The sequence below is a fragment of the Camelus bactrianus genome, chromosome X (assembly GCF_048773025.1).
Source record: "Camelus bactrianus isolate YW-2024 breed Bactrian camel chromosome X, ASM4877302v1, whole genome shotgun sequence".
NCBI classification, from domain to species: Eukaryota; Metazoa; Chordata; class Mammalia; order Artiodactyla; family Camelidae; genus Camelus; species Camelus bactrianus.
The window spans coordinates 28908865-28980953 of NC_133575.1; the positions used below are offsets into that span (position 1 = coordinate 28908865).

Genomic DNA, 72089 nt, shown 5'->3' on the forward strand with positions numbered 1-72089 from the left:
AGATGTGAGTTTTGGTGTATTTGTGGGAGAGGGTGAGCTACAAGTGTCCTTCTACTCCGCCATCTTGCTTCTCTCAGTAATTCATTCCTTTTTAATGTTGAGTAGAATTCCATGGTATGGATATAACATTAGTTTGTTTTTCCATTCATCAGTTGAAGGATATTTGCTTTTTACAGCTTTTGGCAATTACAAAAAAGCAAGTGTAAACACCCATATAAAGGCTTTAGAGTGAATACACAATTTCATTTCATGTGAATAAATACCTAGGAATAAAACTGCTGAGTCATGTGGTAAATGTATGTTGACCTTTACAGGAAACCACCAAAACATAAACCACTGTGGCTTTCCCATATTTCACTCCTGTCAGCATTATATGAAAGTTCCAGGTGGTCTGCATCCTTATCGTCAGTGTCTCAATTTTAGGTATCCTAATAGTTGTGTAGTGATAGCTTATTGTGAATTTACTGTGAAATTTTCTACTGACTGATGACTTTGAGTATCTTTTCATATGCTTATTTGTCATCCACATCTTTTTTTTTTTTTTTTGCTAAAATGTATGTCAGAAGCTTTCACCTAATTTTTCTCCCTTTCTTATTATTGAGAATTCTTTATGTATTCTAGATACAAGTTCATTATCAAACACATGATTTGTAAATATTTTCTCCCAGTCTGTGCATCTTCTTTTTATTCTCTTAATGGTGCTTTTAAGAACTTATTATTAATTTTAATCAAGTCCAGTTTGTCATTTTCTTCTTTTATGGATCATGTTTTGGTGCTGTGTCCAAGAAATTTTTGTCCCACCCCAGGTCTCAAAGATTGCTTCCTATGCTTTCGTGAGAACTTTTATAGTTTTATTTTTACATGTAGTTCTATGATCCACACTGAGTTAATTTTTAGCTCTTAAAAGAAATGAATTAAGTTTTGTCATTTTTATTTTTTTGCAAATGTTGACTTGTTGCAACACTATTTGCTGAAAAGATTGTCTTTCCTTCTTGAATGGCCTTTCCCTTTTCAAAGCATAACTGACCATAAAGATGTGGGCACACTTCTGTTCTATTCGTCTATATTTCTGTCCCATTCAGTATTACACTGTTTTGATTACAGTTTTACAGTAAGGCTTGAAATCAGACAGTGTGAGTCTTCAAATACTGTTTTTTCAAATTTGTTTCTGATATCCTAGTTTTTTTTTGCCATTGTATATTAGTTTAATAGTCATCTTTTCTATTTCTACAAAAAGGCCTGCTTGGATTTTTATTGGAATTGTGTTGAATATATAGATCAGTTTGGGGGATAATTGACATAATATTGCATATTCTAATCCATAAGCACAATATATCTCTCTTTTTGTTTAGGTAGTCTTTTTTAATCAGTGTTTTGTAGTCATGTACAGATTTTCACACATTTTCTAAGATTTATACTGAAGTATTTCATATAGCTCATTTGGATGCTATTTTAAATGGTATTTAAGGTTTTTTTTTTCCTTTTTCAACTGTACATTGCTAATATATAGAAATAAGATGGATTTTTGTGTATTGGCTTTATATCTCAAGCTCTTATTAAAATCATTTATTCCTTGCAGTAGTTTCTTTGTGCACACTTGAAGATTTTCTGTGTACACAATTATGTTGTCTGCAAGTAGGGATAGTTTTATTTATTCATTTCCAATTCATATGCCTTTTATTTCCTTTTCTTGCCTTATTTTATGAGCTAGTACCTCTGGATCAGTGTTGATTAGGAGTGATGAGAGTAGACATCCTTGCCATCCTGCTGATCTTTGGGTGGAAATCATTCAATCTTCCACCAATAAGTACGATGCTAAGTGTAGGTCTTTCATAGAAGCTCTATATCAGGTTGAGAAAGTTCCCCACCCAACTCCTACTTTGCTAAGATTTCTTTTGAAAACCAGGAATGGCTATTTGAATTTGCCAAACAATTTTTATGAATCTATTGAGATATTTATATGATTCTTCTTCTTTAGTCAGTTAATATGAATTATATCAATTGATTTTCTAATGTTGAACTAGCCTTACATTCCTGGGATTAACCTCAGTTGGCCATAATATACTCTTCTTTTGTACATTACTGGATTCAGTTTTCATCCACATTAAGAATATTTGTGCCTATATCCATGAAGGATAGTGATGTGTAGTTTTCTTGTAATTTTTTGCCTGATTTTGGTGTCAGGGTAATGCTGACATCATGAGATGCTGGGAAATACTCCTTCTTCTTCAGTTTCCTAGAAGAGTTTGTATAATTTGCTTATTTCTTATTTAAATGCTTAGCAGAATTCATCAGCAAAGCTATCTGGGCCTGGACTTTTTTTTTGTGGGAAGATTTTAACTGAAAAATTTGATTTATTTAATAAATAAGGGCTATTCAGTTTATATATTTCTTCTTGAGTGATCACTATATATTACTGTGAATTTCTTTTGGTAAAATTTTTAGTTAGGATATTTGTGTCTATGATCATACATCAGATTAGCCTGCAGTTTAATTTCAGCTGTGTTGTTGAATTTATTGGCATAAAGTTGTCCCTATTACAATTTGTAACATCAAATGTGTCAGATTTTTTTCCCACGCCATTCTACTCTTCAACTTTTTAAACACCAACTGGATGTCCTAAAATGCAGTCACGAAACTACCTGGAGTTAGCACAGGTCCCACAGATTCAGGATTCATTCCTACAGGATTACCCCCCTACCCCCACCCTACCCCACCTGCACACACCTCAAGCACCAATTGGAAGTCTAGGCTCTTACCTGTGGTCTGACCAACAGGAATTGGAGGTCCTGTGATCTCCTTATGGTATACAGAACTCAGAAAAATAGTTTGTTTACTAGATTGCCAGCTTATTTTAAAAGGATCCAAATCAGGATCAACCAGATGGAAGAGTATCACAGGGCAAGGAATAGCAGGAAGTGACATAGAGCTTCCATGCCTTCTCTAGTTACATCTCTTCCAGCACCTCCATGTGGTCTCCAACCAGGAAGCTGTCTAAACCTACTCCATTAAGTTTTGTACAGAGGCCTCATTGTGATTGATTAAATCATTGGTTCTTAGTGATGAACTCACCCTCTAGCCTCTCTCCCCTCTGGGAATCAGGAGGAAGGGCTGAATGTTCCATCCCTATAATTACATGATTGATTCCCTTAGCAACCAGTATTCTATGCTTTGGGGCTTCCCCAAAGTCACCTCATTATCATAAACTAAGGGGTGCTTAGGGGAGTTTGTTATGAATAACAAATGATTCCCCTTTCACCTTTATCACACCAAAACTATTTCAGAAACTGGGCAGGAAAAAAAGTATTACAAAATAAGATGCTTCTGTGACTCTTATCATTTAGAAAATTACAGGGTTCAGGACCTCTACCCAGGAGCTGGGGGTGAAATTCAAAATACATTATTTTTGTTATATAACAATATCTCAATTACTTTGCTTCATTATCCTATTAATGAGTATGATCTGTAGTGATGTCTCTCCAATTCCTGAAACTGGTAATTTGTTTCTTCTCTCTTTTTTCCTGATTAGTCTATATAGAGATTTATCTTTTTGTTTGTTTAATTTTCTCAAAAAGCCAGCTTTCATTTCATTGATTGGATCTGTTGGTTCTATTATTTTTTGTTATGTTTTCTTTTCTACTGTTTTTTGCTCATATCTAAAAAAATCCTTCCTTCTGCTTGATTGGGTTTACTTTGGTTTTTATCTACTTTTTAAGGTAGAAGGTTGTGAAAGAGATTTGAAACCACTCTATAATATAGAAATTTAATGCTATAAATTAACATGGAGAAGTGCTTTAGCTATATCCTACAAATACTAATATGCTATGGTCTTGTTTTCATTCAATTCCAAGTAATTTCTAATTTCCCTTTGATCTCTTCTCTGTCCCTTGGTGCTTTGGAAAGGTATCATTAGTTTCCAAATATTTGAGTCTTTTTCAGATTTTTCATGTTAATAAGTTCTAATCCAATTTCATTGTAATCAGAGAACATATCTCATGACATCAATAATTTTTTATTTATTGATATGTGCTGTGGCCTATAATATGGTCTATCAAGTCAATAACTATGTCCACTTGAAAAACAGTGATATTAAGAAATACATTGCTAAAAATTCGTTTACACTGACTCTGATTTTTCTTAACACTATTATGGTTTCATCTTTTTTGTCCTTTATCTCCAACTGATTATAACAAATAATACCTAATAGTTCCCTAAAGAGAGAACTCCGTGGTTTATAAAGTATGTAAATGTTTACCTATTCAGACTAGTTATTTTCACTTATAGTCAAAAAATTGAATCATAGCGGTGAATAAAAGTTATTTACACAGACAGACACACACTAAAAAGGGTGGCCATGAGCAGACCATAATTCTTGATAGATGGGAAAAGCAGAGGCTGTTAGATTGGTAAATTCAGAGAACTTGAATCATCTGCAGTACAAAAGCTCATCACATTCAGAGAAGCACTAGGACAGGGTAAATGAAATTGCAGCACCATGGAGGGGGCTAGGTCAACTGTGAGGTGAAAGAGCTACTCTGGGAACAGCACATCTGTCTTGCCCTGCCCTGAGCCTCCCCCACCCCTCCTTACATTGGGCATAAGCACCTGCACCTTTTGACCACATTTAATCTCCACAAACTACACTCCAAGAAAGTGAATGAGCTTAAGACAACTGCAGACCTGCACAGCCAGCAGACAGCGACACAGCTACCTTGAAGGGGAAAACATTCCTCTTACAATGTCAGAAATATCATCTTTATTTCGGCAACAGAATAAAGCTACCTGCATCATGCCATGTACCTCCAAAGGAGAGACTCCCGAATAACAGACACACTCTGCCCACCCATTCTGAGGAGAAGCCTATTAGTGTAACGGGCGGCGCAGCTCTAGACCGGATCCATGCTAATTACCGAGACTAAGCGAATGAGTCCTTTATTCCTAAGTATAAATGAACAAAGGTTTGCCAGATGTTTAAGGAAAGTAAATGAGAAGATCTTGATAAACAAAACTGTTTCTAGGGGGAAGCAAAACCCGGGTATAATACAGAAAACAGAAGAGAACTTTACCAAAATTTCAAACTGATATTCTCAGAATTGTAACGGAAGAAACTAATTTGTAAAATAAGAAAAGGTTGCTACAGAAGGGAACAAGCACGTAGACGACAAGACAAAGTTCTGGTAAATTAGAAATCTGCAAAATTAAAAACTGATTAGATGCCAGGCACTCAGCAGTCTCCTGGCTTCACCCAGGCTTTGATGGAATCTGGGACACTCCACTCCTGGCCCGCTCCGTTGGCCCCACCCCCCACCCCACTCCCGACTGCTTCCTGTAACAGACCATCTAGCCCCGCCCCCTCTACTCGCATAACGGCCGCCATTTCCTGTCCAACCAACAGCTCACACCCAGCGACCTGCCTGCCTGCGTGAAGCTTGCCGCCTCAGGCCGCCCTCATCAGCCACCATGAGGAGGCTACAAGGCCGCCGCCGCCGCTGCCCGCTTCGCGGCCCCCGCTTCTGCGCCCCCTACGTCCTGGCCTTAACACCCCTGCCGCCAGCCGTGTCGCCCGCGGGGCCCTCGCAGGGGCGCCAGAACTACCACCCCGACTGCCAGGCCGCCGTCAACAGCCACGTCACCCTGGAGCTCCACGCCTCGTACCTGTGCCTGGCCATGGCCTTCTACTTCGACCGCGACGACGTGGCCTTGAAGCACTTGGCCAGCTTCTTCCTGCGGCGCTCGCAGCACCTGGGGGAGCGGGCCGAGAGCCTGATGCGCCTGCAGAACCAGCGCGGGGGCCGCCTCTGCTTCCACGACATCAAGGAGCCAGACCGCGACGCCTGGGAGAACGGCCTCCAGGCCATGCAGTGCGCCTTGCGCCTGGAGAAGCACGTCAACCAGAGCCTGCTCGACCTGCACCAGCTGGCCAGCAACAAGAGTGACGCCCACCTGTGCCACTTCCTGCAGAGCCACTGCCTGAACCAGCAGGTCGAGTTCATCAAGGAGCTGGGGGACCACATCACCACCCTGCGCAAGATGGGGACCCCGGAAGTCGGCATGGCGGAGTACCTCTTCAACAAGCTCACCCTGGGCGACAGTGACAAGAAGAACTGAGCCTGGACTGCACTTCCCCATGGTCACGGGGTGACTTCCCGAGGTCACCCTGCCTGGCATGCATACGGCAATATTGCCCTTGCAAAAAAAAAAGTTCACTTAAGTTTTTCTTCTTTCATTGTTACCATTTCTTGCAATAAAGTTATTCGTTCTTAAATAAATAAAGGTCTCTGGTTGATTGACGTGTGCACACCTCTCACTTTGTAAGTTTAAAACAGGTATCCAGAAGTCTCTCCGACTCACCCATGACCTGTCCACATGTAGCTCAGAGTCTCCACGGATGGAGGGAGAAGGTACTGCATGGGACCATGGAAAACACAAAATCAATATTCCCTTAATGAACAACTGGTAAGTGGGTGGGGGAGGGGTCATCTGCGGTCCTAGTCTATGTGACACCTGTGTGTGGTAATATTATATTTAAATATAGTTTGGAATTCGTAATACTGGTGAACTCTTAAGAAGTGAAGAGTGGGATTGGACAGGGAGTAAAATAAAGGGTGTCTTCAACTTGACCTGAAAACGTTTAGCTCATTAAGAAATGTTAGCACATGTTGCTTCTGGACAACAGCCTGGGGGTCCTAGAAGCAGGTATGCAGAGTCCGTCCTTGACAGTCTCACCCCTGCCAACAAGGATAATGGTAACTGAGCCTTAGCTGACGTTCCCATAGATGCAGGAGTGACTTCCCAGGTCACCCTGCCAGTTATGCATATTGCCCTTACAAAACATCCAAAGATGTGTATATTTCCTTCCATTGTACCCTTTCTTCCACTAAAGGAACAGAATACCACAAAAACCTCAAACTACCTCATTAGAAGGGCTGAAAAATTAAAGGTCATGGCAAAGGTCAAATTTGTGCTATTGAATATAAAGTAGAATAAATCTCCCTGAATAAAACCCAGGATTCTCATTGCTTTGAAGAATGTCAGGGGAGCAGGAGAGTGGAGGCTGGGAGATAAGTTAGGAGATACTGGAGCAGGTCCAGAGACATAATGGTGGCTTCACCTGTGGTGGCTATATATACATATATGAAGGATCTGAGACAAACTCAGAGAGAGGAAAGGTCCTCAAAGCAGGCAGAGAAAGACATATATTGAACAAACACCAAGTTTGGCAAACAAGAGTAAAGGGACAATTGAAGTTTCTGGAAACTGAACTCCAAGGCCATGATTCTCACTTTTAAGAAAATGTTGAAGTGTAGTCTTGGGGAAATATGGAAGGAAATTACTGCTTAGCTAAACTTCTTCGTATTTTACTACATACTTTAAAGCAATATGGTAGCTAGTATGTATGTATGTGTGTGTGTGTGTGTGTGTGTGTACAGATATATATATACACACACACACATACACACAATACACATCTTTCTCGCAGATACGAGACACACAAGGCAAGCATGTACTGGTGAGCATTTGAAACAGTCCATTGACTGACGATCCTTCTTCCTTTCCTGCTTTGGAGAACTAGTTTTTTGTTTGAGTCTCTCAACTTCAGTTTGCCTGGGTTCACATAGCAGTCTAGCCACACATCTTGGGTAGACCTGGGTAAGGTATTTAATTTCTCTGTGCCTCAGTTTCCTCACATTTAAAATAAGGATAAAAGTCTCAACTCCACTAGGTTACTTCGACGATTAAAGGAGTTAATGTATGTAAATCTCTAAGGAGCACTTTGTTCACCATGTTTCTGGTTTTCATCACCACCATCAACATCGCCATCTTCATAATCATCCTCCAGTTTCTTCTAAGCTCCTTCTTGTAGTTAATGCTTTGGGGAAAAGACTGCATATCTATCCTTTGCCATTGGACGTCTGTCTTCCATTTTAGCCAACGCAGGCACCTTGCATACTGAGAAGGAAACAAAAAGTCCTCTGTAGCTTCTTTCGTTGTCATGTGCAGCCAGGACTCAGGAAGGAAGATTTCTCTGTTGCCTGGAACTGAGATTTACTGGGACAACTTTCCACCTTGAAATACTTCTCTTTCTTCAGAGATGGACAAAAGCAAGAGGATAAAGGGCTCACTTTGATTCCCACTGTATGTATGGATGTTTGTCCTGAGGAAGTATGGGATGCGGCAAGAAATAAGCAAAAGGGACACCATAATAGAGCTACTGATAATATAAAAATTTAAATGTATAAAATACCATGTGCACTTCAGCACAAAGTTTCTTAGGCTTTTCTGCTGCTAGGGTCACCTCTGGAGCTTTAAAACATCTTGACGTGCAGGCCAAATCCAAACCCAAGTGCATCAGAGTCCCTTGGGGCAGGACCCAGATATTTCAGACCATGAAAGCGAGTGCGAGCTCCTCGCAACTCCAAGTGTAGTCTATGGATCAGAAGCATCAGTCACACTTGGGCACTTGTTAGAAATGCAAAATCTGAAGCCCCACTCCAGACCTACTGAATCAGAGTCTGCATTTTAACAAAGATTCCTGGTGATGAATAGGCACAATGAAGTCTGAAAGGCTTGCCTTCACACCCTGTTCCTCAAACATGGCTGCACTGTGGAATCACCCGGGGAGATGGAAAACTGATACCGATGCCTCGATTTACACAACTCACTCAGTCAGAACATCACGCAAGTACTGGACCAGTCACACTAAAAATTCACTCTAACGTCAGCAACAATTATCCAATTAACAATTACTGATCACATACACACACACACACGCACACACAGGCTTTTATTGGTTCTATTTTACCACCAGATGGTTTGTTCTAGAGCATGAGCTGTCAAACTAGCGCCGACAGCCCAAATCCAGGTCTTTGTATCTATATTCGTAAGGGCTATTGGTCTGTAGTATTGTTGCGATGCCATTTTCTGCATCTGCTATGCTAACACTGACCTGGTACAATGTGTTGAAAAACAGTCCCTCTTTTATTTTTCTGAAGAGTTTGCAAAGAACGGGTATTGATTCTTCTTTAAATATTTGGTAGAGTTCACCAGTGAAATCATTTGGGCCTGGGCTTTTGGTTGTGGGAAGTTTCAAAATTCCTGGTTTGATGATTTTACTTACTATAGGCCTGTTCACATATTCTAGTTCTTCTTGAATCATTTCCTCTAATTTGTGTCTTCCTAGGAATTTCTCCATTTCAGCCAGGCGGCAAGTCTAGCTCTGGTGCATAGAATTCCCTCATAATTCTTTTTACTTCTGTGAACTCCTAGTTTTATTATTTTGTCTCCTTTTATTCCTTCTTGATCAATCTGGGAAGAGGTTGTTGTTTGAGTTTTTAAAGAACCTCCTTGAATTTTGTTCATTTTTTTCTGTCCTTTATTGCTTTTATTTCCGCTTTAATCTTTATTTCCTTACTTCTGCTTCCTTAGGGTTTAGTTGGCTCTCAACTTTTTATTGTTTTTAAAATTGGAATGTGACATAATTTGTCATCATCTTTCTTTAACGTAAGCATTTACACCTACGTATTTTTTTTTCTATCCACCGTATCTGCTGTATTCCATAATTTCTAGTATGTTGTAATTTCCCCCGTGATCTCTTCTGTAACCCCCTGGTTATTTACAAGCATGGCGTTTAATTTCCACATATTTTTGAATTTCCCCAATCATCTTCCCATACTGATTAGTAATTTTGATCCATTTAGGTCAAAAGCATTCTTTGCATGATTTCAATGCTTTTAAATTTTTTGAGTCTTGTCCTAGGATATACTGTATCTTGGAGAATATTTCATGAGCGCTTGGGAAGAAGGAGCTGTTGATGGGTGCACTCTTCTCGACAGAGTTTTGGTAGGTCTGGTCGGTTCACAGTTTTCGTGAAGTCTTCCCCTTCTTTGTTGCTTTTCTTCCTACTTATCCTATCCACCAGGGAAAGTGGGACTAGAAGACTCTAACCATTATTTGTGACTTGTCTATTTCATTTTTCAACTATGACAGTTTTTGTTTCGTGCATTTGACACTTTTGTTATGTGCGTATTCATTTATAACATTATCTCTTCCTGATGATTTAGATCTTACCTTGTTGTAAAATGTTTCTTCTTGCATCTAGTAATACTTTTTGTGTTAAAATATATCATTTTCCTGAAGTTAGTGTAGCTACTTCCACTCACTTTTGTTCCCTCAAGTATTCTTGCTGACACATTTTTCATTTTTGTTTTCCATTCTGCAATATGAGTATCCCACTGCAGTCTGGCCTCCCTTGTCTCTGTGGAGAAGACAGCTTTGAGCCTGTTGTGGTTCCCTTCTATGTCTCGAGTCATTTTTCTTGCTGTTTTCAATGTTTTCTTACTGTCTGTGTTTCAGAAATTAAACTCTCATGTATCTAGGGGTGGATCTCTGCATGTTTCCTAATTGGATTTGGTTGATCAGCTTGGATGAGTAATGTTTATCATCAGATTTGGGGAAATCTCATCCATTCTTTCTTCAAATACTTTTTCAGCCCTTGTGTCTCTCTTCATCTTCTGGGACTCCAATCATGTATATGTGTGTGTGCTTGGTGTTCTACTGGTCTCTGAGTTCATGTTCATTTTTTGGTCTAGTTTTCCTTTCTCCTTGCCTAAGGTGACATAATCTCTGCTGATTCACCTTCAGCTTCCTGGTTCTTTCATTGCTCAAATCTGCTGAGAACACTTGTGAATTTTTTCATTTCAACTATTGTACTCCTGTATCCCAAAAAATCTCAAGTTTGTTCCTTTTTACATTGTATACACCTTCATTTTTAACCTCTATGTGATGGATTATTGTATTCATACTTTCATTTTAACCTTTAAATATGATTTCCTTAATTGTCTAACATGTGTTTGTAAAAGCTGCTTTGACACATTTGTCTTCTAAGTCTTCTAAGCCCTTTCAGGGAGTTTCTGTTTACTGCTTTATTTCCTTTGTGTTTGTCAAAATGTTTTAGCTCTTTGCAAATCTCAGTTTTTCCTGAAAAGTGGACATTTTATATACTGTATTGTTGCATCTACAGATTTTGCCTGGATTTCTTCTGTAGAGGCTGTCTCACGTGTAATGTGTGACTGCTGTCATTTGCTCATTTCTGTATTTCTATTTTTATTTTTAAACTTGACCATATAGAGGTCACCCAGGGGTCAGCATAGTTTGGTAGTCAGCCTTTGCTTGATCAGCTGGGGCTGTGATAAGAAAATACCATCGACTGGGTGGTTGAACTAGCCCATTTTCTGGAGTTCTCACAGATCTGGACGCTGGGAGGTCCATGATCAAGGTGCTGGCAAGGTAGGTTTCATTCTCAGCCTCTTCTCTTGGCTCATCAATGCCAGCCTTTTTGCTGTGTCCTCACATGGTGGGGGGTGAGAGCAACGCTCTGGTGTTTATTGTTCTAGGGCACTGAACATATGTGGTTGGGGCCCCACCCTTATGAAGCCGTTTAACCTGTCTGCATAATATTTTGTCTCCAAATACAGTCACATTGTGAGTTTGGGCTTCAACATATAAATTTTGAGGGGACACAGACTTTCAGTCCATAACACAACCTGAGCCAATAAGGTTTCAGCCTTTCCTGATGGATCTGCCTCGTGATTGGGGAATGCACTCAGAGCTCAGCAAGTTTACACGTCTTTCCTGGCTTTTACTTCCTGGATATGCAAGGCCTCATGTTCAGCCAGCGACACGTAGCAGGCCTGGACTTTGGTCTTCCCTGAGTGCACACAGTCTTCTGGAATGGCTATGTTGCATGGGTGCTTATTAAAGTGTAGGACATTTCCCTCGTTGCTAGATGTCTCTGTTAAGCTTATGGCTGATTTTCTATCTGTAGTTCACACCAAGCCACCCTGCAACCCCAGGTGTTAGCCGTGATATAGGCCTTCTCCAAGTGTGTGCACAGAGATAGCTACTGTTTTCTGTAACATCCTTCAGCGTAGATTTTCCCAAAGTTAATCAAATCAACCCTCTCCATCATCCTGGCCATTGGGCCTCATGGTGGCTTCACCTTAGTGGAACTCCTGTACCACAGAGCTGGGACGGGAGGGAGAACAGTAGAAGCTCAGCCTACAGATGCCACAAATTCCCAGTGTTTTTCTTGAGTGAAAATTCTTCATTTGCTGTATGCTCTTAACAATGTCCTGAGTACTGAAATGATTGTTTTGACAGTTTTCTCCAGTTTATCCATTCTTGCAAGAGAATTGGCTGACTCTCTTTCAGCCATGCTAGAAGTCTGTGCTCTAGAAGTCTGCACTGATGAGATGTGGAAGGGTAGAAACAGTCATTGTGAGTTGATTGCTGTTACTATATGCAGGTGCCATCTACTGGTTCCAGTCTGGATACATAAAAAATACTAGGTGAAAAATCAACATGTTCTATCACATGGAATTCACATTTCAATATCAAAGTAAAATTTAAATTTATGGCTATCCTACTCACTATTTTATTTTATTTTTTAATTGAGTTATAATCAGTTTATAGTGTTGTGTCAATTTCCAGTTTAGAGCACAATTTTTCAGTTATACATGAACATATATATATTCATTGTCACATTCATTTTTGCTGTGAGTTACCACAAGATCTTGTATATATTTCCCTGTTCTATACAGTATAATCTTGTTTATCTATTCTACATATGCCTACTAGTGTCTACAAATTTCGAACTCCTAGTCTGTCCCTTCCCACTCCGCTCCCCCTGGCAGCCACAAGTTTGCATTCGATGTCTATGAGTCTGTTTCTGTTTTGTATTATGTTTTTTTTTTTTTTTAGATTCCACATATAAGCGATCTCATATGGTATATTTCTTTCTCTTTCTGGCTTATTTCACTTAGAATGACATTCACCAGGGACATCCATGTTGCTGCAAATGGCGTTATGTTGTCAGTTTTTATGGCTGAATAGTATTTCATTGTACAAAAATACCACATCTTCTGTATCCACTTTCTATTCTTTATTTACTTCAAAATATCCTTTGGGAAACACATGCTTTAACAAAATCCTTTGGAAAATAGAGACTAAAAAATCATGAAATGTCTGCAGTATACCTTTCCAATCTTAGAAATTTATGAGATTAAGAAATTTAATAAACCCTTTATATTAACAGGGGTTAAATTCTGGTGGCATTACATTTATGCCTCCTAACTAGGAAGACTGTTCGGAATTATGTAATTGAATTATACCTTAAATTTACTGTATAGACAAATAAAAGGAATTCCGCATAAGTGTATATATGGGTATTGACTTCTTATACACAGGGTATCTTGGATGTGCATCTTGATTCTGTGCAGCATCTCTATAGAACATGCAGAAGAACTTCCTTTTTTTGAAGCAGAATGCAATGGAATTAGATATGTATCACTTAAGTGCTTTTAGAACAGAATTATTCATTCTTCCTTAATATGGATGTGGCCACGTGCATCTCAGCTCACCAGTGTTGTTTTGTTACCTTTTCCTTTCATACAACTAAGGGTCTCTGGGCTTCTATAAGGTCAATTAGAGTTTTATTTCTTTTGAGGGAGGGGGACAAAGACTGACGGTCCAGAGGCTGGATTTTGGTTTGGCTGCTGCTGTCTGACAGCAGAATGCCAGGGGCTCCTCCTGCAGTAACGAGTCTGAGTGCTGCTATCAGCATTATGCTATATTTAAACCCCCATGGTTGGCAGGAATGTGCTAATGTCTGGAGATAACATAGTTAATCATGTCACTGTCCCTGCCCAGGGCAACTGCTACTGAAAGGACATCCTCACATGAGGAGGAGAACAGCAGATGTGGTGGTTCAGAGCCGAGCGTTTCGTCACTGAGCCAGGAAAGAGGTGTAGGATGTTGGCTCTGTTTTCTAAAGAGCATCTAGCAGATTTCATCTTGCATAGTAACTTTCTACATTTTTTTAATTACAATTTTATACTTATTATTATATCTCTTTTTAGTTTTCCTCATAGGGGAAAAAACCCAAACCAGTATTAAAATGCTACCCAAATGTTAATGTACTTCTTGAAGATATAAGTCAGGGAAATATTGAACATAAATGCTAAGGAGCCTGCACATTGGAAGAATCAAGAGAAGTTAAAATAATTTTAAAAACTGTATGTATACTGGCAATTTAAAAAAAATGTTAGATTTGCCTACCTTTGTGATGTGTATTTGCACTCCCAAATTGTATGCGTTGCTGTCAGTTAAAAACTACCCTCTCCAAGAACTCTTGAACATGGCCTGTGACTAAAATGCCCCGAGGGTCGGGGAGTGAGGTCCACTTCCCTGCGTGCTGCTCCATCTCTGAGGGCCCCGTTTCCATAGGACCCGCCGAGCTGAGAGACTGGTCATCCTGGCCAGGGGGCGGCAGTTGTTTCCCGTGAGGCTTTGTTCAGAAAGTTCTAGATCCCATCTTCACCTTGTCCTGCGGGATGAGAGAGAAAGTGCAGGACAAACTTATAGATTCTGACCCTGTTTTAAAACAGTTTTCTTCTCCTACAAAAGAAAAGACTATGTGAACTCCCTGCCCGCTCTGAGAAGACTCCTTCATCTCTCTTTCCTCTGAACTGCGTGCTGTTCAAGGAGAACGGGGAGGAGACGGCACCAGGCAGGGGTGTGCCGTCTCCGGAACCGCTTCACACTTGGCAGTGACGTTACCAGAGGCAGCCGTTCTGTGAAGATCGGTCCATTCCTGTGCCCCAGCCGGGAAAGTAGCACTGCATGGAGATGAGTGATGTCAGATGTGCCAGAGACAATCAGATACTTCTTGTGTGTTCCTCTCATACTGCTTCAGGTGCTTTTGTGTGAGATTGGGGTCAATGTTTGTCTGTATGTATGTATCATAACACAACTGGCTTTGTTTTAAAGTAGCCATATTCCTAGATCAATCATGAGCTATTAAATCCTCTAAATAAAGGGCCATTTCTAATTGTAACCTAAATGATATTTAGAACCTTCACTACCTATACCCAATATCACAGAATGTTTGGAGTATAATATGGCTCATAGTTTTAAAACAGAAACAAAATCTGGCTCTTCGTCTTGTGTTTTTTCCTAGGACTATAAATTGTAGATACTCTACAGTTTTCAAAAAGCTAATGACTTTTCTTCCTACTTTATCATTCCTCATTTAGGGAAGGCAAATCCTTGTTTGAAATCTTGTGGGCTGAAAATATTTGATACCAGTGAACAACATTATTTTTCATTTAAGAAACATAAATAATTTAAAACTTACAGAAAAGTTGTAAGAATAGTGCAAAAAGTGTCCTTTACCTGTATGTGACAACTGCATTTTGCCACATTCATTTTATTTCCTCTCCCACAATAGAAACACACACACACACACACACACACACACACACACACACACACACACACACACACACACAGTTTCTGTCTTTTGAAAGTAACTTGCACACATTGTTCTCCCTACTCCTGACTACTTCATCATGTATTTGCGAAAATTTTTTTTTTAGTTTACTTACCCACTATCAAAGATCAGAATCAGGAGATACAACATTGATAAGTATTCTCTAATATCCCTATTTGAACTTAAGAATTATTCTAATAATACCCTTTAGAGCATTTTTGATTCTGTTCCAAGATCCGGTTCAAGCATCAGCTCTGTCCTGGGAGCTATCTCAGGGGATATCCATTTGCAGCTTCCGGTGCTGCTTGAATAAGCTACAACCACCAGGGTTCTGAGAGTTGCTCATGGAGAAGAGAAAGAGTCCTTAGAGGACAGAGGAGGCATTTGGAGTGGGGCAGAAGGAAGGGCAACTCGCAACCAAAGACAGTGTCACCAAAAAAGGAAAGGAAATTAAGCGTGTCTCCCTCCCAACAATCTGATCCCTCAGAAATTCAGGAACTTAAAATCCAAGCCTAAACTCATTGGGGGAAACCCAGATAAAACTGAGTACAAGAGGCAGAAACATGGGCACTAAGAGGAAAACTCAGGCAAACTCTTCTTTGAGAGAGGAGGAAGCATCTTGGTGGAGTTGGATCGTTTTTGCTTGTGCCTTTTTTAAGTGAGGTGTGGAAGGCGTTGCATTTCCAACAGAGCCACATGGTTCTCGCCTTAAATGATAACAATTACCCAAAATAGCAGACGTGTTACTCCAGAGCCCAAGGAATGGCCACGGGAGGAGAGGGCATGGGACATCACACTGGGTTTGGAGACCAGGACCGGGGAGAGGAAAGGGGTGGAGAACAGGGAGGTGGCCCGAGCCCGAGGGTCCGCGAAGGGCCAGGATGGAGAGGGGCGGACGAGGGTGGGGGACACAAGGTGTAGGGAATAGGCGGTGGTTGTCCAGGCAGCGGGACGCGGGGCGGTACGCAGGGGTCGCGGAGCGCCGGGCCCTCACCGCTGCTGAGCGTGGACTCGCAGTGCCAGATGTCCAAGCTGGCGGGTTTCCGGCAGGACTCCCACAGGGACAGGTAGTACTGATGGTCGGCCGTGACCCAGGCGGGACTCAGCACGGCCCCCAGGTCCAGACACAGCGCCAGGAAGATGCACACCAGCCCGACCAGCTTCAGCGGGGTCAGCACCGACACGCGCACCTCCTCCATGCCGCTGCCCGCCGAAGCCATGCCCCGGGCGTCGCAGCCGGCCGACCCCACCGGAGGGCAGGACACCAGGCAGGTGTCCAGAATTTTCTTGGAGGGCAGCAGCCGAGGCGCCGCACGCGGGTACTCGTTCCTTCGGGGCTCTGCGCGCTTCCCTCTGCGCCGGGAAGGTGGGTCTGCTGGGCAGCCGACCAGGGAAGGGGTCGTGATTCTCGGATCCCGCTGCCAGCGCAGCACTGAGATCTGCCCGTGCCCACTCCGCCCAGGCTGGTGCCCAGATGTCGGAGGGGGCGCGGGGCCGGGAGGCTCTGAGGGTCTGCACCTGTGTGGCTTCAGGATCCGGCTCTGGCTCCTGGCTGAGAAGCTCATGTCCACACCACCCTCAGCAGGTACTTGTCCCCCTCTCGTATAGCTCATGTAAGTGTATGCATAAAATACTTTGGCTTAAGGCTCATCCAACTTGTGGCATGTATCAGAATTTAATTTCAACTAAGGCTGATGATTATTCCACTACGAGATTATATCTATATCTATCTATATCTGTATCTGTATCTATATCTATATCTCACAGTTAGTTAAACCATTCACCTGTCAGTGGACATTTGGGTTGTTTCCATCTTTTGGCTCTTGTGAATCTTGCTGCTTCAAACACTCATGTACAAATATCTCTTCAGGTCCCTAATTTTAACTATTTGGGGTGTTGTACCCAGAAGTGTAATGATTCCATCATATGGTAATTCCATTCATCATGCTTTGAAGAACTACTGTATACTGTTTTACATAGCAACTGCACCATTATACTTTCACAACAATGTGCAAAGTTTCCAATTTCTCCACATCTTTGCCTACACTTATTTTCTACTTTGTTTTTTATTGTAACCATCCTAATGGATGAGAAATGGTACCTCCTTGCGGTTTCAACTTGCAATTCCCTAATGATTGGTGATGTTCAGTGTTTTTTCATGTCCTTATTCACCATTTATTTATCGTTCTTGGTGAAATTTCTATTCAAGTTGTTTGCCCATTTTAAAATCGGGTGTTTTGTCGTTTGTGTTGTCAAGTTTTACATGTTCTTTCTACATTATGGATATCAAGTGCTTATTAGATACATGATTTGTAAATATTTTCTCTTTGCCTTCTCACTCTCTTGATACTGTCCTTTGAGGCACATAGCTTTTAATTTTGATGAATGGCAACTTACCTATTTTTTCTTTTTTTGCCAGCTCTTTTGATGTCATATCCAAGAAATCATTGCCAAATCCAGTAGCATAAAGCTTCCCCCATGTTTTCTTCTGAGTTTTATAGTTTTAGCTCTTACTGTTAGGTCTTTGGATGATTTTGAGTTAATTGTGTATATGATGTAAGGTATGGGTCCAGCTTCATTCTTCTGCATGTGAATATCCAGTTTTTCCAGCACTATTTGTTGAAAAAACTGCTTTTTTTCCCCCCCACAGAATGATACAGTTTTGAATTACTAAACTAGTTGATGACTTGGGAAGTCAGGAGAAGGGAAAGTCTTCATATCTTGTTTGCCTCATCAGAACCCACATCTATCCCACATATCTGTAAGGGTCATCTGTCTCTCCTCCCTCCATCTGCTCATTCAGTAGATTTCATCCCTAGTGCTCTAAAACCTTGCTACTCAAAGTGTGCTCCATAGACACCAGCAGTACTGGCATTATTTGGGAGTTGCTAGAAATGCAGGTTCCTGACCAGACCCCAGATCAACTTAATCAGAATCTGTATTTTAATGGGATCCTTAGTGATTCATGTACAAGTTAAAGATTGAGAAGCACTCAAGGCCTCCTCTTAGCCCTTTGTTGGGCTCAACTTCTACTAACAGTAGTCATATCCAGGCAGATGGGAGAGAGTAAAAATTCACCATTTTGTACCATATTCTTCAACACATTACCCCACATGTCCACCTCCCAGCAGGCTCTGTTTGCCACTCACTTGGTCCAGTTTGCAATGGTGAGTCAGTTTGTTTGTTGCAGCTGGCATCGATATTCTAGACTCAGTGGTTCTCAACCACCTTGCTCTCTTATGCTCCCACTTTTGAGAGGTTTGATTCTCCCTGTATCTCGTGCATCTGGTTATGTGTTAACTGATGGATGAAGATGAATAATGATGCCTTTCCAAGGGCACCTCAGATAGCCACCTTGAAGATTCTGAGGGAGGGTGGACTTCAGAATGGTGGTGTGAGGAGTTTGAGGAAATCTTATCCCTGAAGATACATTGATGCCCCTGGTGAAATTGGCCTAGACGATCATTCAGAGTCTCTAGAGATCCATCAAAAGACTTACAACAAAGTGGGAAGCATTTATTTAACTAAGTGTATGAAAACTAAGCAAGAATGGTGGGAGGCCGTGGCATTCAAACTGGAGAAGGTACCCAGGCCCCCACAGTTGTGTCTTGTATAAGAGTGGTGTCAGTGGACTGAGCACCTGAGGGCAGCTCCCATCGTCCTAATTTATGGAGTGGGTAAGCTCTTCTGAATGGAATCCAGATCACTGGTTTTCATGGATGGCATAGAATCAGGTTTATGAACACCAGTCTTTTTTTTTTTTTTCCAACTATCACCTTGGAGTGAAATAAGCAAAGCTGGGATTTCTTATAACTCACTGTCTTTACTTGACACGATGTCCCAAATTTTAATAAAGCAAGAAGGATGAAGTAGAATCATACACACATTCAGTCATATTCTGGATTCTGAAACACATTCAGTATGTTCTCTTCAGTGCCTATTAAAATAAATTTTTAGTGGTTTGAATGTTTTTACCAATTCACTGTCATTTTCATTTCAATATTTGAACACTATTTTGGTCATAGGTTTTAAGATTTTGTGTGTGCCTTCAAGGGGGCCGCATCGACTTCCATAAATTGAATGGATGGGCACCGCCAATGCTCATGATCTCCCTGGAATATCATTTTTATTTTCTATATTAGAGACAGGCTTTATTTTAAGAGAAAGGAGCAAGATGTTTACAGAGGAAAACCAAGTTTGGTTTTCACTTGTTGCTTACGTTTCTGAGTTCAGTGTCAAATAATTTGAGAGAAAATAGAGATAAAAGTTGTGTTTTCAAATACAGTATAAAATAATTTATTCCATGCTTTCTGTTTCTACATTCATTTATGATATATTTTAAATTCATGATCTTTCCTATTTTCTTTTGCTCCATGTTCACTCCTAAGCCCCTATATGAAGTAGCAGGGGAAGGGAGAGAGATGGGCAGCAATAGAAATGAAAAGGGCATTTTTTTGAAGACTTTTTTTTGGAGGGGGATTAGGTTTATTTTTAATGGAGGTGCTGGGGATTGAACCCAGGACCTCGTGCATGCTAAGCACGTGCTCTACGACTGGGCTATTTACCCTCCCCCGAAAAGGGCATTTTAAAATAAAATGTACACAATTTACTTTTTCTCATTTAAAATAATTACTCTTTTCATTGCTTTTGTTTGTTTGTTTCTGTCACATTTAGTCTCTCACAGGATCTACTTACAGACGGTTTTGGGAATAAGACAGCAGTGACTCAGATTTTCTGAAAACACACACACTTCATTCAACCCTTTTCTTGCCCTGGCTTTAGGAATTGCCTTTCTCTCTAACTTCAGACTTAATCTTTTAGACTTTGCAATTGTTACAGAAAACACACACACCAAGCTCACATTTTGTAGAGCATGATCTGAATAATAAAATAAACAAAGAATGTATAAGACTACTATATTAACCAGGGGTGAGTGACGACACCTGGCATACAGGACTTTTTTAAAATTTATTTTTGTTATAATCAGTTCCAAAATGTCATTATTCTTGGCCATCTGCTGTGTGGTAAAAATAATCTTGTTTTACAGAAGGATCCTTCTAATTTGCATTGATTAAAATAAGGACCTTAGACCTGTGTAGCCTAAACATTGCATTGTATTATGTAATATATGCAAAAGTCTTGAAATAGGCTGTAAATGCTGTTTCCTCTCCATTTCCTCTGCAGCCCCCCCCCAAGGAGTCCCAAGAGATTCCCTCTTCTAGAACAGCCCTTCAGTGGGTGCAGTTGTTCTCACCATTCTATAGGGAGATCACTGAAGTCCTGAAAGAAGTGAGAGACCATAAATGTCAGGGCACCATGCTCTCCAGTGCAGGTTTCTTTTATACTGAAATACTTTATATGGTATCTAATGTATCATGAGCTCGTTTAACAAAGCTCGGTCTACTCAGCTGGTTCACCTAATTAACAAGTACCTTCTACTGTCTCTGTCAAGCAAGCCGGCTGACGAGAAGGGCAGACTCAAGGCTCAGGGCTAGTAGGCTACTCTTTTGTTGGTCCATTCCCATGGGGAGGTGAATGTTTACCAAGAGCGGTCTGTGTTTGTTATGAGATTCCTTACAGTGCTTGTACATGTTCTGGTAACTGAATAATTTAATTAAGATGTAAAAGCAATACCAGCAGTATAAGAGAGAATAGGTAATACTTAAAGCTAAGTTGAATACTTTGGTATGATTGCATAAAGGTGAGAAAAAATATTGTCCAACTAAATGTGGGAAAAACAATGTGAAAAATTATAAATGACATGAAAAAAATCTAGATGGTGTCTAATTCCAGGTTAACTCCTCAGTCTTGAATTCATTATGCACTTAAAAATAATCTGGAGGGGTGGGAATAGCTCAGTGGTAGAGTGCGTGCTTAGCACGCACAATGTCCTGAGTTCAATCCCCAGTGCCTCCATTTAAAAAAATAATAATAATCTAATAGATAATCTGAATAGGCCTCTTGTCTATTAAGAAAATCGAATCAATAATTAACTTTCCAACAGAATGCCCTGTGTCCCAGAGGGTTCCCTGATGAACTCTACCAGTTCGGTTAAGGAACAAATTAGATCAGTTGTCTACAGTCTCTTCCAGAAGATAAAAGCTGAGGGAATGCTTCCTAACTCATTCTGTGGGGCCAGCCTTATCCTAATACCAAAGGCAGACGAAGACATTCCAAGAAATGAGCACACCAGCATCTCTCATGAACATACAGGCAAAAATCCTCAACAAATATTAGCAGATCAAATATAATAATGTATTAAAACTATTGTATATCAAGACCAATTTGGTGTAGGTAGGCCTTTATAGGGTGTTGTGTCCAAATCACCATAAATATTGTAAACAATTTCCCTCGCTCTAGAGAAGCAAGTGCACAAGAGTTCACCTCCAAGCAAACTGCCAACCCTAAAATAAATTTGTCTCACAGTCACGTTTTTAATTACAAAAAACAGCACGCTTACAAAAAGACGCCTATGAATTTAACCAGTAACAGTTAAATGAGTGCTGTGTGCCTGACACCAAATTTGAAGCAGAATATTATCAGTACCTCAGAGTCTCCTGTCTGCTCCTCACTGATCTCCCTTCCTCTGTTCAAGAGTGACTCCTCGTCCAAATGCACATTACTTATTCTGCTTTTATCCTACATGTTGAGCATATAAACAATTTGTTACTCAGTTTTACCTCATTTAGTGTTACGTGAATGTAATCCGAGAGCATGTCTCTTTTTTGAACTTCATACTGATGCATGCAGCTGCTGGACATTAATTTTCTCTGTTGTATAATATCCAGTGTGTATTCTTTTCCAGTGAAGAAATTATTTCATTCTCTCATGGAAGACCATGTGGGCGAATTCCACTTTTTGCCCTTAAGGACAGTGCTGCTCAGGACATCCTGTGAGCACTGCTTTGCACATGTGTGTGAGCGTTACCTCCTAGAGAATGGAACTGTGCCCCATCATGTGTGCTCCTGTTCACCGCATGATACCAGTCTCTTCCCCAGTTTGGACTTCTTCTCACACCGTTTTGGTTGTTCCATTTCTCCATGAACACTTAGTATTTTCCAAATGTTTGATTTTTGTAGGTTCTCTTTTTGAGGTTTGATCATCTATTCTGGCATATCGGTACTAGCAGACTGTCAGAACAGTGATGGTATAAAATCACCCTATTCCTGTTTACTAAGGAGAGCCAGTATGTTGGCCTCATTCCACTTTTACAGCATTGCTTTCAGCCTAGAAAATGTCAGCTGGTGATTCTGTGGGGAAATACCAAATTATTTGATGTTAGTAGAGCCTGTTAATTTGAATATTCCTAGGTAAAGGGACTGTTTCCAGAAGATGGCATCAATATCCCACACAGGAGTGAGAATAAATATTTAGAGACACTTTCCCGGTGAAGGATTATAGAGACTGCTTTAAAATTAGAGTGCACAATGCAATTTTAATTTTTTTCTATCTCACTTATATTTCACAGAGTTCTTTTGTATTCTAGAGGCTAGATGTCTTATAAAATTGAAATATGTTCTTTTCATCTGTATTTATACCTACAAATAGAAATTTTAAGAGGTTAAAAGTGTATCAGTCTAGATTCGAGAATATGGGGAAAATAAAATTCTTTTTTCACTTGACTTTTTTCAACACGAAAATAACTTTTATTGCCACTTTAATGTAAAGAAACATTGGTGAATATGCAACTGATGTTTAAGGCATAATTAATAGCACTGTCTTTTCTATAATAATTTATCACATTCAAGAGACTTGTGAATAATCTATGCAGTGCCATTTTATAAATGCTTTAAAACAGATGATAGCATATTATTAGAAACTGCTTCAAACATGAAGGATAAAAAATCAAGCCTCCTAATGACTGACTTAGAATCTATGTTCTTATTATTCAAGTTGCTTTTATCATTTCTAAATGTTACCTCCAATTAAAATGCAGCTGCCATTTGTTATTTATTTTTGCCCACAAGTAAGATGTGAGACAAACTCAGAGACAGGAGAGGTCCTCAAAGCAGGCAGAGAAAGACATATATTGAACAAACACCAAGTTTGACAACGAAGAGTGAAGGGACAATTGAATTTTCTGGAGACTGAACTCCAAAGGCCATGATTCTCATTTTTAAGAAAATGTTCAAGTGTAGTCTTGGGGAAATGTGGAAGGAAATTACTGCTTAGCAAAATTTGTTCATATTTTACTAAATGCTTTAAAGCAGTCTGGTAGCTTTAAAAAGACTCAAGTCTTTGAACACAGGATACAAAGTGTGTAAATATATATATATATACACACACTTACTTTTTTAAACTGAAGGATAGTCAGTTTACAATATTGTGTCAATTTCTGGTGTACAGCACAATGCTTCAGTCATACTTCGTTTTATATTTTTAAGTTTGATCTTTGTAAATTACACTTGGCCCAGAAGAGAGAAAATGTTTTGAGTATTTTTTCCAAGATATGGACAACTTTAGAGTTTACATAGGAAAGCATTTCATCTGGTCAAATAGAGATTGGATTGAGAGAGGGGAAAAGTTTTTAAAGGCAAACTGCAAAACAAACACCTAGAGAAGCAGGTCAGTAATTGCCTTGGGAATTCTTTCACTTGGAAATAATTTCTTTCTACTTAGAGTCATGAAGACAAGGTAATAGGCTACGCCCCTCCACAACTAGAAAGGAGAAACCAGAGGCCACATTCAGGTTAGAACAGGCTAATTTTGAGATAAACTCTGAGCGAAGGTAGTCACAGTGTGGAATGAAGTAATGGTCGAGGTGGGTGTTCCAGCACCTTATCTCATCCTCTTGAATGTCAGCTTCCCTGGCTGGGGGGCTGGCTGTACCATATTCTCTCCACTGTCTGTGTGGTCACCTTATCCCCTCGCATGAACCCAATACCATCAAGAGGCTGATGTCTCCCATATGTGTATTTTCAAACCTGACTTCCCACCTTGTTACTGAACCAAACTTAGGTCTCCTTTCCTGATGCGCAGTGAAGTCAGTCTACTGGGACCAGGTTGTGGTGAAGTAAGTACAGCATTTATTACAGGCCAAGCAATGAGAACCAGCATGTCATGCTGGAAAGATCTGAATTCCCCAGTGGCTTTCAGGGAAGGGTTTTTAGGGACATTGTGAAGACTAGGCTCACAATGTGTATGATCAGCTTGTGCTCATTCTCTGATTGGTTGGTAGTGAGGTAACAGCATGATGTTTCAGGAATCTCAATCATCAGCCTTCTGGTTCTAACCATCCTGGGTTCTACATGCTTGTGGTCAGCAGGCAGTTAACATTTTCCACTGGGTGGGATTTTAGTATCTGCAAAACAACTCAGGGATATGTTCAGGATATTATCTACAGCCATTGAAGAGGAAGTAAAGGTCCTTGACTTGGTTTTATGGCTAAACTATTATTATCTGGTCTTCCTTGACTCTTTTCCTTTGTTTCTCCATTTTCTCATTTCTGTGATTAAATTTGCTCTTTGGAATTCAGGGAAGGCCTAGAAGGCTCACGATCTTCTACAAACAAGAGGAGGACACAGTGGGGTCTGTTCCTAGGAAGGCCCCAAAGGGTCCTGCCTGATTTCCACCTGAGCTCCAGATTTAGTTTTCTGGCTACCTGCAAGAAATTTCCACTTGCATATCTAGTAGGCATCTCATAATTTATATGACATGCCTTTGCCCATCCTTTTTGGCTCCCTGCCAAAGACCCCAGATTAATGAATAGCAACACCTTGAACCCAGGTATTCAATTGCAAACCCTGAACCCTGCATTATTTTCCCAATTTCCCATTGCTCACCTTTGGCCCATAAACAAAGCTTATCTCATGTCCAAAATCCATCTGGAATTTGTGTAGGTCTCTTCATTTTCTCCGTGACCACCACAAGTGAAACCACCATTGTGTCTATGGACCTGCTCCAGTATCTCCTAACTTATCTCCCAGCCTCCACTCTCCTGCTCCCCTGACATTCTTCAAAGCAATGAGAATCCTGGGTTTTATTCAGGGAGATTTATTCTACTTTATATTCAATAGCACAAATTTCACCTTTGCCATGACCTTTAATTTTTAAGCCCTTCTAATGAGGTAGTTTGAGGTTTTTGTGGTATTCTGTTCCTTTAGTGGAAGAAAGGGTACAATGGAAGGAAAAATACATATCTTTGGATGTTTTGTAAGGGCAATATGCATAACTGGCAGGGTGACCTGGGAAGTCACTTCTGCATCTATGGGAACGTCACCTAAGGCTCAGTTACCATTATCCTTGTTGGCAGGGGTGAGACTGTCAAGGACGGACTCTGCATACCTGCTTCTAGGACCTCCAGGCTGCTGCCCAGAAGCAACACACGCTAAGATTTCATAATGAGCTAAACGTTTTCACGTCAAGTTGAAGACACCCTTATTTTGCTCCCTGTCCATTCTCACTCTCACTTCTCCTTAAGAGTTCACCAGTATTATACATTCCATACTATGTTTAAATATAATATTACCACACACAGGTGTCACGTAGACTAGGACCTCAGATGACCCCTCCCCCACCTACTCACTCATTGTTCATCAGAGGAACACTGATTTTGTGTATTCAATGGTTCCATGCAGTACCTTCTCCCTCCATCCATGGAGACCCCGAGCTGCATGTGGACAGGTCATGGGTGGGTGGAGAGACTCCTGCATACCTGTTTTAAACTTACAAAGTGAGAGATGTGCACAAGCAAATCAACCAGAGACCTTTATCTATTTAAGAACCAATACCTTTATTGGAAGAAATGGTAACAATGAAAGAAGAAAAATTTAAGTGAACTTTTTTTTTTGCAAGGGCAATATTGCCGTATGCATGCCAGGCAGGGTGACCTCGGGAAGTCACCCCGTGACCACGGGGAACTCCAGTCCAGGCTCAGTTCTTGTCGCTGTCGCCCAGGGTGAGCTTGTCGAAGAGGTACTCTGCCATGCCGACTTCCGGGGTCCCCATCTTGTGCAGGGTGGTGATGTGGTCCCCCAGCTCCTTGATGAACTCGACCTGCTGGTTCAGGCAGTGGCTCTGCAGGAAGTGGCACAGGTGGGCGTCGCTCTTGTCGCTGGCCAGCTGGTGCAGGTGGAGCAGGCTCTGGTTGACGCGCTTCTCCAGGCGCAAGGCGCACTGCATGGCCTGGAGGCCGTTCTCCCAGGCATCGCGTCTGGCTCCCTGATGTCGTGGAAGCAGAGGCGGCCCCCGCGCTGGTTCTGCAGGCGCATCAGGCTCTCGGCCCGTTCCCCCAGGTGCCGCGAGCGCCGCAGGAAGAAGCTGGCCAAGTGCTTCAAGGCCACGTCGTCGCGGTCGAGGTAGAAGGCCATGGCCAGGCACACGTAGGAGGCGTGGAGCTCCAGGGTGACGGGGCTGTTGGTGGCGGCCTGGCAGTCGGGGTGGTAGTTCTGACGCCCCTGCGAGGGCCCCGCGGGCGTCATGGCTGGCGGCAGGGGGCGCGGCGGGCCTGAAGGCCAAGGTCGAGGAGGTGCCGAAGCGGGTGACTCAGAGCATCCCTTGGGTGGGCGATGAGGGTGGCCGGAGGCAGGTGACTCCGGTCAGGGCGGAAGCTCTGGGATGGACCGGAATGTGGTTCCCTTACCTGGGCTTGAGATGGGGAGGGGATGACTAGTTGTGGGCAGAGGGGGGTTGGGGGGAGGGGGGAGAAGAGGGGCCAAGGGGGCGGGGTGCGAGTGCGGTATTCAAGGCTCCATCCAAGCCTGGGTGAGGCAGGAAGACTGCCCTGAGCATGTGGCCTGTATGATATTTTAAAATGTTACTCATGAATATAAGTGCAACTGTTTTGAGTTAACCACTTGCTTAATTTCTTTATTTCTTTGAGCAACTTATTTAAATAGTATCTTGTTGTTGTTGTTCAAATGTTGGCATTTTATTTCATTTAATTCTTCTTCTGCTTAATAATTTCCCAATCTTTTCAAGACAGCTTTCTTGCCGTTATTTTATATATGCTTGATTTTATCTATCTCTCTGTGTATACACATGCACACATATATGTATATATACATATATATTAGTGTATGTGTATACACACATATAGGTATGTATATATACATATATTGGTACATTTTATACAATCACATTATCAGATAAATTCTTTTTGCAATTAGAAGCAATATAAATAATCAGCCCACATATCTTTTGTTTCATTGACTACTCCATGACTTCTTTTCACTACCTTTAATTTCTATAGTTTATATTAAATTGCATAAATATATTAAATAACACAAATAATTTTAAAAAGACCTGATGCATATCTTTAGGAATTTTAGTTTGCTCTCTCTGTTGGAAGAATAGTAGGTTGAGACATAAGCTTTCATAATCACAATAATTCTGGAAATAATTCTTACTACTGATTTGGCAGCTCCAATTAATGTGATTGTTTCGTCAAACGTAGTGTTTTTGTGGTATCCTCGGTTATGTTTGCTATCCCAGAGCCCTATTTGGAGGGCAGCTAGCTTCAGTGACTTCAGCCAGTCGCACTGCTGATAGCCTCTTCACTCAGTTCCTGGACCTCAGTAACTCCAGTGATCTCCACCTTTCTCTTTCTGTTCGTGGTCAAGTTCATACTTCTCTGATAGCCGAGCACCACCTCCAGAGTCTCAGCGAATCTTTCCACCTCTCCAGGTTTACCCTTTTTGAAGTCGTTCTTCACTCCCTCTGTTCTCTCTCATTTCTTAATGTCTCAGCACAGTGCTAGAAACACAGTGCCCCACCTGGCTTACCAGTGCCCTTCCTCCCGGGTGAGTGCACACTTCTCTTTTCTCCGTCAGAAAACGAAAGGCTTAGGTGCAGTGTGAGAGAAAGCACTTCCCCGTCTGCGTGTATCATCCCTCCAACCTCTTTTGTACTCCGACTGCCACTCAGCAAACCCTGAATTTAAGCCCTGAATTATGTTCTGTGGAATGAGCCACAGTGGTAGGAAATACCACTGATCTCGAATTGTCTTTGTATCACCCCTCCAGTTTTGCTCCAGGGGTATTTAAAATACTAATACTACTGAATGATTTTATGCGTACTAAGAGATTGTAATCATGTTTCTCACATATTGTATTTTTCATCATTACCTCCTAGGAAAGTAAGCAATAGTAAAATATATATTATAACTAAGAGAAATCTAAAACTTAAAAACCCACTTTTCTCAGGGAAAACCAGCAAACAAGCACGGGCTGGGACCTTGCATTTCCGTGAAGGAAATATGCACATGTGTAAACGAAAGCATTTCATCTGGGTTTTCTTTAATGAAGAATATGAAACTAAGTATAAACACAGAATGAGAAAACTTCAGAGCAGATCATATGTTTAAAAATACGATTATAGGCCCATAAAGTGAAATGCTTGTGGTCAGTATTTGTACTAGCCAGGGTTCTCCAGAGAAACAGAATCAAGAGGATTAATTACTGAAAAGAATTGGCTCATACAATTATGGAGGCAAACTAGACCCAAGATCTGCAGTCAGAAGTCTAGAGACGCAGGAGTGCCTGGATAGGAGGAGAACCGAGAGGAGCTGATGCTTTAGTTTAAGTCTGGAGGCAAGGAAAAACTAGTGTCCTGGATTAAAGGCAGGAGGAATTCTCTTATTCAAAAGAGGGTTAGTCTTTTTGTTCTGTTGAGACTTTCATCTGATTAGATGAGGCTCATCCACATTAAGGAGGGCAGTCTGCTTTACTCAGTCTACCAAATTGAGATTCTTTCAAGTTTTATTGAGGTATCATTTGCATGTAACATTGTATTAGTCCAAGGTATGCAACATGATGATTCTATATATGTATATGTTGCAGAATGATGACCGCAATAAGTTTAGTCAGCGTTAATCACCTCACATAGTTACACAGTTGTTTCTCTTGTGATGAGAACTTTGAAGATCTACTCTCTTAGCAACTTTCAAACATATAATAAGTACTGTGAACTATAGTCACCATGCTGTACATTACATTCCCAGAACTTATTTATCTTATAATTGGACATTTTTACCTTTCTACCACCTTTACTTATTTCCTCCACTTCCCACCCCCACCTCTGGCCACCACCAATCTGTTCTCTGTATCTGTGAGTTCATTGTAGATATCATTTATAAGTGATAGCACACAGTGTTTGTCTCTGTCTGACTCATTTCCCTTAGCATAATACCCTCAACGTCCACCCACGTTGGTGCAGTTGGCAGGATTCCCTTCGTTTTTGTGACTGAATAAGATTCTATGGTACATGTGTACATTTTCTTTATCCGTTTCATCGTTGGACACTCGGGTTGTTTCCATGCCTTGGCTATTGTAAGTAATCTGCAATGAACATAGGGGTACAGATACCTTTTTAAGATAGTGATTTCATTTCCTTCAGCTATATACCCAGGAATGGAATGCTGGATTCCTATTCTGGTATTTCTGTTTATACGAATAGTAGTTCATATTGTATTTAGTAGTTCATAGTAGTATTTATATGAGTATATGGTAGTTCTGCTTATAATTTTTGAGGCCCCCTCCATGTTTTCCATAGTGACTCTACCAATTTACATTCCCGTTAGCAGTGCATAAGGCTTCCCTTTCTCAGCATCCTCACAATCCCTTGTTGTTTTTTGTCTTTTTGATGATAGACGTTCTAACAGGTGTGAGGTGATGTCGCATTGTGGTTTTGATTTGCATTTCCCTGATGATGAGTGATGTTGATCATCTTTTCATGTGCCTGTTGCCTGTTTGGATGTCTTCTTTGTAAAAATGTCTATTTATTTCCTCTGCCCATTTTTAAATCAGATTGTTTGGTCTTTTACTCTTGAGTTGTGTGAGTTCTTTATATATTTTGGATAGTAACCCTTTATCTAGTACATGGTTTGAAAATATCTTCTCCCGTTGCATTGGTTGCCTTTTCATTTTGTTGATGGTTTCCTTTGCTGTGCAGAAGCTTTCTAGTTTGATGTAATCCCACTTGTTTATTTTCTGTTTCGTTGACTTTGCTTTTGGTGTCACATCTGAAAAAATCATCACCATGACTTTGGTGTTAAGGAGCTTACCCTCCTGTGTTTTCTTCTAGGAATGTTATTTCTTCAGGTCTTAAGGTCAAATTTTGAATGCAGTTTGAGCTGATTTTTGTATGTGGTGTGAGATGAGGGTTCAATTTCCTTCTTTTGCATATGGCTATGCAGTTTTCCTAACACCACTTATTGAAGTGACTATCCCTTCCCTACTGTATATTTTTGCCTGTTTTGTTGTAAATTAATTGACCATATATATGTGGGGTTATTTATGGTCTTTTTTATTCTGTTCCATTGATCTATGTGTCTGTTTTTATGCCAGTGCCATATTATATTGATGACTATAGTTTTGTGATATAGCTCAAAGTCAGGAATTATGGTACCTCCAGCTTTGTTCTTCTTTCTCAAGATTTATTTGGCTGTTTGGGTTCTTTGTGTTTCCATACAAATTTTAGGATTGTTTTTTTCTATTTCTGTGAGTCATTGGAATTTTGATAGAGATTGCATTGAATCTGTAGATTGCTTTGGGTATTACGGATATTTTAACAATATTAATTTTTGCATTCCATGGGCATGGAATATCTATCCATTTATTTGTGTCTTCCTCAATTTCCTTCATCACTGTTTTATAGTTTTGAAAGTACAGATCTTTCATCTCCTTGATTAAATTTGTTTATGTGTATTTGTTATTTTTGTTGCAATCGTAAATGGGATTGTTTTCTTAATTTGTCTTTCTTATAATTTGTTGTTATCTTATAGAAATGCAACTGATTTTTGTATGTTGATTTTGTATCCTACAGACTTACTAAATCTGTTTATTGGTTCTAACAGCTTTTGGGTGGAGTCTTTAGGGTTTTCTATATATAATATGTCATCTGCCCATAGAAACATTTTTACTTCTTCCTTCCTAATTTAGATTCCCTTTGTTTCTTTTTATTGACTGATTCCTCTGGCTAGGACTCCTAGTACCTTGTTGAATGAAAAAGGTGAACATGGGCATCCTTGTCCAATTCAGTTGTTGTTCTCGTCCAGAAACACCCTTAGAGACATACCCAGAATAATGTTTGAGCAAATACCTCAACACCCCATGGCCCGGTCAAACTGACACATGAAATTAACCATCATAGTAGTATTCACCGTAAACGCAGAGTCTGCAAATAAAATTTCTAGTGTTGTACTCTGTGAAAACTCTTTGTTTTGACTTTCAGTTCCCTTCACCATTCAAAAATGTAATGAAACTAACAGTTACTGAACTGATACTAGTAAGTTTATACTCAGTGTCATTGATTAGGTGTCATTCACTTATTCAGTATATTTCTATTGAATGCCTTTTTTATGCCAGGTATTTTAGATGTTTTACCAAATCTTGTTCTATAGACTCTTCATGTTTGCATTGTTTTGCAGCTAAGTGCTCTTCAGTGTTCCATGTAATCCCTTCTTTAAAAACTAATAGTGCAGCAGGCTCGATGATACATTCACAAGGAAGTGGACCAAACATTGCAGCATTTGGCTTATCATCTCTCTCTCTATGAACACACACACACGTATATGATGTGCATGCATACGTATAGACGAACTATTTAATTAGTGGTAGTGAAAAGTGCACCGGTTCAGAATCAATTTTATCTGTCTCTTGACTGTTCACTCTACATTATTACCCATATTTCATAGGTAAAGAAATTATGAATTAAAGAGTATGTAACATGCTGAAGCACACATCTTGTAAATAGCAGAGCCTGACGTTCTGAACTGGATTCTTGTCTAGGTAGTTTGGAAAGTTTGGCTGGACTGTGAGCTCCTTTGGAAGAAACACTGTGTTTAACTTGTTTGATGCTAAGTTTCATGTAGTAGGGGCTCAGAAATATGAACTAAAGATTGAGTGGTCTTTTAAAGTTTTAGTTTCATTATTTCTCCAAGAAAACAATGAGTGAGAGTGGATGTTGAATATGTATTTAAACTGTTTCCCTTAGGAGGAAAAAAAAAAAAAAATCAAAGATACCCGATGGTGACAGATTGTTCTTATAATTTTACTTTAATATGCACAAACATAAAACTTGGTATAAAAATCTGTAACTTAGAAGTATGCTTTTATAGCTGTAAACCTAATCATTTATAAATATATGCAAGTAAAACTGTAAACATAATAAGATTAAAATTAAGAAATTCCAACTGTGCTTCAGATTACACTTTTTGTCTTACACACAATCAGTTCTCACTGAGAACAGATCTAGTTGACGAGATGCAAGTCTTCTTTGGAGAGTGCCATGCCTGTGCCCCGATATCCATGAAGCAGCTCAGCTCCCTGTCACCCTTCCTTACTGAAACGGCTGGCCCACTTTAGTTCATACGATGACTCATAATGTAATTTTGCTTTCAGGTAGTAGAAGCTATCATTCAAATACTGTCTGTCCAATGTTTTTTTAAGTAGCTTGTGAAAAGTGAAGTAATGCTGATGCAGTTTGTTGATTTCATCAAGTACCATTGAAAGTCTCAGTAACTGAAGGTGCTGAAGTTTCATTCTGTCAAACTACTTTTCGTTTCCCAGTCATCACTTTAAAAGGAAGTTTTAGTCTTTGCAGCTGGTAAAATAAGTCAGTGTGACTGTAAGGGTGGACGTGGGTCAGTTGTCTTTTTTGCGTTAGGACGTGCCAACCTAGCAGCAATCACGTGCCCCATGATTCAAAACGCACACGCAAGCGTGGACACGGAGTTTCTGTGGCTGCACCGAGCTATAGAGAGATCAAGATAATCCTGAAAATGCTTCCGGTAATTTTCCATGTAGATGTAAACACAAGAACAGATCCGTGGAATTCACAAATAAGGAGAGAAGACGCTGAGTTAGAATGGCATGAACACACCATATAGCTAGCCGGTAACTATTTAGGACCCAGTACTTGTCCAGCTTTGTGTTAAAGGCTGAATGACTGCAGTGGGCAGTGACTGTTCTTCCGGACCCTAGAGTCTGTTTCAGTTCCCTTTGTTCACCGACAGAATGTATGTATGACCACTGGAAAATTAGTCACTAATGTATTAATAATAGTGTATGTATAAATAGATTTACCTTGAAATATCCACATTATTCAATAATATTTGTTTGAAATCTTTACTTCTGTTGACGCAGATACAGACATTGCTGCAGAAGTTCTCATACCTTTTCCTACACAGCAGTTATGTTTAGGGAGAATGTATTTGGTGGGATGATACTAGTTAACCTAAAAATCCCAGGTGGTTGAAGCTGTAGATATTTTCTTTCACTAAAATCAAGTGTGAAGTTTATCCAAACAAGTTAGAGAAAAAAGCGTAACCCTTAAAAATGTTCCTTATGGTTCCATACCGTACTATACAATTAACCCAATGTGTTAATAGAATAAACATATTTAATGTGATGACTGTTCTTCATAATTTGACATGAGTAATGTGTGTCCACTTTTTAATTTTCTAAATATTTATTCCACACTCTGTGACTTATTTGCTGACTTTCTCTTTTATAAAAATATGATAGTGACCTCAACCAACCAATGTTAAAACTCATCAAGAAGTAAATGTTTTGTAAAGTGTTTCCTGTGTATTATTCACATTCATTACCTTTCCTCTGTGCTCTTCATATTTCAATATTTGTTCCTACATGAAAAATAAACAATGTCCTTTGACTTATTTTCTTGAAGCCTTTTGCCATTTTCCAAATACATCTCTGAATAATTAAGGTCAGTTAAACATATTTAGAGTTTCAAGTTTCTAGGCAGTATTTCATATGTAGTAGCTTTCTGCCAAAATGATTTTAAACTTCATTTATTGTAAAGTGAATTAATAGACTGGCATATTTTCTTTAAGTAGAAAGGTTATCAACATGCTGTTGCTAATGCAGATGGTGTTCTTAAGTTATGATTTCTTACGTGACAAACAACCCGTGAGGAGAAGTTCATTAATAATCTGCTAAGTGGTGTGAGCTCTATGACTCGATTCTCCATTAGTAACTTACCCCTAGATTTTCTCCTGCCAGAAAAGTGCTGATTCCTCAAGACCCTTGGCAGTAATATGAATTTATACATTATATATAAATACATATATACATCAGAGGAGAAATGGAGCTCAAACACAAACCTAGCATTCCTGTACAGGACGTGAAATGAAGATACGTTGTGGAGTAATTGGTGGATTTGGGAAGGAAGCTGAGGTCAAAGGCAGCCTATTAGAAAGGGAAGAGGCTATTGAAACTGGGAATTGAGGGGACGAGAACTACTGAAAGAAATTTTTTTAAATTGTTTATTGATTTACAATGTTAGTTTTGGTGATACAGCAAAGTGATTCAGTTATACATATACATACATTGTATATATTCTTTTCAGATTCTTTTCCATTATATGATATTATAAGAAATTGAATATAGTTCCCTGTGCTATACAGTAGGTCCTTGTCTATGTATTTTATATATAGTAATGGGTGTCTTTTAATCCCCAACCCCTAATTTATCCCTCCCTGCCCTTTCCCCTTTCGTAACCATGGTTTATTTTCTGTGTCTGTGAGTCTGTTTATGGTTTGTAAGTAGAATATGTGTCATCTTTTTAGATTCCGCATGTAAGTGCTAGCATGTGGTATTTGTCTTTCTCTGTCTGACTTACTTCCCTCAATATGATAATCTGTAGGTCCATCCACGTTGCTGCAAATGACATTATTTCATTCTTTTTTATGGGTGAGTAACATTCCATTGTGTGTGTGTGTGTGTGTGTGTGTGTGTGTGTGTGTGTACATATACATACATACATACCACGGCTTCTTTATCCAGTCATCTGTCGATGGACGTTTAGGTTGTTTCCATGTCTTGGCGACTGTAAGTAGTGCTTCTGTGAACATTGGGGTGCATGTATCTTTTCGAATGATGGTTTTCTCCAGATATATGCTCAGGAGTGGGATTGCTGGATCATAGGGTAGGTCAATTTTTAGGTTTTTAAGGAACCTCCATACTATCCTCCATAGTAGTTGTAACAATTTACATTCCCACTAACAGTGTAGGGGGGTTCCTTTTTCTCCACAGCCTCTCCAACATTTATTATTTGTAGACTTTTTAATGATGGCCATTCTGACTGGTGTGGGGTGATAGCTCATTGTGGTTGGATTTACATTTCTCTAATAATTATTGATACTGAGCATCTTTTCCTGTGCCTGTTGGCCATCTGGATGTCTTCTTGGGAGGAATGTCTGTTTAGGTCTTCTGTCCAGTTTTTGATTGGGTAGTGTTTTTTTCTTATATGAAGCTGTATGAGTTGTTTGTATATTTTAAAATTAGTCCCTTGTCAGTTGTGTTGTTTGCAGATAATCTTCTCCCATTCTGTTGGTTGTCTTCTCATTTTGTTTATGTTTCCTTTGCCATGCAAAAGCTTTTAAGTTTAATTAGGTCCCATTTGTTTATTTTTACTTGTATCTCCATTACTCTAGGAGCTGTTTGGAAAAAAAAATATTGCTGAAATTCATGTCAAAGAGTGTTCTGCCTGTGTTTGCCTCTACAAGTTTTATAGTATCCACTCTTACATTTAGTTCTTTAATCCATTTTGAGTTTATTTTTGTATATGGTGTTAGAGAATGTTGTAATTTCGTTCTTTACAGGTAGCTGTCCAGTTTTCCCAGCACCGCTTATTAAAGAGACTATCTTTTCTCCATTGTATATTCTTGCTTCCTTTGTCATAGACTAACTCACCATAAGTGCGTGGGTTTATTTCTGGACTTTCTATCCTGTTCATTGATGGATGTGTCTGTTTCTGTGCCAGTAGCATACTGTTTGATGACTGTAGCCTTAAGGGATAACCCTGTTCGCTTTGGCCGTCTGTGTGGTGAAGTCCCTGGCCTGGAGTAGACAGGAAAGCTGTGCTGAGAGCAGCTTCTGGTGGCAGGAATATTATTTCCTTGTCCTTGCAGCTATTACATAGAAACATTACTTAGCATTCCTCAGATGTTAACTCTCAAGGACCAAAAAAAAAAAAAAAAAAAAAAAAAAAAACCAGTAATGACAACTGGAAATGTCAGTTGCAAGTCCAAAATAACCTATTTACAACTGCTTCCCTATTTCACGAGTTCTCCATCAATTATCCATGCTTTACTTCCCCCCTAAATCATCAATTTTGTCCTTAGTCACATGTATTCCTCAGTTATGCTTTACGGAAGTGCAGTTTTCCCAGTACAGCCCTTCCCCTGAATTCTTTTTTCTTTTCCACATTAATGATTTCTAATTTTGAGAAAAAAAGACAATAGCATATAAAGGACTCAAGGCACAGAATTCCTCACATTATTAAAAGCAATTCCTGGATCATTAGTGATTGATAAATACATTGGTCACATCGATGTAAGTATTGTAATCAGTTTGTCTCCAGAGACTGCAGCTACTGGAAGGAAGAACATAATCAGTTTATTCACTTGTTACAAATGCAGAAGGGGCAAATGGAAGTAGGAAGAGCAAGATTTTGTGCAGAACCAAGAGTCTGCTTCCTTTTCTTTCCCGATACGGTGTTCTAGAAGCCATGGTGTTGATTTTCCTAGCCAGGCTATTTGGCATGTTTGGTTAGGTTTCATTCTAAATTAAACCAGTGCATGGGAGTAAATGTCTGTATGGGGCACTTGGTTTTATAAAACTCTATTTCATAGCTGAATGATGTAGAGCATCCCTCATAGTAGCTTCTTGTGAGAGAGCGCTATTGGGTCAAATGAACAAGAGAAAACAGGCAATAGTATGATATTACAACTCTTTTTGGAAAATAACATTTCAATTCACATTTCATGACAGATTCAGTAACACCATGGAAAACCATGATGTGTGTATGTGTGTATGAAATGCATACATTTGTATGCACATATTAGGTTTTAATGACTCTTGTTTCATGTTTGCTAAAATTTGTACCTTAATATGGGTTGTGGTATGAAATATATGTGTATATATACACATCTATATACGCCAGGTAAAGTAGACATTAGTGGGAGCATGTATCTTAGCTGATGGCGTGTGTGTGCGTTCTGTGCATCTTTAATTCTTTAAAAAATACAAATGTTGTACTAGGTGCCATGGATTAAGATTCACTCAGCCCTAGGAGAAAACTGAGGTTATTGATTATTCTGCATTTTTCATACTCATAATATGAAATGATTCAGGAAAAATTTTGCTAGCTACTAAAAATAAGCTAAGATTTTTAATTTTAATCTCTCAACAAGTTCTGTGTAATGTACACATCACTCTTGGGAATTTAGATTACTCATGATCTGTATTTTCAGTATGCTGCCACCTCGTTTAACGGACGTAGGTGCAGAATGAGCGCAATAAGCATTCTTTACTCCCTTCTTAGGCGTCGGTGAGTGACGTGGGGTTCTGTGTCAAATGGTCGTCAGTTGAAAGCCTGACTCCATCCTTGCAAGTTGTGTGAACTTGCCTATAGTGATTTACTCATCAGAAAAATGGTACTGATGTAAGATGTTGTGAGGATTACATGAGGTGATGCATTTAAGATGATACTAATATTGCGGCTCATCGATTGCAGTCAATACATGGTAGCTATTGTTTTAGGAACTAGACTGACCCTGAGAAAGTAGTCTACTGATTATATAAAAGCTCATCTTAATTTTTAAATTTTAGACTCTTCTATTTCAACTCTAGATGGTTAATATAATACTGTTTCTCTTTCCTCTTCTTTTGTTCTTTTTCTTTTCTAGCTAGTCACTGAAATCTCTTACGTTATTTCTGGGGGAAAGGTTAGCAAGAAATGCAGTTCCAAAATATGTATAGCTCTCAGAATCAATACATTCCAAAGATTAGTATAAGAAAGAAGAATTAAGCTTCAAAAAGTAGCTTGTAAACATATAAATTTATTATAGCCCATAGGCATTTCTAATATTATTGTCCTGAATTGCTATTTTAATTTCAAGCATATCTATCTTTTCACTCTAACAAAATTGTAAACTTCCTGAGGTCAAGGACATTAAATTATGTCTATTTCTATTGCAGAGCTTTCTCAACTTGGGGAAGAATAATAATAATAATAATAATAATAATAATAATAATAATAATAATAATAATAATAATAATAATAATAATAATAATGCTGCAAAGGGTAGTAGATCTTACTTTTAATCATTTTGTTTTCAATTTTCTCAGTATACTAGTAAAGTAATAGATCTTATTTTAAATTATGTTAAGAGTATAGACCTTTAGTCTGTTGAATACAAATCCATTAAATACTGGTATTCTGTACTGTATTTTGAAAAATATGATAGGTCACAAAGTTGAATATGTTTTTATGTAAGGAAATGAAGGAAAGAATGCAAATATGCAATGTCTAGTAATCTGAGTGATTTTGAAGTTAGTTACTTCACCCAGATGCTAGAAAGTCTGGTTGAGGGAGTGAAGTCTGCAAGATGGCGGAATAGGAGGTTCGGGGCTTTAGTCTCCCTCACTGAAAGAGCAGCTAGCAACTATCCACAGACAAGAATGCCTCTGTGAAAAAAGTCCCAGAACCTGGAAGTGAGGCTGAAGCACCCTCCTGTGGAGCACGAAGCAGCTTCCCAGTTGACCACACAGCTCCTCCCGCAGATCAGCACAGAGCCGCACCAAGAGGTTTCTCCAGTGGGAAAGAGACCCCAGTGTGAACATCCCGGTTCCTCAGCATTCTGGAAAGCTCCCTACGAGGTCCACTTCTGTCCATCTCATTAGGAGAAAAGGGAGGACTAGACCACCTGAGATCAGTTTGAAATAAAAGAGGAGGGGGCGGGGCTCCCCGCATCCAGCAAGTAGGTCTTGATGGACTGTGGACCTGATGGCGGTGGTGTCCCGACGGAGAGCACAGCCGGCAGTTCTGTCCCCCTGTGGAGTGGAGCCATGCATCTTGTCTGGCCGAGGAGCGTGTCAGCAGCTCAGCTCTACCCAGATGGGGTCCCCAGCCGGCTGACTGGCTCAGCCATGGAACCCGTGCTGTGGCCCCACTGAGGCAGGGTCAGAAGCCAGCGGCCCCGTCCAGCTGCAGAGCACAGCCCCGGGTCTTGCCCAGCCAGGAAGCCCAAACAGTGACCCTGTGAAATCTTGGAGCCCAGCGCCCGGGCCTGCCTGGCTTTGGAGCCCAGCATACAGCCCGCTTGATGGCTGAGCAGATTTTCCATTATGCAGGCAATGGAGCCGAGAGAGCAGCTATTTCATTATCTTTCCATTCCTCCGAATGCTCTCAATTCCTTCCTCCCGATGCAAAGATTTGTTGCATATACTATAAATATTCTAAACAGTGCCATAAATATTTTCCTTACTTAAAGGCATAGTTTTTATTATACACACTAAAGATTCCTTAGTTGCTCTAATGATAGATTGAAAAGAGGGCACTATCCTTAACCTCTGATTAAAGGCTAAGAGATCAGGAGAGCATGACATGGGCATCGCTGGCCGTGGTAACCAGTTCTACCTGGTGTGCGGTTTTTCACATCCTTCCAGAGCTGAGTTGAATTTATGCCTGCTCTTGCCACACAACTGACAAAAGTTGTGGTTGCTTTAACAGGCAAGATGGAAGAGCAGTGTATGACTGGTTCCAGAGAATGAAAGTATGTCTTTCTGTTTTCCTTTATGAGAGGCCCCAGGACATATGTTCTTCCCCTAGTTTCAGCGGGTGGGGTCTAGGATTTCAAGGGGACTATTTCATTGTCCGTGATACTGCTGAGCGTCAGTGTGGAAATAATGCACACGATAAGAGGACTTTGACTCGGACTTCACATTTGACCTTAGATAACTCAGTTACCTGGAGTTTTGTCAGTAATAAAATGGAGCTAATAATACTTTGGGGTTTCCCCATGTTCCTCAAAACAAAACAAAGAAAGAAAGGTTGTGAAAGGGCTTTTTGAAAGCTTGAGCTACACTAACACAATGATACATCAGGCTTCCGAATTCCCCCTCCCCCAGACTATGGATTTAAAGTCTCATTGGTGTTAAGAAGTCCAAATTCTGTTTGCTTTTGTTTACGTCTGTGTGACAACTAATAGCAATGTAGGTAGTTGCTGCAGTGGAGAAACCCAGGTAATGTCTCTAAGGAAAGTTTATTTTCACTGGGAGGAGCCATCACCGATAAGCAGTAGGAGGCCTTGCTACTGACTCTTATTTTGCAAATGCACGTTTTCATCTTAAGCGAAAGCTAAGATGGAGTGAGGTGTAGTTGAAGGCTGTCACGCTAGGTAAAAACCATCAAAAAGGGATTTTTTTTTTTCTTGGCTCCTTTGCCTTCTACCTTTTTAGCATCCTCCTTCCGTATTCCCTCCTCTTTCACAAATACATGCCGAGTGTCTATTCTGTGATGTTGGTGGCATTAGGCACTTATATAAAGTAATCCTTTAATTTCCACCAAAATTTGAGTTTGGTGATGTGGTCTCCGTTTTACACGTGAGGAGGCATGCTTCTTGAAGTACAAGGTCACATGACCAAAATAAGGAAAGGAAGGTATTTGCAGTACGTGTCTTCTGAGTGTAAATGTGTTGCTGTTTCTATGACACGGGCGTATTTTTAATGCACTTTTAAAATTGAGGAAAATTTAGATAATGGATTCTACTTGTGGTTAGATGGGAGATTTAAATCTCCTTTCTTACCTGTCTTGGACATCATAGCTCTTCTAGTGAACTGCTGCCCATGGAGTCATTTCAAACTACAGTCTGATTTACCTGCTTTATTTCTTTCAAAGATAAATTTATTCATTCGTGCAGTTAAATATTTAAGTGTCTGTGAATGTGTAGGAAGGGGCGATTTGTGTTAAGATACAATGGGATAAAGTAGATTATTAGTCCACTGACCAGCACATATGATATTAACCTTGTATACAAAGTAAATGAGACATAGCCCTTGTTTTGGAGGTGTTTGCATTAGAAACCCTGGGAAAGGCATGTATTTGATGCAAGGAATTGATAAACTCTATTTGATCAGTGAAAAAAAGGAAAAGAAACAAGTGAGACCTTTTGGAGAGGAGGGGGACCCACTTCTGGCAGGGATCATTTGGCATGGATGGTAAAAGGAGATGAGGGTGGAATGGGTTTTGATTGTTAAAATGGGAGGGAAATATTGTAGAAGCTGATTAAATGCTGCTATTTAAAAAAGCTCCTCCTCTATTCATTCATTCAGCTAATACTTATTGAGTATCTGCTTTTGTTCTGTACCTTCTCTATACTGAGAACTTAGAGGCTAGTTAAAAAGTCCCTGTTTTCCACAGAGCATTAAGCCTAGAGAAGAAAGGAAATAAACAAGTAGACATACATACCACATCTTGTAGAGATAAATGTTACAATATTAATGATAAGGCAGGGACCTTAGAGAGTGATAGATGGCAATAATTTGTATCTGGTAGTCTGAGAAGTACTCTCCAAAGAAGTGACATTTGAGCAATACCTGAATAAAGTTCAGCATAGAAACATCTAGGAAAAGAACATTGCAGACAGAAGGAAGAGCGAATTCAAAAGCTTTGAAATGGGATATTTCTCATTCTCCGTAGAGAGTTTAGATTTTATTCCAAATGTAATGGGGAGCCTTCTGAGCATCGTAATTGGGGAGGAACGTGACCTGATTTTGATTTTTAAAAGCTCAGTCTTGTTTACCGTGGGGAAAATAATCCATAGTGTGAAAAGAAGGCAAGGTAAGAGGCTCTTGCTCTCGTGTGGCAAGCTATTACGGTGGCTCGGAGAAGAGCAGTAAGCGTAGAGATGGTGAGAAGTGCTCGCTTTGGGAATACATTATGAAGTTATGGCAAACTTCAGCATAGAAGTAGAGAAGTCAAGGATGAGTGCTGGTAGGGAGTGGTACAGCTCAAGTGGTAGAGCGCATGCTTCGTCTGCATGAGGTCCTGGGTTCAATCCCCAGTACCTCCCCTGAAAATAAAGAAAGAAAGAAACCTAATTATTTCCCCTGCCCAAAATAAAATAAAATAAAATAAAAGGGTGAGTGGTGATGCCCTTTACCAAAATGGGGACTATGGCAGGAAGAGCAAAGTTAGAAGTAGGAAATTATGAGCGTTCTTGTGATCACGCTTTGTTTGAAGTTCCTCTTACACATACTGGTAAAGGTGTCCCATGGGCAGCTGACTGTAGCGGTCTGGCGTTCACCCCTGAAGATAAAGATTTGGGGATCGAAAGATACGTATGATAGATAAGCTCATGCTGTTCAGTTACCTGGAGAGTGAATCCCAAGACCGAGCTCCGGGTGAATCCAGCCCTGAGATGAGAAACAGAATCTCAAATTCAAGTTTCAAATCAGGAAGGAGTAGAACAGCAGCAAGTGTGGTGTCAGAAGGACAAGAAAGGGAGGGCAGCGGTCACAAAGGAGCGAGGCACTTACTACGCCCAGTGCTCTTGAAGAAAATGACAATATTCATTGGATTTTGCCACGTACACCTTGTTGGTGAGCTTTGACAAGAAAGTCTCACTAGGAAAGCAGAACAAACTCCTGACTGGAGTGCATTCAGGAGAACCTGAGAGAGGAAGACATGGAAACAGTGATTTATAAACAACGCTTTCTGCTTGTTTTTCTACAAAGTGGAGCAGAAAATGTAGAGTGGTAGCTGGAGAGAAGAATTCCATCAAGAGAATTTGTATTTTGTTTTGTTTGGTTATTTCAGATGATGTGAGTTATGAGAGCCTTATTTGATTTTGCTTTTGTTTTTTTTTTTGTTTGTTTGTTTGTTTTTTTAATGATAGGAATATATCCCCCAAAACAACAATAATATCGGAAAATAACAGAGCCAATACAGGACAAATATTTAATTAGGCAAAATGTTGAGATTCAGTGCCCAAATGAAAGGCTTTGCCTTAGCAGAATAAAAAGTTCATCCTTTGTTTCAGCGGGGGTAGAGAATATGGTTACAGATGTGGCTGGCCTGGTTGATTTGGTGATGGGAGGAACAGAAGGTTCTCTTCAAAACAGTTTTATTTTATCCTTGAAGTACAAAGCAGTGCTTTCTTTGAGAGGGAGGAATGGAGACAGCATGTTGGACAATTGATAGCAGAAATAAAACGATCATCTTGGAAAGCAGGAGAATCTACTGATGAGGGAAATGGAGCAGAACTTTCAGCTAGTGTTGAAGGCTCGTTTAAGATTCATGCCAGATGTAACCGGTCAGCATTGGTATGCGTTTTTCTTTAGCCATATTGAACCGTTTGGCTGCAGGTACAAGAATGGCAAAGAATAAGATTAACCAGGACTGGGGTTTTGTCAGAAGACTATAAAAGCAGGGGAGAGAGGCAAGGGAGTTAAAAGTATACTCAAAGAAGGGATAACAGTGGACGGTGGAATGTAAGCTGGGAAAGTACGGAACTGAAAACAAGGCACAATTAATGCTGAAAGGATGGTAAGGATCATTGGATTGGAAACATGTTGGAATTGAAGATCGGATTGGAAACATGTTGGAATTGAAGAATTGGCGGTTTGGGAATAGTAAAAGGGGTGATTGACAAGGTATAAAGCAGGACTCTGAAGGTGGAAAAAGTGAAACTGAGATTTGAAGTTGGTGTATTTATTGCCAAAAACGAAGTCTGGAGTCTGACTACAGGGATTGGTGTCTGTAGTGAAATGAGGGTAAGACTGATCGAGGTAATGAGACCAAAGAGCTAATGGTAGGATTTGAATGGATACTCTTTGTGAATATTTAAGTCAAGAATGTTGATGAGAATAGTCACAGGGAGCAAGGCAGTAATTCAGACACGGAGTAACCTCAGCGAAAAGGGGCAAGTGAGTGAAAAGGGAGTAGTTGATTGCAACAAGGGTATCAGTGAATACCGCAGCCTGACAGCTGTGTTCCCTTCTCACCAGGGTGAAATATACACACATACTTCCATTTACAGATGAATTCCTTCATTACTGGAAGCAGAAGTGCACTTCAGATCTGTGCTACAAATCGTTCTAGCTACAAATTTCCTTGTCCCAGATAACTTTACCAGTTATTTTGGAAATGTAAAGATGTTGTTTGATTTCTAATTTTACATTTATGAGTGAGTTTTGCATAGTTGTTCCCGAAATGAAAAGGTAAATGTTACTTGAATAGATAGGTGAGGATATTAGATGGTGCGGGGTGGTCTTCCTCACCCAGATCTATTCTGCATACCGGATTTGCCAGGGACTCGAACCTCCCTGCCTGTTCTGCACCTGTGTTACATGATGCGGAAACACTCTTTGACGGTGAATTTTTATGAATATGGTGAAAAAATTTAAGTATGTTCAATTGGGAAGCATGATAAAACAGCATAACTAAAGTTTCACTTATAATTTTGATAAATAGTTTTCAATCTAGTTTTGGAGCTTGATGCAATCCTAATAGGGATTTACCAATTTCATTATTAGATGAAGCTAACATTTTGGCTACAGACTTCAAGTTTTGCTTAACCAAATAATTGTCATAATTCATTCATTATAGTTTTAATACAAGTGGAGCTCTGTGTCTTCTTTTTCTCGGCACAATTATTTTGAGATTTATCCCATTTAGCGGCTGGCATAACTAGATCATATTTTTTGAAAGCAGTTCTTCTTTATCTTATGGTCTTCTTTTGAGAAATAATTGAAAAAACCATGGAATATTTACAGTGCTATAAAATGTGAGGCATGTATATGTGAATATTGATTTCATAATTGATAAAATTTGTACAATACTGATGACTCCAAGCAGAAGATCATTGAGAAATACTTATAAGCATTAGGTGTTAAATTTACTTTTTAATTGAGTTATAGTCAGTTTACAATGTTGGAAGGTGTTCAGTTTACAGATATTATGGAATCAAAGATTCTGATTGTTGTTAAAATGAGAGAGAACTAGCCAAGTTAAGTAGTAGAGACCTGTCTAACCATCTTCGCATGTATCCTCTTCTTTGTTTAAGGTCATTTTTATTACTCTTTGTATAGGAGTCTTAACAGAATCATAGGTCCATCCCTTCCTGATAAACAACCTCTCAAGGATGTCTGGCATCTCATACCCCTTGCTTAGAATGTAATCTTTAAAGGCAATTGTTCCATAAAGATCTTCAAGAATGTCCTGTTCAGGAAGCCTCCTTCCAAAACACCCGCCTTGAGTTCCAAGTAAGCCCTTGGGGTCCGTCAAAGGTTCATCATTGATTAGCTTTTTCCACAACTTGGGCTTCAGATACCATGCGCCATACCTCATCTTCACCCAGTTGGGTTTATAAGGATTCTCTGGTTTCTGGAGTTTCCTCTCCCAGTTTCGCTCCTCGATTGAGAATTTTCTCTCCTCCATTTCATTTAGCCCTATGCAGTGTTTGACCTCTGAAGGAACCTTGGTTACTTTCTTGATGCAGCCTGTACCATAGGTTGGTGGGCACTCACATTTAACCTCACACTTTTTCATGATGAACTCTTCATCAATGCCCAAGTCTCCAAAAGTAGCAACCCATTTGCAGAATTGACGAATTCCTTTGGGTATTTTTCTAGAAGTACGAGGATCAGTGAGTGAATCCTTTCTGCTTGACTTCCTGTCCTTACGATGCAAACTGGATCGATGTGACTCAGGAGCTTTCTCAGGAGGTTCCGAGAAAATGCTTGAGTTACTGTCCTCATGATGCAGACTGGCTGGATGTGACTCAGGAGGCTTCTCCAGAGGTTCCGGGTAGATGCTTGACTTCTTGTCTTCATGATGGAAACTGGATCGACGTGACTCTGGAGGCTTCTCGAGAGGTTCTAAGTGGATGCTTGACTTCTTGTCTTCATGATGGAAACTGGATCGACGTGACTCTGGAGGCTTCTCGAGAGGTTCTAAGTGGATGCTTGACTTCTTGTCTTCATGATGGAAACTGGATCGACGTGACTCTGGAGGCTTCTCGAGAGGTTCTAAGTGGATGCTTGACTTCTTGTCCTCGTGATGGAAACTGGATCGACGTGACTCTGGAGGCTTCTCGAGAGGTTCTAAGTGGATGCTTGACTTCCTGCCCTCGTGATGGAAACTGGCTGGATGTGACTCAGGAGCCTTCTCAAGAGGTTCCGGGTAGATGCTTGACTTCCTGCGCTCGTGATGCAAACTGGCTGGATGTGACTCAGGAGCCTTCTCGAGAGGTTCCGGGTTGATGCTTGACTTCCTGCGCTCGTGATGCAGACTGGCTGGATGTGACTCAGGAGCCTTCTCGAGAGGTTCCGGGCAGATGCTTGACTTCCTGCCCTCGTGATGCAAACTGGCTGGATGTGACTCAGGAGCCTTCTCGAGAAGTTCCGGGTGGATGTTGGACTTGTCCTCATGATGCAGACTGGCTGGATGTGACTCAGGAGCCTTCTCGAGAAGTTCCGGGTGGATGTTGGACTTGTCCTCCTGATGCAAACTGACTGGATGTGACTCAGGAGCCTTCTTGAAAAATTCCAGGTAGATGTGTGCTTTCTTGCGCTTGTGATGCAAACTGGCTGGCTTTGACTCAGGAGCCTGCTCGAGAGGTTCTGGATCGATGCTTGACTTCTTGCCCTCATGATGCAGACTGGCTGGATGTGAGTCAGCAATCTTCTCGAGAAATTCCAGGAAGCTGCTTGGCTTCCTGTCCTTATAATGCAAACTGGATGGATATGACTTGGGAGCCCTCTCGATAGGTTCCACGTAGACCTTGGCAGGACGTTTTTTACGAAGCTTTGTGGAGGGCTTTGTTCTCTTCCTGGGGCCTTCACAATAAGCCCATGTATCCTTCAGCTTCCTGTCAGGATCGAGCACTTCCAGTACCTTTAATAAGAGGTCTGCAGGTAGATCTTCCTCCAGATTTGGGTAGAGAGCCAAGGGATGTTCGGTCAGGTGGGCTTCGATGTCCTCCACAAACGCCTTCCGTGCTGGCTGGGCTGGCGAGAGCGTGGAAGACAGGTTTGCTGTCTTGGGCAGCTTTCTCTGACCCTTTTTGGGGCCCAGCTGGGGAACTCTGTGAGCAATCACAGGGACAAAGCCCTCCTCAGGGCCACCAGGGATCACATCTTCACAAGGTGGGCAGCCCTTCCGGAAGTCGGCCAGCCCCTCTTTCACAAATACCCACCGCCGGCCGTCCAGGGAGGTGGGGAACTTCAGGAGCGCCTTCTTGTGCTTTGCGAAACACTTGGAAGGTAACTTGTCTCTGTACCAGGGCTTGCAGTTCATGCCCAGGGGCATTGGTTCCAGCGGCCCTGGTCCTAGCAGCCACTTCTTGTCCGCCATGGTTCCGCTGGCCTCTCGGGGAACCACTAGCTTCCCAAGTTTGTTGTCCCCGCCTCTCCGGTTGCTAGGAGACGGGAAATCCAGGCGCAGGCAGGTTCTTCCCAGAAGCGGGTCACCGCAGGCGCCCCGCGAAGTCTGCGTTCTCCCGGGATGGGTGCTGAAGGCGCGTTCCTTTTTGTAGATACGTTCTGTCGCACGGACAGACTACCATTTATTTATCCATTCGCCTTTTGATGGGAATTTGAGTTGTTTACAGGTTGAAACTATTACCAGTAAAGCTGCCACAAACGCTTGTGTTCACGTCTTTGTTTGTGCATTTATATACTTTGATTTCTCTTGAGTAAACTTCATCTGTGAGTGGAATGGCGGGTGCAGCTCGTAGGTGTTTGTTTGACGTTTTAGGAAACCAGCAAACTTTTCCAAAGTGGTTGTACGAATTATTCCTTCTAGAAGTATATGAGAATTGCACTTCTTCTGCATACTCCCCAACACTTGGTAGGGTTAGTCGTTTTCATTTTGGCTACTCTAATATGTGTGTAGGGGTATCTCGTTGTGGTTTTAAGTTGCATTTCCCTAAGGGCTACTGAACAGATGTGGAACATTTGTTCATGTGCTTATTTGCCATTCACAACCCTCCTTTGGTGAAGAGTCTGTTCAAACTTTCTGCACATTTTTAGACGAGAGTTCTTTGTGCTTTCCGAACGTAATCCTTTATCAGATATATGATTTGTACATTTTTTTCTCCACCTATGGCTTGTCTCTTCATTGTCTTAACACTGCCTTCCAAAGGACAGTTTTTCCATTTGATGACGTCCAATATATCAAGTTGTTCCTTTGTGAATTCTCTTTTTGTGTTGTATCTAAGAAAACTTTGCCTATCCAAAGGTCGTGAAGACTTTTTTCATTCGACTCAAAGTTTAATAATCTTTTAAGTTTTACATTTAGATCTGTCATCTATTTCAATTTAATTTTTAGGTGATAAAAGATATGAATCAAAGTTTTTAGTTTATGTTTTTCATTTTCTGCCTGTGGATATCCAGTAGTTCCAGAATTTTTTTTTTTTTAAGAGGAGGTTTTCTCCACTGAATTACCTTCATAACTTTGTAGGTATAAGTTGTCCCTATGTCCATGGGTGCAATTCTAGACACATTTTTCTGTTCTGTTGACTCCTCTGTCTTTACAGCAATTCCACGTTGTGTTGATTACTTTGTATTTTACCATAAATCTTGAAATTAGGCTGTATTAGTCCTCCACTTTCTTTATTCTTTTACAAAGTTGTTTTGACTCTTGTAGGTCCTTTGAATCTTCACAGGAGTTTTAGAATCGGTTTGTCAATGTGTACCAAGGAACCTGAGGGATTCTGATTTTGGTTCTGTGGAATCTATAAGTCAATTTTGAGCTAATCGACATCTTAACAGTATTGAGTTTCCTGACCCATGACAAAGGTTCATCTCACCATTTATGTGTTATTTCATTTATCTGAGCATTATTTTGTAGCTGTCACTGTGTAGATCTTTCACATCTCTTTTTCTTTATATTTTCCCTAAGTATTTCATGTTTTTGATACTATTGTGAATAGTATTGTATTTTTTAATGGCCATGTTCATTGTTAGTATAGAGAAATAGAGTAGATTTTTGTACGTCGACCTTGTGTAACGCAACTTTTGGATACTCATTCATTCTAGTGCCCTTTTTATAGAGTCTGTCAAGTTTTCTATGTTGATAGTCATGTCATGTGTTACAAAGACAGTTTCATTTCTTCCCTTCCGGTCAGAATAACTTTTTGCCCTGGCCTCATTGCACTGATTGGAACCTGCTTATGTTGACTCTAAATGATGAAAGTGGAAATTTGTGTCTTGTTTCTGATATTAGGAGAAAGTCATTAAGTATGACGCTAGCTTTAGATTTTTTTGACATATCCTTTTTCAGTTGTAAGTTCCTTTTTATTCCCGGTGTTCTGCGGCTTTCTGACAACGCTGTGAGTCAGATCCTTGGATTGTGCCTAGTGCTTTGTCTGCATTCCCTGAGATATTCATATAGTTTTTACTCTTTAGTTTGTTGAAATAACAAATTACATAAGTTGATTTCCAAGCAGTAAAGGTACTTTGCGGGGAAGGTATAGCTCAGTGGTCGAGTACATGCCTAGTATGCATGAGGTCCTGGATTCAATGCCCAGTACCTCCGTTAAAACAAACAGACAAACAAACAAACAAACCCAATTACCTCCCCCTGCCGAAAAAAACTCCCTAAGTCAAAAAAACCCACAAACTAAATGAAGAAAAATTTAAAAAAAGAAGTACTTTGAATTCCTGGCATAAACCTCGTTTGGTCATGATACATATGTATGGTGAGATTAAGTTTGCTAAAATATTACCAACATTTATCTTTGCACCTGTGTTCAAGGAGGGTATCTGGTGTCTCTTTTCTTTTAATGCCCTTGCTTAGCTTTATCATCACGGTAATGCTGGCTTCACAGAGTGATTTGGGAAGTATCCCATCCTCTTCATGATCTGGAAAGGTTAGTGTAGAATTGGTAATTTTTCTTCCTTAAATATTTTGTAGAAGTCACCAGTGAAGCCATCCAGGCCTGAAATTTATCATGTGGAAATTTTCTTTAACTGCACATTTACATTCTTCAAAGATATAGGAACATTCTGGTCATCTATTTTTTTCTTCAATGAGTTTGTTTGGATTGTGTGCTTTAAGTAATATGTCTGTTTTCTCTATGCTGTCAAAATTACTGCCATAAAGTGTTTATACTATTTCCTTGTTATCCTTTAAATATTTGTGAAATCTGTAGTAGTATCACCTTTTACATTTTTGGTTTTTGTAATTTATATCTTAGTCCTTTTTGTCTTTTTTTTCCCCTCGTCACACTGGCTAAACAATAATACATTTTACTGATCTCCTTAAAGAAACAGTTTTCAGTTTTGTTAACTTTTCCCCAATGTTTTTCTGTTTTCTACTTGATTGATTTCTCCTCCCAACTTTGGTCTACTGTTGTGTTAATGTTCTGTTCACAGCAGCGTAGGCTTTTCCCAGAATGTACCTCAAAACTCTTCCAGCCTCTACTCATTACCCAATTCCAAAGCCACTTCCACATTTGTAGGCATTTGTTACAGCAGCACCCTGCTCCTCAGTACCAGTTCCTGGCTTTGTCTTTTAGGCTACTATAACAGAACACCATAGATTAGGTGGCTTATACACAATAGAAATTTATTTCTCACAGTTCTGGAGTCTGGAAAGCCCAAGTTCAAGGTGCAAGTAGAAGGTGAGGGTAAGCATCTTGGTTCATAGACAGTCATCTTTTTGCTGTGTCCCCACATGGCAGAAGAGGGGAAGGATCTCTCTAGGGCCTCTCTTAAAAGGGTGCTGATCCTTTACATGAGCGTTCTACCCTCATGACCTAATCACCTCCCATAGCCCTCACCTCCAGATAACATCATGTTGGGGATTAGGTTTCAACATAAGAATTTTGGGAAAACAGAACCATTCAGTCTACAGCACGTTCTCACGTGTTCTCATTAGCTTTTGTATATTTACAACATCCGCACTACTTTTTGAATTACTTTTACTTCAATACTACATCACTCAAATGATTTTAACATATAAAATATATTTTTCAACAAATATATTTTATATATGTATAGATGTATACATTTATATATGTGTGTATGTTTACCTATGGAATTATCGATTTTATTATGCTGTATTCCTTTGTATAGATCAGTATTTCCATCTGGGATTATTTTCTTCAGAGAGAAGAAAAATATACTGTAGCACGTGTCTGCTGGTGATGAATTTTTTCCTCTCTGATATGCCTAAAACTTTTCTTATTTTGCCTTGGTTTTTTAGAGATGTTTTCTCTGTGTATAGAATTCTGGGGTGATAGGTTTTTTTTTTTTTTTTTTTTGCTTTCAGTACTTAAAACAGATGGCTCCATTGTTTTCTCACGTTTGTTGTTCTGCATGAGAAGTCTAATGTCACCCTGATTTTTGTTTGTACAAACTGTGTCTTTTTTTTTTTTTCCCCCTCTGGCTGCTTTTCAGATGTTCTCTTCATCATTGTTTATGGGCAAAATGATTATAATGTGCCATTGTGTCATTTTCTTATGTTTCCTGTGCTTGGGGTTTGTTGAACATCTTGAATATGGGTGTTTATAGTTTCCATCAAATTTGAGGTAAAAATTGCCATAATTTCTTCAGATATTCTGCTTTCTCTCTCCTCTTTTTTTGTAGATTCCAATTATTTATATCTATGTGTATAGATACATGTAAATATATCCTGCTTGTCATTTTGTACCGCTCAGTGATACTATGCTCATTTAATGTTTTCCCCTCCATATTATATTTCAGATACTTTCTCTTGCTTAATCTTCAAGTAGAGTGATCTTTTCTTCTACAGTGTCTAATCTATTGTGACTGTCTTACAATATGTTTTTTTCACTTCACAACTTTGAAGTTTTCATCTCTGAAAGTTTGGTTTAGTTTGACCTTCTGTCTCTACTTAAGTTTTTGAACATTTGGAAGATAGATATAAGAACCGTTGTAATGTTCTTTCCTGCTAAATCTAACATCTGTGTGAATTCTGAGTTGGTTATGATTGATTCATGTCTTAATTATGGAAAGCATGTTACTGCCTCTTGTACCCCAGTAATTTATCATTAGGTGCCAGAAGTTGTGAATTTTACTTAGGTGGGTGCTGGATAGTTTTACATTTTTATAAATGTTTTTAAGCTTTGTTCCTGGATGCTCTTAAGTGGCTTGGAAATGATCTGATCTTTTCCCATGCTTTTTAAGGTTTGATAGGCAGAAACAGAACAGTGCTCCAGTCTATAGCAAATGATTCCCCACCACTGAGGTAAGACTCTTCCATGTATACTATCCAATGCCTGTGAATTTTGAGGCTTTCCAGTCTGATTGGCTAGAACAGCCACTATTCAGGCCTGGTATGAGTGCCAGGCACTGTTATTTACAGTCTTTTCAGGTGGTTCCTTTCCTGGCCTCGGGTGACTTCCTCACAAGAGTAAGCTGCCCAATAATCAGCTGAACTTTTGGGATGGAGAGGGTCTATGAAAGTTTCTGCATAAAACTCTCCCCTCCAGCCTTGAGAACTCTACCTACCTTGTTCCCCAGTCTCTTAGCTTCATCTCTGAAATTTGCAGTGACCATTGGTTTCTGCCTGACGTTCCCTTCCCTGAACCACGGCCTAGAAGTTCAATAAGTAATCTGGGGCAATCACAGGGCTTACCGCATTTGCTTCCCATCTCTCAGGGATCATTCTCTCCTGCCTGACGTCCAGTGTCTTACAAAGTATTGGCTTGTATTTTCCCCACTCCCTTTTTTTTTTTAAATTGTTTCAGAGGGTCAATCTGGTTCCTTTTTCTGTATCTTGGCCAGAAAAGGAAATATAACTTAATTTTTCTTGCTTTATCTCCATGAATTTGTGAAGCTGCCCTCTCACAAGTCACCAGAGAATTCTTCACCATCAAATACCATATCACATTCTATCACTGATCTCCGTCATTCAGAATTGTGGATCATACCTACCTTATTGAAACTTAGATTCTTCCTTGAATTTCGTACCATTCTATTGTTAAAATTTTTGTCCTACTGTTCATAATATACATCCATTTTTAAATCCACAAAATGAAGACCTCACCATACCACATTAGGTGTTTTCACGAATCTTATCCAGCATAGCTTTTCTTTTGTTATCACCCAAAGTTCTCCAATACACAAATTACAGATTAGAGATCATTCCTCAAATCATGGCCTGACCATATAGGTCTTTGTTTAAATCCATTTGGGCATTTATTCTTTTATTCACGATCCAACTGTGAAGTTCCCATTTTGTGCCCCACAGTGTGCTGGATCCTCAAACTATTACAATTAAAGATCCAATTCCTGTATTTTCCCAGTAATGATGTTCCCCTTATGTCTTTCCCAGATGAAGTCAGCTTTTGCATATTAATTATTTCAGAAGTTTTATTCGCACTTTGTCTTTGAGGTAAACGTTTTCTGAGCAAGTATTGAGTGATGCAGCTTAAGATTGCAAATGAATGAAATGGAGGAATCTCCATAGTGTTTTACAGAGTGGCTATCCTAATTTACATTCCTGCCAACAATGCACAGAGGTTCTGTTCTCTCCACATCTTAGACCATAGTTGTTATCTTTTGTCTTTTTGATACTAGCTATTCTAAATCATCGTGGTTTTGATTTGCATTTCCCTGATGATTAGTGAAGTTGATCACCTTTCATTCATTTTGGCTATTTCTGTGTATTCTTTGTGGACATTTTGGTCTTTTGCCTATTTTTTGAGGGTTTTTTGGAGGTGTTGAGTTGTATGACTTATATATTTTGGGTATTAAGCCTTATGAGATCAATGGTTTGAAAATATTTTCTCCAGTTCCGTGGGTTGCCTTCTCACTCGGTTGATTGTTCCCTTCGCTTTGCGGAAGCTTTTTCATTTGATGCGGTTTCACTTCTCTACCTTTGCTTTTGTAGCCTGTGCTTTTGCTGACGTATCCAAAAAGTAATTGAAAACAACTGCCCAGGCCAACATCAAGAAGCTTTTTCCCTATGTTTTTTTCTAGTAGTTTTGCAGTTTCAGGTATAATGCTGAAGTCTTAATACATTTTGGTCTTTTATATGGTATGGGATAATTTGATTCTTCAGCATGTAGATATCCAGTTTTCCCAGCACCGTTTATTGAGGAGAGTATCTTTTCCCCGTTGAATGTTCTTGGCACCCTTGTCAAAGATCAATTGCCCATAGATGTATGGATTTATTTCTGGATTTCCTATTTTGTTCCTCTGGTCTATATGTCTGTTTTTATACCAATATCATACTATTTTGAGTACGGTAGCCTTGCAATGTATTTTGAAATCAGGAATTGTGATTCTTATTTCTCAGGATTCTTTTGGCTATTTGGGGTCTGAAATTTGTTAAGACTTGTTTTATGAGCTCGTAGGTGATCTATCCTGGAGAAGGCTGTATGTGCACTTGAGAAGAACATGTGTTCTACTCTTGGATGATAATTACTGTGTGTGTCTGTTCTATCAGTTTGGTCTATAGTGTTCTCGACTCAGCTGTTCCCTTCTTGATTTTCTGTCTGGATGTTCTATCCAGTATCATGAGTGGGATATTGTTGTCTCCTACTGTTACTGTACTGTTGTCGATATCTGTCTTTAGATCTGTCGATATTTTTCCATCTTTATGTATTATTGACAAATAAAAATTGTATGTATTGAAGGCATACACCATGAAGATCTGTCAGTATATGCTTCATGTGCATAGGTGCTCTGAAGTTGGTTGTGTATATATTTATAAATGTTATATCATCGTGTTGAATTGACCCTTTTATCGTTATGCAATGTCCTTCTTTGTCTCCAGAGACAGTTTTAGGCTTAAAGTCTGTTTTATCTGATACAAGTATACTTACCCTTGCCAGGCTGGAGAGGATGAGTCAAGCTGGACCAGGCTAACTTGATAGCATCCCTCTAGGGGCCCACCCTGTGGCCCCACCTTTTAAAACTGTGATGCTGCTCTTCCAGGATGAAGGACAGGAACTAGGTGCTCTGCTTGCTCCTGCTACACTCCACCTAGCACCAGCACGACATGAAAAAAAAGCTGGTGCGTAGAATTGACTACCTTTTTTCCTCAATAGCAACATGAACGTATATCCAATAAATACATATCCGTATCAGCCAACTCCTGTGGCAGCAATAAGTTGACATGAACAAAAGTTAATACATGAGTTTCATGTTAAGGAAGCTTTGGAAGCTGACACGCTTTTCTGGTTTTTTTCTGGTTTTGTTTTTAATAGTTTACTGATTTGTTGACCTGCACCTATCAACCCTTGCACCTTGTGTATGCCACAGAATCTAACAGCAGGAAGGACATGCAATGGCAAAAGAAAAATTTAGAAGAAGGAAAAAGGACATGATCAGAGGAGATAATGAGTATGGATTTATCACAGTGTTTTTAGGTAGCTATCAGTAGATCAGTACAAAATTCAGTTCCGGATCTGGTACTTGGGCATTGTCCTATGTAGGCCTTGCTTACTTAAATATCAGAGCTTCCAGCACTCCAGACAAGCTCGGGAGCGAAAAGATTCCTGGGAACAGCTTGTATATAATGAGAAGGAGTGCTTTTCGTCCTCCCTTTTTAAGCATATACATCTTAAAAATAATAGACAATCTAGAGCCTGTTTCCTTAAACTTTGGGGGCCTTTTCTCGTGTATAAAATGAAGTGGTTGAAGCAGGTTATCTGTCTTTGTGGACCAAGAGAATTAAAATCAGGAGGATTTTTTTTTCATAAGTATCTGAAAAATCTGTGTATGAGAAGAATATTAAAGTATCATCTTAATGATCTCTAACCAGAAGCAATGAGCTTTATCCTTTTATTGAGAACAAAATGAAGTTGCTCTACCTTGGAGATAAGCAGACTTTTTAGGAGCTTGGATCAATGCATTTAGAAAATAATTTACTCCTCTGTATTAAAGAGTTGTTAGTTTCCAGCAAAGGGTGCAGCTGCCTCCCCAAATAGAAGCTTTTGGCCCCATTATCCCCCAGGAGTAGTGCTCTAAGGAAAGAGTTGTTTGCTCTCCTTTTAAACAATCACCTTAATGTTTCTTTCCAATTTTTTTGTTTTTCAATCCACTCAGTAATTGAATGAGGCACTCATTTATATGCAGTTCAGTTGTTGTTACCATCTTGCCTCCATGAGTTTTAAATGTTCAAATAAATTAATGAAGCAGCACTTTTTTATTGACCTATAGTTGATTTACAGTGTTGTGTTAGTTTCAGGTGTATAGCAAAGTGATTCATACACACACACACACACACACACACACACACACACATATATATACTCTTCCAGTATGGGTTATTACAAGCTATTGAATATAGCTCCCTGTGCTATACAATAGATCCTCGCTGTTTATTTATTTCATATATAGTAGTTTGTATATGTCAATCCCAAACCCCTAATTTATCCCTCCCCCCTCTTTCCCCTTTGGTAACCATAAGTTTGTTTTCTATGTCTATGAGTCTATTTCTGGTTTGTAAATAAGTTCATTTGTATCGTTTTTTAGATTCCACATATAATTGATATCATATGGTATTTGTCTTTGTCTAACTTACTTCGCTTAGTATAATAATCTCCAGGTCCATCCATGTTGCTGCAAATGGCATTATTTTATTGTTTTTTATGGCTGAGTAGTATTCCATTGTAGAAATATACCACAACTTCTTTATCCAGTCATCTGTCGACGGGCATTTAGCTTGCTTCCCTGTCTTAGCTATTGTAAACAGTGATGCTGTGAACAGTGGGGTGCACGTATCTTTTGGAATTAGAGTCCTCTCCAAATATATGCCCAGGAGTGGGATGAAGCAGTTAGGGAAAAGGTTACATTGAGTGGTCCCTCCCTCTAAGGACATATATAGTATATTATGGACTGGCTGTAGTTGTTTTTCCCCTAGTCAATACCAAGAATGGCATGGGTTGGTGAACACCCTGATAGGCTGACAGCAAAAGCATCATACAGGCCTTAATATATGTTTTAATATTTATCACCTGTTGCTTACCTGTCACTGTTCCGTCCCAGCATCTCTGTGATTCTTTCACTTAGCCATGTAAATAGACTAATCACATTCAATGGAAAATGTGAGCAAGAAGCACTTTGAATTGTCACCAGTAGGATGGTAGCCTATGTATTACTGTTACGAAACTATCTTTAAAAGCAAAAAAAAAAAAAAAAAAAAAAATCTAATTATTGTGAAAAAGCTAATAAGTGATTCTATTTCTAAATCCACTCCCAGGTTCCTGACCCCCCCTCACCCCCCAACCTGGCAGCCCTGCCCAGATCTTGATTTCTTTAGAGGGTGAGGAAAGGTGGGGGCTAGAGGGAATCCTAACAGGTCCTGAGGAAGAAAAGCAACGAGTGCTCTTTCTAGTTTTGCCATTGGTGTGCAGAGTGTGTGCATGTACACACACGGAAAAGTGCCAGGAGTCTTCACGTAGAGTCAGTCTTTGTCTAATTGTCTTCTAAAGGAACCCGTGTGGCTACATCCACAGGTTCACTTTTTTATTTTCTGAAAGAAGAAAATGAATGCAATAGTATAATTGAGAGCTTACACTTTAGGTGTGAAAAGAATCAGTACTGATGGTGGTATTTGATTTGTTGGATGTGTTTGAAAACCTTTGGTTTTATTTCTGAGAACAGAGTTTAAATAAGAAGGCAGGTCATTTCATTTCATGATTATGGGATTTTTGCATGAGTTTGGACATCTACATTAAGAGTCTCAGAACATTTTAAAAAGTAGGTTCATTGGCTCAGTCACAATGGGGAACGAATTAGTGACAATTCTAGTTGTCAACCTTCGCCTGCAAAAGACGTTGACGTAAAGAGAGCAGAAATTGTAGAAGAGGAAAAAGGCTTAAGAAAGTACGCAATGACTGCAGAGGAGACAAAGATGTAGAAAGCTGGGGTAGCGTGTGATGTCGGGATAATGCACATCATTGGACTTTTACTTTTGTGTTATGTTTGTTATATCACGTGTTCCTTGGTTAAGAAAATCTTTGCACGTGATAACTTCTGACTCGGTGTGCCTTCTTTAGACAGTTGCCAGCAGGCAAGTCTTTAAAGGAGCAGTTGCACAAGTTAGTTACACTCGAGGACTTTCATCTCTTCGGTTTAGCCCAAGGCTCTTAATCTCGGAACCTCAGTGTAGCTGAGACCAGTGCATCGAAGGAGTATGTTACCTCAAGGTGAAAAAGCAAAGTGCCGTTCATCCGTTGCTGTCGGCTGCCGCTGCCCACCTTCTAGCTCTTAATGCCTCTGACCTATGGCCAGAGCTCCTTATCTGGTCAACTTCCCTTTAATCCCTTTCTCACTCCTCCAGTAAATCCTCCATACTGACTCTAGTTGTACATCTTTGCAGAACCAAGATCCGTCATGGCATTCTTCCTTCGTTGGATTTCTGCACCGGGTGGTGGTGGGGGAACCAACTTGTCAGCTGGGCATTTAAAACCTTCCACAGTCTTCTCTTGACCTGCCTTTTCAACTTTGTCTTCCTTACCCGCTGTGTTCTGTACAACACCATGCTGTTGTGGCTGCTGGTTCTGAATGCATCCCGCTCTCACCCACTTTCCGGGCCAAGCTCAAGCTTGCTTCTCAGCCTCGCCGCTAACCCCCATCCCTCGTCTGCCATGTCTGGCAGTGGAGTCCTACCCGTCCTCCATGACCTTGTTCAAATAATTCTGTACAGAAACCTCCTAGATCTCTGCAGTTGGAAGTAATCTACCTTTTTTGCTTGTATTCCCAGAACACTTTGCACGTTTTTCAGAAAACTCCTCAACAGCTGGCCTTTTCATCAGTTACTACCACTGCCTCCCTCTCCTTAGATGGTGAGCGCCGTCGGGGCAAGGTCTGTGCCCCAGTCGCCATCATGTCCCCTACAGTACCTAGCACGGTGGGAATATGTGATGGGGATTCAGGAAACATTTGGTGACAACCTAAGATAAGATTACAGCAGTACTATCATGCAAGTAAAATCCAGGAGGTAATATTGAACGTTTTGTTATTTTTAATAGTAACTTTATGTCTGGCATTCTTTGTTAGACTGTTTGGCAGTAGAGACCATGGTAGATAAACCATTTCTATCCCCTTTATTTAAGATAATCATTATATGTATTTATGCTAAATCTTTATTAGAGGGGACAAAGTCAATAGGGGAAACAATTAAGAGTGGCATTTTAAACAATTTGGTGTCATCCGGGTGTAATAAAAATTCGCAGTTTGTGATTATTAAGAGTCAGTTCACCTACCGTTGTTTGATGAATTTTTTTTAGCTCATTGGTCAAGGGTTCCTCCTTGTTTATTTTTAGCAACAAGGAAGGACTTTATTGGGTGGATACCCCTTGGAGGTTGGGAACGTCCCCACTATGTGCCTCTGTCGCTGCAGACTGATACGAAGACTTGAGGTGCTTTTGTTTTACAACTTAAATCTGTGATGTCCAAACCCTGACATTGTTTTTCTGCACTAAGGGAAGTAAGACTTGCCCTGAAACTCAAGATGTGACCCTAGCAATGAAGCGGGAGCCTTTAGAAGAGGCAAAACCCCATTCTCATTCTGCTGCCTGTGCATCACGTTCATTAGATGTTCCCAGGTCTAAAAGGAGGGTAAGTGTAAGCTGATCCGCTGTGAAACATGAAGTTAATTCGAGTTGTTAGGAGATGTAACATGACAACGGGGGACTCTGGGCTCTTAGTACCTACTCAGTACCTTTCATATGTCTTCTTGTTGGGCAACCAGTCCCGATGCAGCCTCAGTCTGAGTTTCCTCTTGCTCCTTTTCATTCCTCCAGTGGTTATACGGATCGTTAATGTTACGGTCAGAGAAGTTCTAGATCAGTTACTTGTACCACTGAGTTAAACTAGCTGGAGATCGTGATCCTGTTGCTTTGCCTTGTAAGTGATGGGTGACTGGGCCTGGGGCTGGTGGTTTTCAGTCTTCACAGTCTCAGGACGTCTTTATTCCGTGTTCCTTCCTTAGGTCTTCGTATGAGTCTCAAATGGTGGTGAGGAGATGGCCAAGAGGAAGGGAAGCTGAAGGGGGTCAGGAGTGGGCGTTCCAAGCAGTAAGGAGCATAAACAGGGGTGTCAGGGAGGAGCAGCAGCGCATGATTGGGAAACCGCAAGCCATGTGTGACTTCTGTAACAGGGCAAGAAGCGGGAGGAAATGAGACCAGGCAGGTGGGGAAGGACACGGTGCCATGCTGCGGCTCCTCACCTGGTACAGGGAGCCACTCCTGGGTGCCAGCCAGCAGTCATGCTGTTGGATTTACACTTCGATGCGTCACTCGGGCAGCTGTGTTGGGAGTGAGCGTGAAAAGCACGATCCAGGAAGAAGGAAGTCAAACTGGGCATGAGTGTGGAAGCCCAGGAAAGAGATGATAAGGGCCTAAAGGAAGGTTGTAGAAATGGGGAGGATGGGCTGAATCTGAGTGCTGTTTTAGGGGAGGGGCTGAGCTGTTTGGCTGCTTCCGTGGGTCTGGGGAGGGAAGGCACCAGTCCCAGTTCCGGCCCGTGCGTGGCGAGACGGTGGTTGTTGGCAGCGGGGACCGACGATGCGGGAGGAGTAGGGGCAGGTTGGTTCTTTCGCTCAGCCGTGTTGATAGAGGGCCCTCCTCAAGGGTCGAGTAGCTGGAAGGTGGTGAATGGGCTACAGGAGACGGTGAGTTTGAGGCGCCGGTGACTCAGCCACGTACACGTGTCTGACAGTGAGAAGGGGAGCTGTGGAGCTTGCGGGACAGGTGTGGGCCAGAGAGGACAGAGCTGTGAGGCACCAGCTCACCAATGAAGTTGAAACTGAGAGTGAATTTATCTCCCCAAGGAGCGCGTGGCAGATGGAGGGCGCTGGGCCTGGGAGAACTCTGGAAGATGTGAACGTTAAAGTGTTTATTTAGTTACTTTGATCCTTTAATCCACACAGAGTATGAGATATCTGAAGGATTCGGAAGGCATATGGAGAACCGTGAGCCTCTCTCCAGCCCTGTCCCCTGGCTGTGGTGCTCCCAGCTCTGGAGCCCAGCCACCACCTTTTCTGGCTTCTCATGTACCCTTTCAAGGATATTCTCCACGTATGCAGATATTTACACATATGTTTGTGGGTTTGGGGATTATTTCACACAGTGCCGTCTGGTGTCCACTCTGGTTGGGTTGCGGTCCTGGTGACATACCCACATGCAAACGTCTAAGAGTGAGAAATAAGAAACAGATCTTGGAGGCTTACAAGAGAGGTGTGGGCCCGAGGTATTAGATTTGTAAGTCATCAGCTCACAGGTGGTAGTTGGAACAGTGAGAGTGAATTATCTGCCCAGGGAGTGTTTATTCCCTTCTGGAAATGCAGCGGAGAGGGGAAGTGAGGAGCGAGCAATAGAAAGAAAAACAGGGAGAGAAAGGGTGTATAACCTCGAGGGAAGCGATGAGGGGGCAGGGCATTATTGCTTTCAGGAAAATAAGTTGTTAGAGGGAAAAAGAGAACACAAGTTGTGTTCTGTTCCAAACAGGTAAGGGGCTGGGGGATAAAGCATTGTGATAAGAAAAAAAAAGAGAGCATAATGTTTTTGGCAAATACGGAGGGACACCTCAAAGGCACATTCCCTGCGTGCTCAGTTTTCTTAAGACTGACATTCAGGGAAGCCTCAGGAAGCCATGAAAATCAGAGGCATCTCAGCAGTACCCATTAAGAATACATGCTTTTGGTTTCTTCTGAAAACACTCTAGCATCATTTTCCTCACGTTGAACGAACCAGCTTCATCATGCCAGAAGCAGCACACGCCAGAAGCAGCAGAAGCAGGTTGTTGGCTGTGGCTTGCTGGCCTCTAGTGGCCAGGAAGGAAGCTCCCAGCTCCTGGCTCTGCTGGCTTCACTGTGACTTCAGTGGGGAGATGGGGGATGGGGACGGGGTTGATTGCTGAGTGTCTTAGTTTCCAACCATGTGAAGGGCTTCTTGGAAATATTAGAGATGATCTGTTTCTTTACCCAAATCACCATTTACCTGGATAAGAAACTTTCTTTGGGTCGAAAACAAATTGTGGAGGCAGCATTTAGGCCCAAGCTGAAGTCCGTTGTTTGTAACATGTGAATAATGTTCTCAAGACAGTGCTTTCTGGTTTCTGTGATGAAAGGTGCAAAAAGCGATGGCAGGGAAGATACATTTGGAGCAATCTCTCAGGAGCCTGTGAGGAGGAAAATCAAGTGGAAGCAACATAAGCCAGAGAAGTTTGTAAACTCTAGGGAAGTGTATACAGATTTTTAGGGGGAAAAAAAATCAGTGGTCGTGTGACCTCTGTAATAGGTTCTTGGACAACATTTGCCCTAGACTGTGTGGAAATAACAGTATGTCCTGCATGCGTGTGGCTGAAATTACCGGTCAGTAGGTAAAGTGCTCACTTGATCTTTTCCTGTGCAGGACTCACACTTATTAAAGGTTTAATAAATGTAGCTATTGTGATTATTTTTACCCTTGGTCTTAGCCAACAGGCTGAGAAGGGGCAGGATTATTTTTAGCTAGTATCATTGTCTAGGAGATACAGTCCCATGCTCAGGTGTGTGACAAGATGGACTTCAAAGCCCTTGCAAGCGTGAAATTCTGCATCCCATGGCTCCCTGAGCTGCTTTATTGCCTGCAAATTCACGAGCAGAGGTGGACAGCAGAAGAGACCAGAGACACATCCCTGCACCACACACTGGAGGGAAACTCCAATCTTTCCTTCTCAGAGACAGGCGCTGCGGTCCCTCCCAGTCCCACAGGGATGCTCTTGGAGAATGGCACAGAGGCTGCCTGTGACAGCAGCCTCCCTCCCAGTGCCGTGGGCCAAGAGTGCTTGCCAAGTGGAGGAAAGATTAGCATCAAACTGAAGTCAATCAAATAGTAAGACTTTGCAGGATGACTGGGAAAACTAAAAGGGACTTAAGTAAATAAGTGATAGTAAAGCCCAACAAGGATGGTGTAGATGTCAATCAGTATCTAAAATGTCCACTTTTCAGGAAAAACTGAGATTTGCAAAGAGCTAAAACATTTTGACAAACACAAAGGAAATAAAACAGTAAACAGAAACTCCCTGAAAGGGCTTAGAAGACTTAGAAGACAAATGTGTCAAAGCAGCTTTTACAAACACATGTTAGACAATTAAGGAAATCATATTTAAAGGTTAAAATGAAAGTATGAATACAATAATCCGTCACATAGAGGTTAAAAATGAAAGTGTAGATAATGTGAAAAGGAACAAAACTGAGATTTTTGGGATACAGGAGTATAATACTTGAAATAAAAAAAATTCACAAGTGTTCTCAGCAGATTTGAGCAATGAAAGAACCAGGAAGCTGAAGGTGAATCAGCAGAGATTATGTCACCTTAGGCAAGGAGAAAGGAAAACTAGACCAAAAAATGAACAGGAACTCAGAGACCAGTAGAACACCAAGCACACACACATATACATGATTGGAGTCCCAGAAGACGAAGAGAGACACAAGGGCTGAAAAAGTATTTGAAGAAAGAATGGATGAGATTTCCCCAAATCTGATGATAAACATTACTCATCCAAGTTGATCAACCAAATCCAATTAGGAAACATGCAGAGATCCACCCCTAGATACATGAGAGTTTAATTTCTGAAACACAGACAGCAAGAAAACATTGAAAACAGCAAGAAAAATGACTCGAGACATAGAAGGGAACCACAACAGGCTCGAAGCTGTCTTCTCCACAGAGACAAGGGAGGCCAGACTGCAGTGGGATACTCATATTGCAGAATGGAAAACAAAAATGAAAAATGTGTCAGCAAGAATACTTGAGGGAACAAAAGTGAGTGGAAGTAGCTACACTAACTTCAGGAAAATGATATATTTTAACACAAAAAGTATTACTAGATGCAAGAAGAAACATTTTACAACAAGGTAAGATCTAAATCATCAGGAAGAGATAATGTTATAAATGAATACGCACATAACAAAAGTGTCAAATGCACGAAACAAAAACTGTCATAGTTGAAAAATGAAATAGACAAGTCACAAATAATGGTTAGAGTCTTCTAGTCCCACTTTCCCTGGTGGATAGGATAAGTAGGAAGAAAAGCAACAAAGAAGGGGAAGACTTCACGAAAACTGTGAACCGACCAGACCTACCAAAACTCTGTCGAGAAGAGTGCACCCATCAACAGCTCCTTCTTCCCAAGCGCTCATGAAATATTCTCCAAGATACAGTATATCCTAGGACAAGACTCAAAAAATTTAAAAGCATTGAAATCATGCAAAGAATGCTTTTGACCTAAATGGATCAAAATTACTAATCAGTATGGGAAGATGATTGGGGAAATTCAAAAATATGTGGAAATTAAACGCCATGCTTGTAAATAACCAGGGGGTTACAGAAGAGATCACGGGGGAAATTACAACATACTAGAAATTATGGAATACAGCAGATACGGTGGATAGAAAAAAAAATACGTAGGTGTAAATGCTTACGTTAAAGAAAGATGATGACAAATTATGTCACATTCCAATTTTAAAAACAATAAAAAGTTGAGAGCCAACTAAACCCTAAGGAAGCAGAAGTAAGGAAATAAAGATTAAAGCGGAAATAAAAGCAATAAAGGACAGAAAAAAATGAACAAAATTCAAGGAGGTTCTTTAAAAACTCAAACAACAACCTCTTCCCAGATTGATCAAGAAGGAATAAAAGGAGACAAAATAATAAAACTAGGAGTTCACAGAAGTAAAAAGAATTATGAGGGAATTCTATGCACCAGAGCTAGACTTGCCGCCTGGCTGAAATGGAGAAATTCCTAGGAAGACACAAATTAGAGGAAATGATTCAAGAAGAACTAGAATATGTGAACAGGCCTATAGTAAGTAAAATCATCAAACCAGGAATTTTGAAACTTCCCACAACCAAAAGCCCAGGCCCAAATGATTTCACTGGTGAACTCTACCAAATATTTAAAGAAGAATCAATACCCGTTCTTTGCAAACTCTTCAGAAAAATAAAAGAGGGACTGTTTTTCAACACATTGTACCAGGTCAGTGTTAGCATAGCAGATGCAGAAAATGGCATCGCAACAATACTACAGACCAATAGCCCTTACGAATATAGATACAAAGACCTGGATTTGGGCTGTCGGCGCTAGTTTGACAGCTCATGCTCTAGAACAAACCATCTGGTGGTAAAATAGAACCAATAAAAGCCTGTGTGTGCGTGTGTGTGTGTGTATGTGATCAGTAATTGTTAATTGGATAATTGTTGCTGACGTTAGAGTGAATTTTTAGTGTGACTGGTCCAGTACTTGCGTGATGTTCTGACTGAGTGAGTTGTGTAAATCGAGGCATCGGTATCAGTTTTCCATCTCCCCGGGTGATTCCACAGTGCAGCCATGTTTGAGGAACAGGGTGTGAAGGCAAGCCTTTCAGACTTCATTGTACCTATTCATCACCGGGAATCTTTGTTAAAATGCAGACTCTGGTTCAGTAGGTCTGGAGTGGGGCTTCAGATTTTGCATTTCTAACAAGTGCCCAAGTGTGACTGATGCTTCTGATCCATAGACTACACTTGGAGTTGCGAGGAGCTCGCACTCGCTTTCATGGTCTGAAATATCTGGGTCCTGCCCCAAGGGACTCTGATGCACTTGGGTTTGGATTTGGCCTGCACGTCAAGATGTTTTAAAGCTCCAGAGGTGACCCTAGCAGCAGAAAAGCCTAAGAAACTTTGTGCTGAAGTGCACATGGTATTTTATACATTTAAATTTTTATATTATCAGTAGCTCTATCATGGTGTCCCTTTTGCTTATTTCTCGCCGCATTCCATACTTCCTCAGGACAAACATCCATACATACAGTGGGAATCAAAGTGAGCCCTTTATCCTCTTGCTTTTGTCCATCTCTGAAGAAAGAGAAGTATTTCAAGGTGGAAAGTTGTCCCAGTAAATCTCAGTTCCAGGCAACAGAGAAATCTTCCTTCCTGAGTCCTGGCTGCACATGACAACGAAAGAAGCTACAGAGGACTTTTTGTTTCCTTCTCAGTATGCAAGGTGCCTGCGTTGGCTAAAATGGAAGACAGACGTCCAATGGCAAAGGATAGATATGCAGTCTTTTCCCCAAAGCATTAACTACAAGAAGGAGCTTAGAAGAAACTGGAGGATGATTATGAAGATGGCGATGTTGATGGTGGTGATGAAAACCAGAAACATGGTGAACAAAGTGCTCCTTAGAGATTTACATACATTAACTCCTTTAATCGTCGAAGTAACCTAGTGGAGTTGACACTTTTATCCTTATTTTAAATGTGAGGAAACTGAGGCACAGAGAAATTAAATACCTTACCCAGGTCTACCCAAGATGTGTGGCTAGACTGCTATGTGAACCCAGGCAAACTGAGGTTAAGAGACTCAAACAGAAAACTGGTTCTCCAAAGCAGGAAAGGAAGAAGGATCGTCATTCAGTGGACTGTTTGAAATGCTCACCAGTATAGGCTTGCCCTGTGCGTCTTGTATCTGTGAGAGAGATGCGTATACACACACACACACACACACACACACACACACACACACACACACACACACACACACACACACACACACATACACACACACTAGCCACCAGATTGCTTTAAAGTATGTAGTAAAATACGAAGAAGTTTAGCTAAGCAGTAATTTCCTTCCATATTTCCCCAAGACTACACTTCAACATTTTCTTAAAAGTGAGAATCATGGCCTTTGGAGTTCAGTCTCCAGAAACTTCAATTGTCCCTTTACTCTTCTTTGCCAGACTTGGTGTTTGTTCAATATATGTCATTCTCTGCCTGCTTTGAGGACCTCTCCTCTCTCTGAGTTTGTCTCAGATCTTTCATATATATATATACATATATACATCTATAGCTACCACAGGTGAAGCCACCATTGTGTCTCCGGACCTGCTCCAGTATCTCCTAACTTGTCTCCCAGCCTCGAGTCTCCCTCTCCCCTGACATTCTTCAAAGCTATGAGAATCCTGGGTTTTACATTCAGGGAGATTTATTCTACTTTATATTCAATATCACAAATTTGACCTTTGCCATGACCTTTAATTTTTCAGCCCTTCTCATGAGGTAATTTGAGGTTTTTGTGGTATTCTGTTCCTTTAGTGGAAGAAAGGGTGCAATGGAAGGAAAAATACACATCTTTGGATGTTTTGTAAGGGCAATATGCATAACTGGCAGGGTGACCTAGGAAGTCACTCCTGCATCTATGGGAACGTCAGCTAAGGCTCAGTTACCATTATCCCTGTTGCCAGGGGTGAGACTGTCAAGGAGGGACTCTGCATACCTGCTTCTAGGACCTCCAGGCTGCTGTCCAGAAGCAACACATGCTAAGATTTCATAATGAGCTAAATGTTTTCAGGTCAAGTTGGAGACACCCTTTATTTTGCTCCCTGTCCAATCTCACTCTTCACTTCTCCTTAAGAGTTCACCGGTATTATACATTCCATACTATGTTTAAACATAATATTACCACACACAGGTGTCACGTAGACTAGGACCTCAGATGACCCCTCCCCCACCTACTCACTCATTGTTCATCAGAGGAATACTGATTTTGTGTATTCAGTGGTTCCATGCAGTACCTTCTCCCTCCATCCATGGAGACCCTGAGCTACATGTGGACAGGTCATGGGTGGGTGGAGAGACTCCTGGATACCTGTTTTAAACTTACAAAGTGAGAGATGTGCACAAGCAAATCAACCAGAGACCTTTATCTATTTAAGAACCAATGACTTTATTGCAAGAAATGGTAACAATGAAAGAAGAAAAACTTAAGTGAACTTTTTTTTTTTGCAAGGGCAATATTGCTGTATGCATGCCAGGCAGGGTGACCTCGGGAAGTCATCCCGTGACCATGGGGAAGTGCAGTCCAGGCTCAGTTCTTCTTGTCGCTGTCGCCCAGGGTGAGCTTGTCGAAGAGGTACTCCGCCATGCCGACTTCTGGGGTCCCCATCTTGCGCAGGGTGGTGATGTGGTCCCCCAGCTCCTTGATGAACTCGACCTGCTGGTTCAGGCAGTGGCTCTGCAGGAAGTGGCACAGGTGGGCGTCGCTCTTGTCGCTGGCCAGCTGGTGCAGGTGGAGCAGGCTCTGGTTGACGCGCTTCTCTAGGCGCAAGGCGCACTGCATGGCCCGGAGGCCGCTCTCCCAGGCATCGCGTCTGGCTCCCTGATGTCATGGAAGCAGAGGCGGCCCCCGCGCTGGTTCTGCAGGCGCATCAGGCTCTCGGCCCGTTCCCCCAGGTGCCGCGAGCGCCGTAGGAAGAAGCTGGCCAAGTGCTTCAAGGCCACGTCGTCGCGGTCGAGGTAGAAGGCCATGGCCAGGCACACGTAGGAGGCGTGGAGCTCCAGGGTGACGGGGCTGTTGGTGGCGGCCTGGCAGTCGGGGTGGTAGTTCTGGCGCCCCTGCGAGGGCCCCGCGGGCGTCATGGCTGGCGGCAGGGGGCGCGGCGGGCCTGAAGGCCAAGGTCGAGGCGGTGCCGAAACCGGGGACTCAGAGAGTGTCCTCAGGGTGGGCGATGAGGGTGGCCTGAGGCAGGTGACTCCGGTCAGGGCAGAAGTTCTGGGATGGACCGGATTATGGTTCCCTTACCTGGGGTGGGAGGGGGAGGGGGAGGGCAGGTTCCAGTTCAGTTACACTGGCTGGGGTTGGGGCGGTAATGGGAAAAGGAGGGCGGAGCACAGAGCACTGTGTCCCTGGTTCCATCAGCGTCTGGGTGAGTCGCGGAGACTGTGAGCTGAGCAGCTGTCATCTATTACATTTTATTTTATTATTATTTTCATTTTATTATTTTCATTGTTGTTATTTTGGGTGCATCTCCACTGCCTGGCAGCAGGACTGGGACACTGTGGGAGACAGGGGAGGTACTTTTTAAATTGTTTGTAGAGGCGGTCCCTGTCCTCCAGGAGCTTACAGTCTAGGTGGGAGACACAACTAATGCACACTTATACAAGCATTACAATTAGCGTTTACCATAACACTGACCACAATTGCTTAAGACCTGGGGAAAGCAAGATCAGTGAAGGGCAGGGGACTCGGAGAAGGTGTTTTGGTAAAGATGGAATTCATTTTCTTGTTGAATAGTTCCAAGTTGAGTGACACATTTGTTTTGGACAGGCGTGAGGGGGAAAGAGGAATGGAGGGAGCAGAGGCAGAAAGGCTGGAAGCCTATGCGGTAGGCAAGGGTCAGTGAGAGAGCCCCGTTCTGTTTCTTAAGACTCTTCCTTTGCAGTCGCCCTCGAGTCCCGCCACACTGGCTCGCAGTTGTCGCCTTGTTCGCCGCACCGAGATTCTGGGCTTTGGCTGGTGATGTTGGAATGTCCATTCTTCCTGGCTGGTGTGGTTGTCTGGATCTCTATGGTGGGGCCTGGTGGCATGGCCTTCACTGCGGGGCTGGGGTGGCGCTGTCCCGACATGGTCCAGATCAGAATGCATTGCCTGTGCCCAGATCTCAGGGGTCTGCTCCTCCCATTCCCCCCTCCTCCTTGAATGTCACCCGCGGTGGGACAGGTGCAAAGGGTAGGGAAGGGATCTGTATTGTCGTCATTGTTGGTTCTGCTTCTCCAGGGGCACTGATCTTGGCAACTGCTCCTCTGGCGAGAGAGCAGAGGGGACCACCGTTCCTGTGCAGCATTGGCTCCCGTGCTGGTGGAATTTTACAGGAGCACCTGGTGACATGGCCGCCCAGGGGTAGGGGCTGGAGCCTCAACTGGGGGCCCGGTGGTGGTGCTTTCCCAGCACATGGCCCCCCGTTTCTCGACACAGTGTATGTCAGCTTCTTCAGGGAGCACCTGAACACCTCACTTCTCGCAATGGGCTATGTCCTTGGAGGATTTCAAAAAGCGCATCCTACCCAGTAAATGCAGCATTCCAGGAACACCTGCAGCAGCACACGGAAAACGTACCAGCCGATGATGAGCAGTTCCGCCGAGGCTGCCGCCACTGCCGCCGTGGTTCCGAGAGTGGTGGGTGGATGGTTGAGAGCGAGGGCTGACGGTTCCGAGGGCCGCTGGTCTCTCAGAGTCCACTGTTGGGCCCGTTTGGCATCTATTAATTTTCAATTTTGCATTAGTATTCCTATTTTCCAAGGACTTTCTCTTATTCTCTAATTGCTCCCTTTTTTAGCACCCTGTTCTCATTTCATAAGCCCATTGTCTTCCTTAAAATTCTGAGAATATAAATTTGGATTTCTTGGTGAAGTTCTCTTCTGTTTCTGGTATTATATTTATTTCTTTCTCCAGAAATAGTTCTGTTTGTTCATCATGATCTTCTCTTCCACTTTCCTCAAGTATCTGGCAAACATTTGTCCATTCATATTTGGGAGTAAAGGACTCATTTGATCAGCCTAGGTAATTAGAATGGATCTCATCTACAGTTGTGATGTCCATTTCATTAATAGGGGCCTCTTCTGTATGGGAGGGTAGCGTATGTCAGTTGTGGAGTGGTCTTCTCCTTTGGTAGTAATCGCATGAAACTTTCTGGTAGTATAGGGGCCCTCCCAATTGCCAAAAGCATGGCATTTCTCAGACGTTGGATGACTTTGGTGGATGTCTCTTCTAGGGAGATACGTCCTTCTGTCCTGTTTTGTTTCTGTTCTGTTATGCAGGTCTCCACTTGTCCCAGATCTGCTCTAATTTGGGTTCCTTTCTTGGTCACTGTCTTTGGAATGTAGTTTGGGGAGATTAAAGCAGATCAAATGCCACTGTGCTTTGTCCAGTATAAGAAAGATTGGGATAGGGTCAGAGCACGGTAGCAGCAAACAGAACTGTTGTTCAGAGAGTAGCTCTTCAATCTCACAGCCCACCCAGAACCTTCTGCAGTGCTTTGATTTCACTGACTCTCCTTGAGCTTTGAGTGTGCTTGGCTTTCTACTGCAGGTGTACTGTTTTATTTTTATTCATTAAAAAAAATTGAGGTATAGTTGATTTACAATGCTATGTTAGTCTCAGATGTACAACATAATGATTCAATATTTTTATAGATTATACTGCATTTAAAGTTATCATAAAATATTGGCCGTTTTCCCTGTGCTGTACAATACATCCTTGTAGCTTATTTATTTTATACATAGTAGTTTGTACCTCTTAGTTCTGTATCCCTATCTTGCCCCTACTCCTTTCCCTTTCCCCTTCCCTCTCCTTTTCCCTCTCTTTCCCTACTAGTGGAATCTGTTAACCACTAGTTTGTTCTCTAAATCTGTAAATCTGTCTCTGCTTTGCTATATTCATTCCTTTGTTTTATTTTTTAGATTCTATATATACGTGATAATATGCAATGTTTGTCTTTCTCTGTCTGACTTATTTCATGAAGCATGATTCCCTCCAAGGCCATCCATGTTGTTGCAAATGGCAAAATTTCATCTTTTTATGGCTGAATAATATTCCATTATGTATGTGTGGCCTTTCTGCCATTCATCTGTTTTCTTTGAATATATACCCAGAAGTGGAATTGCTCGGTCATATTGTAGTTCTATTTTTTGTTTTTTGAGGAACCTCCATACTGTTGTACTCTAAGACCTGTTATTTTCACAAAGTCACACTTGGTTGTAATATGTGATGACTAACCTGTACATTATTAGTTTAGCCATTATTCCTTTGCTAAAGAAATTTATTGAGTCTGTTACAAGTGACAGCAGAAAGGATAATGAGCATTTCTGCCAGTAATTTGTTAGTTTCCAAGAGTTTTCAAATGAAATTTCCTAACAGGTAGGTTTTATTCCCCTTCAATTTAGACATTAAATAAAGAGACATTTTTAGGTTTTCTTAACATTTAGAATATTTCATTTTGTATTTTATTTTCAAGTTTGTATGGCAGTGATTTTACTGATAAGAATCTACCTATTTATCTATCTATCTATTTACCTATGTCTCTTTAAAAAAATCCATAATTGCTATTTTAATCATCATGTGGCATATGCAGTTTAGGAGCAACGAAATTTTTTTTTCCCCAAAAAAAACCCTTTTATTTTATAATCTTTATTTGAGGTTTTATCAACATAAACCTATGTAAATTGTTATTTGGGTATATGTGTGTATATCAGAAATGTTATCTTTTACATTTTCCAGAGATAATCCTAT

General features: G+C 40.9%; 1 protein-coding gene and 3 pseudogenes across 1 annotated transcript; 1 reads left to right on the forward strand and 3 right to left on the reverse strand.

Annotated features, from left to right (window-relative positions):
- Positions 1–5383: 5383 nt before the first annotated feature.
- LOC105081203 (ferritin heavy chain pseudogene) lies at positions 5384–6273 on the forward strand (annotated as a pseudogene).
- Positions 6274–26200: 19927 nt separating this feature from the next.
- LOC141576232 (ferritin heavy chain pseudogene) lies at positions 26201–26874 on the reverse strand (annotated as a pseudogene).
- Positions 26875–45103: 18229 nt separating this feature from the next.
- FAM47A (family with sequence similarity 47 member A) lies at positions 45104–47431 on the reverse strand. Its single transcript, XM_074358971.1, has one exon. The coding sequence runs from the start codon at positions 47429–47431 to the stop codon at positions 45104–45106; it is 2328 nt and encodes a 775-aa protein (XP_074215072.1).
- Positions 47432–67877: 20446 nt separating this feature from the next.
- LOC141573262 (ferritin heavy chain pseudogene) lies at positions 67878–68441 on the reverse strand (annotated as a pseudogene).
- Positions 68442–72089: the final 3648 nt, after the last annotated feature.

Coding starts and splice junctions, on each gene's coding strand:
- FAM47A (XM_074358971.1), bottom strand. CDS start 47,431: ATGGCGGACAAGAAGTGGCTGCTAGGACCAGGGCCGCTGGAACCAATG.